This window comes from Mchenga conophoros, linkage group LG2 (assembly GCF_057382185.1).
Source record: "Mchenga conophoros isolate Kocher_MC1m ecotype Shallow Benthic linkage group LG2, M_conophoros_male_GT1.1, whole genome shotgun sequence".
NCBI lineage: Eukaryota > Metazoa > Chordata > Actinopteri > Cichliformes > Cichlidae > Mchenga > Mchenga conophoros.
In genome coordinates this window covers 25,769,737-25,841,123 of record NC_140527.1, presented here as the reverse complement: position 1 = coordinate 25,841,123, position 71,387 = coordinate 25,769,737, and the positions used below count along the sequence as shown (strand labels likewise).

At 39.7% G+C, this 71,387-nt stretch overlaps 4 protein-coding genes across 6 annotated transcripts; 3 read left to right on the top strand and 1 right to left on the bottom strand.

Moving 5' to 3' along the window:
• Positions 1-38,379: 38,379 nt before the first annotated feature.
• Positions 38,380-50,267, top strand: sncb (synuclein, beta). 2 transcript variants are annotated; one of them, XM_085290328.1, is made up of 6 exons: positions 38,380-38,539; positions 39,540-39,673; positions 43,872-43,901; positions 44,154-44,239; positions 47,897-47,983; positions 49,421-50,267. In XM_085290328.1, exons 2-6 carry the CDS (start codon positions 39,553-39,555, stop codon positions 49,448-49,450), a joined length of 354 nt encoding a protein of 117 aa, XP_085146454.1. In that variant the 5' UTR covers positions 38,380-38,539; positions 39,540-39,552; the 3' UTR covers positions 49,451-50,267. The 2 variants fall into 2 exon arrangements, with proteins under 2 accessions (XP_085146454.1, XP_085146462.1); XM_085290336.1 differs by having other exon boundaries at positions 38,383-38,539; positions 39,543-39,673.
• A 133-nt stretch (positions 50,268-50,400) lies between these two features.
• On the top strand, positions 50,401-51,633 carry adirf (adipogenesis regulatory factor). Of its 2 annotated transcripts, none has more exons than XM_085290353.1 (3): positions 50,401-50,731; positions 50,896-50,958; positions 51,400-51,633. In XM_085290353.1, the coding sequence occupies exons 1-3, from the start codon at positions 50,653-50,655 to the stop codon at positions 51,501-51,503; spliced, it is 246 nt and encodes an 81-aa protein (XP_085146479.1). In that variant the 5' UTR covers positions 50,401-50,652; the 3' UTR covers positions 51,504-51,633. The 2 variants fall into 2 exon arrangements, with proteins under 2 accessions (XP_085146479.1, XP_085146473.1); XM_085290347.1 differs by having other exon boundaries at positions 50,401-50,752.
• A 548-nt stretch (positions 51,634-52,181) lies between these two features.
• gprin1 (G protein regulated inducer of neurite outgrowth 1) lies at positions 52,182-57,302 on the top strand. The gene is made up of 2 exons (XM_085290322.1): positions 52,182-53,241; positions 53,650-57,302. Exon 2 carries the CDS (start codon positions 53,680-53,682, stop codon positions 55,981-55,983), a length of 2,304 nt encoding a protein of 767 aa, XP_085146448.1. The 5' UTR covers positions 52,182-53,241; positions 53,650-53,679; the 3' UTR covers positions 55,984-57,302.
• On the bottom strand, positions 57,144-71,168 carry cdhr2 (cadherin related family member 2). The gene is made up of 31 exons (XM_085290311.1): positions 70,941-71,168; positions 70,189-70,313; positions 69,839-69,895; positions 69,697-69,756; positions 69,454-69,593; positions 69,306-69,359; positions 69,133-69,222; positions 68,559-68,648; positions 68,345-68,467; positions 67,192-67,338; positions 66,868-66,943; positions 66,684-66,793; positions 65,566-65,781; positions 65,281-65,430; positions 64,995-65,156; positions 64,835-64,896; positions 64,506-64,749; positions 62,165-62,404; positions 61,991-62,060; positions 61,323-61,907; positions 61,159-61,233; positions 60,981-61,030; positions 60,738-60,889; positions 60,431-60,527; positions 60,243-60,331; positions 60,058-60,129; positions 59,741-59,876; positions 58,625-58,746; positions 58,426-58,539; positions 58,249-58,326; positions 57,144-57,918 (listed from the first exon to the last, which is right to left on the bottom strand). Exons 3-31 carry the CDS (start codon positions 69,891-69,893, stop codon positions 57,741-57,743), a joined length of 3,837 nt encoding a protein of 1,278 aa, XP_085146437.1. The 5' UTR covers positions 69,894-69,895; positions 70,189-70,313; positions 70,941-71,168; the 3' UTR covers positions 57,144-57,740.
• Positions 71,169-71,387: the final 219 nt, after the last annotated feature.

The following is a 71,387-nucleotide window of genomic DNA, read 5'->3' as shown; positions in this document are numbered from 1 at the left end:
GTTGAAGACAAAAGGCGAAAGGTGGAGAAAACATCATGTGGGGAGCCAAGTTAATCTGAATTAAAGCTCTGAGCATTAATGATGAATTTGTCACATTATTTGTAGCGGTGTTAGAGAGCCGGAAAAACAAAAAGAATTCATCCAGCACATGAACACATAGTGTACCACAGAGGCTCCCCCCTTACTACAGAAACACTCATGTGAGCCAAATACATTATGCCTACAGTGACTGGTTTTATTAATCAAACTGATTATTCAATGAGTCAGGCACTCACAAACAAGGAAAAATAATGGGTTTGAGCTTTAGCCACCAAAAATGAAAAATATCACCCTTCTGCCTATTGTGATTTGCTGCAATGGATCCGACTAAGTGTCTGCTAACACCCCGGCTGGCTAATTGAGTTAGGTTTATAACGGTGAGTTCCGCGATGAAATTTATGCAACCCATCTGCCACATAAATAAACAATGTCGATCGAGATGAAGTGAATCAGTCAGAAGTTAACTGTCTGACTTTTCAAAAGGTCTCAGCTCTATTCACTATTTGGCATGCCGTCTCAAGACCCTGCCTTTATTCCTTTCACTCTCTGCTCCTTTCAAAGTCCCCCCCTCCTCGACACCCCCCCTCCTTCTTAGCCTGAGGGCTGCGGAAATCCATGGTGTAATGTGAGCAGCTCTACAGGTTGTCGGCCTTCATCATTTCTCTCCTCACTTTCCTGACACGGAGATAAATGCTTCTCAAGTTATTAGTCGACTATGGCATTTTAGAGTCTCCTCTGTGGAGATCCTGAAATGTTGCTCTTTGCTTCCCGTCGCAATTCATGGTTACCAGGCTAATAAACAGCGCTATTTTCATAGTGTTGTCACACATAAAGCTTTCATACGCATGCAATAATAGTGATTAAAAAGACTTGTGTATATCAAACTTGATATTTAAAGGCGCAAGAAAGGGAGTCTCATTTGATGGGGAACAGGAGATCAACATGCGCTACAGTAGGGCTGCTCGATTATGGCAAAAATGATAATCACGATTATTTTCACTGAAATTGAGATCGCGATTATTTGACGATATTTATTTAACCCTTTAAGACCTACTATAGAACCAAGTCCGCCAGAGCTTATATTATTTTTTTTTACATGTTGTAGTGCCGTTTGTGGGAGCATTTCAATTTGCTATGCAACTGTTATAGCCCATATTTTAATAATATGTATGCATTAAGTCCATAGTAACTACATTAATTGCAAAAAAGTGCAATAAACTACAAAAAAATTGAAAATCGTTTTTGTTTTTTACATGTATTTCTACTTGGAGAAATTTAAGAGGTTTATCCCTCAAAACTTTAAATACAAAAAAGTTGCAAAAAAAGTTTACAACAACAGGAAATTTATTTTGAGCGTCTTCATAGTTTTATTTTGGAGATACACCAATTTTTATATACTGCAGGAAAAACGAAAAAACAATCCTATGATGCAAATTTGCAAAGAAAACAGCATGTGCATCAAAATAAACTATTTCCAGCAGTGCAATTTGAGTTCTAAGCATCCCAGCAACTATTCAGAAAGGTCAAACATGACCAGTATAGGCTTTTAAGGCCTACAAGTAAAAAACTACAATTTCCGCGAAAATGACGTCACTTCCGGTTTCGGCCAGGAAATGGCGGACATGCGACAGTTCCCGCTGACATCTGTTTCACTGTGGGAAGTGTTACGAACAGCTGATAGGAACGGCAAAGCGTGTTTCTGGAATATTGTGTTTTTGTTCCTGCAAGAGCTTTTTATGCAGTTTTTGCAAAGCTTTATGTGGAAGGAAACTGTGACCGAGGACAAGCTGATGGCATCAGATGTAAGTACAACTCCTCCGGTTTCATATGCAAAACAAATTATTGCGCTAGCTTACACAGTTCCGGTTCTACAGGGATTTAAAAATAGTTACACAACACGGAGCGTGCTGCTCTGACCGGCTTTAAAGGGTTAACAATGACTTTAAAAAATAATATAAAATAGTGTGCAACACCACTGAAGTTTTTTTTACCTCTCTTTTCAACCAGCGGCAGTCACTCTCCTCTCCAAATAACTTCTGTTTAGCTTTCCGGGCTTCCCTCGGGTCCTCTTAATCAGCGGTCTCCAACCTTTTTTGCGCCCGACAATATTTTCACGGACCGGCCTTTAAGGTGTCGCGGATAAATGAGGGAGGGGCTAATAATCGGCTCAGTCATTTTTAATGATCGTTGAAAGCCCAGATCGTAATCGTGATTAAAATTCGATTAATTGAGCAGCCCTACGCTACAGTATGAATGGCTTCACTGAATAGGGTTCAGCAAAACTTCAAACCATAGAGGTAAACATAAAGAGCTTAACTCTGCTTTTAGCCCTCCATGATAATGTTTGATGTGTCAGCTCATTGCATTTCTCTCTATTTAGAAATGCAGTCATACAATAAAATGGATTCCCTTAAGATGTCCCCGAGGGAAGTTCTTCATTTTTTTTCCCTCCTCCTCCATCTGTCAAACTCATAATCTCACTCCAATACACAGCCTGCGGAGTATATGAAGCAAGAAGGTTGTCGTAATTGTATATCGAGCTTTTTAGAAGAACAGTTGACAACTACCAAGGGCTAAATTGCTCAGCTGAAGCAGAACCTGTTCTCAAGCATGACGCAACATCCTCATAATCCAGGTCATGGACAGGAACAAATTCTGATCCACGGGGGCCGCAGATACAAATGCATGCATACAATGGAAAAAGGAGAAAAATACGATTTTGCAAAAGTAATTACTTTCCCTTGCAATCAAGGTATCCTACAGGCATATTGCTAGAAAGAAAAAAGAAATTTACATGGTTAAAACACAAACTGATTACATCTGGACTAATTGCTGATTAATGCAAACATATTTACCACATACTAATATAAAAAATAGACAAAATTCTATTTTGGTCTGTTTTTGCTAATGTAAGACTTTTCTGTTGTTCAAGTTTTAGCATCATAAGCTTATAATCTCTGTTAAGTTTTTGCACATTTATAAGAAAATCTGAAGACATCACCTTTACTTGTGGGAAGCTATAGCTTTGATACTAATTTTGGAAAATTTTAATGACCAAATGAAAAATAACTAATCATGAAAGTGATTAAATTAAACAATTAGGCATCCAGTGCAAGCCTTATTTAAAGATTAAGCTTTTTATTGTGAGCTAAACTGTTGGTGTACTTTGGGAGAGTTACTAGGCCTAGAATCACTAGAGAGAGTTGGGTTTCTTTAGCTGACCTTTTGTTTCTCTGCTGTGCTTAGATGTTTGCTGCCAGCCAGCAATGTCATTTTTTCGATGACTTGCCGGGTAGGCATTGCTAGTAAGTTTTGGCAGGTTGTGTTTTGGTTGTTACTTAAACCTCTCTTCATTGGGCGCACGCTCAATCTGCCTCGTCAATCAGCTTGGCAAATGTCCAACAAATCATGGGTAAACAATGCTTTTGCTGCCGCTGCATCCATGTGGGAAAGACATACCTACAGCTGTGCTTTGATATTTTCCTTAAAGCACTACATCGACTTTCTTAGGATGTGAAGTATGATAGAGATGATGCACAAAGAGCTAGCTTCCCTTGTAGTAAATGCTGGACAAGGTATACTCACCTCGTTTGACCACACTATCCTCTGTGCAGTCCTCAGCCTCCTTTCACTGTGACAGTCTCATCCCAATTCAGCTGACAGGCCTGTTTGCATCAGGTTGCGATCTATTCGAGGAGAGAGCTTTAACCTATCTCGCTCAAAGAAACGTCAAACTCCAGCTCTGCCCCCATCTTTCTCACTGAGTTGTAGAGGTGTGAATTCCCTTAAGGTAGCTTGGCCTGCTGCCCCATCCAGGGCGCAGTGCTTTCTTCCTTCCATTGTAGCTCAACTCTTTGTTGAACCCTTCTAAGATCCAACTATTACAGACAAGCAGATTTTACTATCACGCTAAATTCTTCCAATATTCCATGTCCTGATTCAGTCAGGTGTATGGTTAATGATCATATAGTTATCAGCTGAATCTGTCAGCTTTTATAACCCAGGTAAGCTTGTCAACATCAGAGGCCAACATTATTCATACAAACACTGCAACAGCTTAACAGGATTCCTGCTCACAGCACCATGGAGACAACATCCCTTATTATCACCTGCAGTGGAAGTAGTTTAGATGCCTGTACTCTAATAAAAATATCTAAACCTCAATGCAAAATCCTTCACTTTTAATGCTCTTTCCATCAAAACCATAAAAACAGTATAACTAGATTGTTAAAAATATAAATACTGATGTATCAGTGTGTCAGCAGCATCCTCCCTATGTTTTGGATCATGGCTAATTAACTTTTTTTGTTAAATGTTGGATAATTTTACCTCTCTGGCTCCACACAGTTTAAATATAAATGTTCTGATGGTGTGAGTTGGATTTATTTACAAGTCTCACAGGACAATATGTACTAAATTAGTCTTTGAACAATGAATTGTGCTTTAGAGGATCTATTTTAAAATGAAATTATGGTCTGTAAAGTGCTGTAACTAGTCACAGATACAATTTATTAGGTTAAGGTACTACAATATTTCCCTCTGTAATGTGGATCAGAGGCAGAGAATAGTAAACATGAGCATGCTGAATCAGTAGGGGAAGGATTCAATTTGTGATATTAGAACCTTTCTGTGAAGTACTGATCAATCACATTTGCACAGGATTTACTGTAGCTGTATGCAGGGGCAGTCAGAGAGTAGGAGGGGAGGAAAGGCATTAGCCAAAAAGCAATCTTGAAGTCTTCAGCTACTGCCTTACCACAATTTAGCTTTTTATGAGCTTTTTTGTTTCTATAAAAATTATTTGCATTTAGAGTCAGATTATGAGCAATGACCAGGACTCTGCGTCTTGGCCCAGATATCTGTCTACTATCTGGACATCAACTGGCTGAAAGCCTGCAAAACATTAGCCACTGCCCTCAGAGGCTAAGTCGTTTGATGATAGCCAATCTTAATTCCCATGCTGACAGTAGCTTAAAATAAAAATTTACAAGTGCAATATAGGAACCCAAGTAATTTTCTGCCACAGTATTACATGTGTACTGTACAGAAACACATAGTTTGAACATCCATCCATCCATTTTCTTAACAGTCTGTCCAGTTCAGCACCACAGCCAAACTGGGGCCCATTCCAGCTATCATAGCCCATGACTCAACCATAGCTGTCACAGGTTGGGTCAATCATGGAAAACTTGGCAACAATGGTGAAAGTCCCCCTTTAACAAGAAGAAACCACCAGCAGAACCAGGCTCAGGGAGGCAGCCATCTGCTGTGAAAAAATAGCACACTTTGACATTATGCTACAACAAATCTACAACAAATTTATTATATCTATTCTTAAATTATTCTTTGTAATTACTGATTTAAATTAAACTTGAAACTCCACAGTGATTTAACTTGAAATGTCATTAGTAACTTAATATTAGGAAATCAATGATCTAAAAACCATATTATAAAATTAGGTTTCCTAACCATCCTCACAGTTTAGTTGGCAGCTATCTATGTTTACCTCATCATGTTTTATCGGTGATCCCAGCTGAGTGTCTCCAGACTCTCTGGGGTCTGTCCTTATTGAGTCACAATATGAACCCCCTTTTCAACCACTGGATGCGGCAGGTCTACTTGAAGTATCTTAAAAACGCCCTGTTCTTGGCTCTCTGCTTTGCCAAGACAATATTTAACTTTCATGCACTGTCAGTTCATACTTTCTCTACCAGTTCCCAGCTGGGGTATATGTTATGTTATACCCTAAATTGAGTGTATGAGTGTACTCATAAGGCTCTTAACCTGTCTCTTGCTTTTGATGTAGATGCTTTTTTCTCTCTTGTGTCTTTAGAGAGCCGAGGAAACTGACAGCATGGTGCACGGATTACACGTGAGGCACATATCAAGGCCCTCAACCCATGCAATCAGCTGTTTACTTGCTTTGTAAATCCGGCTCAAGGCAGCGCACGGCTGAAACAGTCTTTGTCCCTTTGGATCATGCATACTATTACCCCAGCCTTCAGTGCTAGGAGGGCTGATTGCCTTGCAACTCACACTCACATTTGCTCTTTTGGGAGGAAAACAACATCTCGGAATTATTTAAATGACTTTCATTGAGAGATGCCACTGATAAACTAATAACTGTGTTTCTGTCTAACACATTTATTAGATACTGGCATATGAATGTGAGGGGTCCCATTAACCTCTTTTTTCCCTGCTAAGCTGCTGTCAGCATTTGTCAGGGTATTACTTAATATCACCCACTCTGTGCTACACTGAACTGACCAAAATGGAGCATGAGCTTATCTGCATAACCCCACTTTGCAGAGACAAAGAAGTTAAGATACAACAAGTGTTGGCCTTCCACCATCCCAGAGGACTTGTAGCACTGAATTAAATTAAGAAATAGGCCCAAAGTAAGTATGCAGTGTGAAAAGACATTGCTTATGCCAGATGTATTCATCAATTCAGGAAAAATCCCAAAGGATTTAACTTGCAAGTGAGCAGATATTGTATACTGTGTAAATTACTTCATGGTATTTACGGGGTTACAGCAAGAGGATCTTGCACATGAAATAATCTGAGAAGATTAATGTATAGCCTAATGCTAACCCTGTAAAATGAAATTGGTTTAAGTGCGCTTGTCAGGTTGTCCTAGGTTTCAAGGATTATTAAGTGAATTTGCACTGTCGGGGCCATGCTGTACTGAGGCTGTTATAAATGGTGTGTTTCACTCACACCCCAAGTATCCTATCAATCTAACACTATAGACTATCATCAGTACAACAGACCTTGGTGTGTTCATCAGCGCAAAAGAATTGAGTGTCTTCCCTGCTGTTGGATCATAACGGTGCTTCTTTTCTTAGCCATCCATTCATTATATTTCTTTAGAAGTGCTGTGCTGTTTTGTCATATGTTTTCCCATCCCAGAATAGCTATTGTTGAATTACTCATGTAATTTTCCACCACGGCAATCCATTGACTAATGTCTTAATGTATAATACGTGATTTCTATGCTGCTGTTCAGAAAGGCGAAATACTTGTGTTTACTGCTGTAGAATCGGTTTAGTGTTGGATCTCAAAATAGATATTTCCTTTGAAATCCAACAGCAGTGCCTTCTGCAACTCTCCTCTGGTGAGGAGGAACATGTAGTGTGCACCCTGAGCTTAAACATGGCCTTGTGAAGATTTACAGTGATGTCAAGGTTGTTTTAATTCGCTGACCACTGCTGCATAAAAGGGCCATTTGCATCATTACTGCAAGAATAATGAATTAAATATGCAATAACTTAAACAAATACAAATTACAAATGTAAAACAGGAAAACTGCTCTAAATAGAGGATTCCTGCATGGAATTATCGGACTGAGACATTTGATCTTCCAGCTGAGCTTTGAGCTGGTGTCTCTTTGTACAATGACACTTAAGAGCGTATTCGTCTCTAGTGCCAGCACTTCCTGATGCTGTTTTTTTTTTTTTTGTATTAGCGATGTCCTCTGAGTGTTAATTAGATGAGCTCCTGATCAATTGTGAGTGAATTGTAATAAAAAATGTGAGTGGTGAGCGTGCCCACACACTGGCTACCGCACTTTGTATCTCCCTTTAGATTGATTTCTGTTCTGTGCAGCAGCAGCAGAGGCAGCTAAATCTCACTGTAATGATCATAGTGTATGAATGTATGTCTCTTCCCTAACTCCTACTAGACATGTTAATCAATCTACATGAAACTTACCATATAAACTGCCTAGAGTACCAAGATTATCAGCATCTATATAGCTTTTAGGAATTGTTTTAATGACACTCAAATCCTTACAAATTATATATATTGTGTGTAGTGGCTGATATCAAATCAAAAAGTGATGTTATGTGTATGTTACATGAACTTTGTGACATTACATGTTTTCTACATGTACGTCGTTGTTCGTAAATACGTTTTGCTCAACAGTTTTTAGTGAAATCTTGTCATGCATGCCTGTAGTGTAGTTATAAGTGCAAATAGTACTTGTAATTGATCATTTTGTCTTGTCACAATAAACATATAGCTTATAAAGTCAAATCATGAAAATCAAAAGAATAACATGTTAAATTAACAAACAAGTCAGTTGTTCAGCAAAGCGAATAAGTGCCGCAGGCCTGATAAAAACCACCAGAACTGTAGATATCTGCACAAGTACGGCAAATCATGAATGGATATGTGATGAGAAGACTGGATTTCAAGCTGTCACTGCAGGACGTGCACATCTGTGCAATCAAGAAATTTCCTAAAGAAATTTTAGCCAAAAGTGAAAGACAAAAGGTTAGTAATTACTACAAAGGAGAAGTTAGATAGTTTTGTACATACTCAGATACAAAGGTGTAACCTTACCGAGAGAACTCTGAGGACAATGGTTGTGTTGCTGACAACACTTTTATCTCATAATGAAACAAAAACACAATCTGTGTTGCACCTGTTAGTGTGTTTCTTTTAATTCCTCTGTGATGTGACATATTAGCACCACAAGGTTTCAGTTCCCATGAGTTCACGATCAGATCGCTGCTGTTCATTAATGATAATTAACAGTTTGAGTTGGTATTCATGACACTTCTATGTGAAGCTGCATCACTGTAGTTGTTGCATGGATGGTAGCACAGCTGTGCGGGGGGAGGGGGGGGGATATGGCATCAAACTCTATGTCAGTGAAAGAAAGAAAAAAACTATGGCTTTGCTGCATGTGCACATAGTGTGATGTTCATAACTTCTCAGTGAAGTGAAGCGCAGAACTTGGAAAAACGCGGCCCTGCTTTACGACAGACCTTATTGATACAACGCTATGAATATCGATTTTTTGACTCCCTAAAGATGCAGTTCTTTGTTACACGCTTGAGAAACATGGACTCTGTTCCTTAACTGGCAAAGGTCCGAAAGAAGGCTGCAATATCAAAGGCAGACCGAGGCGTTTTGTGAATTCCTCCTCCACACTCAAGTGCCTTCCCTTGTTGCTGAATAGAAATGCTTTTGATCTAAAACTTGAGGCTGCAGTGTTCTCAGATGACAATGAATATTACATGGAAACAGCCTTGAGATGCAATCCGGCTTCCTGTCCTCTACGGTGATGTAGCATTTGTCAACAGGAGCCTAGACCACAAGCAGGTCTGCAAAAAAAAAAAAGATTGCAAGACTTTCACAAGATTAGCACTGCTAATGGTTTAACTAGCCTCAGTGACAGCTGCTGTCATCTAATTGAATTCTGTAATTCATCATTCATTCTTGTTTACTGTTGGCACAACAGGTGACAGGCTGGTGAGACATCTCCAAAGAATTAAATGATAAATGAAACCTGAAAATCTCAGTGTGTGTATAGGCCCCCTGCCTACCAAAAGACAGGATGTCTGTGGAGTCGCTTACATCAAAGTCACACTGGAAGTAACAGGTGAAATTACACAAATCTTTTGAAGCTGCTAAACACCTTATACATCCCTTTCTGCACAGTTCTCCATTAGGTCCCATGCCGACACAAAAAAAGAGTAAGGGGGAAGAAAAAAACCATTGTGAAATGCAATTGCAAGGTGCTCAGGGGTCCGAACACAAACAAATTGCGTAGCATTAGGGCAAATTTTATTTTGCCACGGTAAGTGGTTGCTTTTACATATTGCACTAAAGAGATAATATGTCGATACATTTCCTACAGGCTTTGACATCAGTTCACAGCAAGTGATAATGCTCAAAATCATTCATGCACTTGGACTCAGCCAAATCTAACACCAAAGAACTTTCTCATAGTGTCAAAATTTAACAGCGCTGCACCACCTACACACTAGGCCAATGGGAGCTGCTCAGCTATTGGAAACCCATGCCATGAAGCTAACGGTGCTGATGTTAATGCCAGGAGTTATTTACTCAGCAGACCACAGGCAGTTCTTACACACCAGTGTTAATTTCTTTAACCTATATAGACATCATTTTCGTCAGTGACCTTTTTTTCTGACGAAAAAAAATCACAAAAATGATGCACAAGGACAAATGTTCATGATCTTATTAAAGTCAGATAATAATATTCTGGAGAGACAAGAGCCAATTAGAAATAATTACGTATAGAAACAGTAGGGGGTGTAACAGCAGAAGTAGCTTCCATGCTCTCTGAAAACTCAACAAACTGTCAACGCTTGGTATAAAGAGTAGTAGAGGAGATGAGTGCATTTCACTGTTGATGTCAAGGAAAATAATGTAAACTTTGTGGATCAACTCTCACAAGTAAAAAGCAACAAGCTTTAACACTTTACATTTTAGACACTGTCTTGTTGCAATGGTGACATCTTTTAATGAATGTTTGCAAAGGCAAACTGAATAGCTAGGCCAGGCAAAAGGCCTGAAAACACCTGAATTCAAAGAATTCAGTGGGAAGAAGTGGTATTTCCCAATATTTTTGTCTATATAGTATACACAGAGACATGGATTACAAAGTTCACACAGAGATGTACAGAGCAGTGAGACTGACTGCTCTGTGTCCCAGCTAGCTATAGATGTATACTAATAAATAAAGAGATGTGATATTTGTATAATAAGCATGCTGCCACTTATTTAAATAGCTGCTCAGACTAGCTCACTGTGCTGTAATTAGCCTTTAATGTTGAAATGAATATTTGAAGAGCTTGTAAGGAATGCATTCAGTGCCTGAGCTCCACCTTAAATTCTAAATATAGACTCATTAATAGCACGCCTCCTCTTAGGCTTTATTCTTCCCTCTAAAGCTGTGAAGATACAGTTCCAGCATCTTGAAAGCATCTGCAAATGCAGTGGCACCTGATTACTTTCATCAACTCTTCATTAGTTATGCCTTAATCAGAGATCATAGCAGCTGATGCACCTGGGAGTGGAATGGTTCTAATATGGCTGCTGGCAGAGACGAGCTCTCCAGCTGTTTGCTGCCCTCCAAAGCTGTCAGCCCTCATTTGAGCCAATTGCCCTGTGGAACTCAATAATCAAACCTGTAATAACCTCACACAACCTGAAATGCACTCGTGTGCAGGGCCAGCCAGAGCACATCCCCTTCCCCCCCCGCCCTCTTTCTCCCTCTCGCTTGCTCTGTCTCACTTTGTCCAAATGTACATGTGCATACTGAGCGTGATTAATTTCAGCCTCAGTTATTTGACTTCAAAGTGTGCACACCTGCAACTATAATTTTCAAGTTAGTTCACATGGCAGTTCAATGCAGCAAGGTATGTTGCCAAGTCATTAAAAGTAAGCTATTATGTAAAATAGAGTTCATTTGTGTCATCGGAGGCCAAAAGATACCTTTCAGCTTGCCCACTTTGGTGTACAGTAAAGAAACAATTTTACGCAAAAACATCTTTGTGAAAACCGCCACTGTACACAATCTCAGTAAGACACGGGTAACTTTTTATGAACCTGTTTGTGTACCTACCCTGAATAAACATCTGTTGTAAATCATGCACTAAAAGGATTTGTTTATCTCCAGAATGGTTTCCAGTAAAAATGTTATCATCAGCCTCAAAGCAGATGCTATAATGTGTATGAATGTGCTTTTAAGCACTAAATTTGACTGATTTCGCTGTCTGTAATTTTTCAGTGCTTCGGATAGAGAGAGAATTTATTGCTGCGAAGAAATAAAATGTCATAGTGTAAAAGTAAAATCATGCGCAAGGACTGCTGTGGGGGAGATAACTTTGAAGATTTCGCATCGTGCTCCTTTTTAAGGAGCGTCTCATTATGGTGATTTTGATGCTTTATGCAGCCATTACAGTATATACGTGTAGGGATGCTGTAATTCACATAGGAATTCTTGTAAAAGTTGAATGAAAAAAAGAATAACGAATAACTTGGCGCTGTTTTCTTTCTCTGTCCATTTCCCGCGTGGCTCCATGACTCGGAGGCTCCCTGCCTTGTCCTGTAGAATTCTTAATGAAAAGAGTTTAAAGCTAAAACTTTTCTGGACAGCTTCCCTTTTCTACTTTGCTTAACAAGCTAGGTATTCCATTTCACCTGGGAGCTTTCAGATACATTTTAGTCTCCGCAGTGTGATGAGGTGCCAAAACTACCAGGGGAAGGTAACTCTGTGGAGAGTCTGTCAGTATGCTGAGGATCAAAGCCATTTGCAAAGAGCACACACACATCAAACACTGCCATGCAACGTGTTACCTAGCAACCCAAACCAGGTGTTGCAGAGAGTAGGAAATATTAAAGCCTACATTCTTCCTGTTTACTGCAAATACAATTTTAAAGGAAATCGATAATGCTGTGAATGTGTACTGCATGCGAGAGGAGTGGGGAGGCTTTCTTTTTTTCTTCGTCTTCTTTTTTTCTCCTGAACTACGGCAGACAACAGGCGCGAGGAGAAGATAAGAGTGTAATATCAAAACCTGAGAGGGTTGGAAAGAAGATATGAAGTAGTGACGCATATCCTCTGATGGATAACACTAATAATGCCCAGTCTGTCCATTTAAGGACATATTCTTCAAGCACACTGAAGTGAATGCTGTAAAATTATGAGAGACACACACCACGCCAAGATAAGGAAGGTGATACGTGAAGCTAGAAAGGTCTAATTCCACCGAGTGGCCATGTCAGAATAGAGTAAGGCAATTATGTGTGATGCAGCATGGCTGAAAAAGGAAAGAGTGCTTTAAGCACTAAAGTAAGACCAGTGGGTCTTCACACAGCTAAGCCAGCTCTTTATCATGATTAGAACACATCTGTCATATTAGCAGGGAATTAAGCAGTGCTATAGCCTACTGTACAAGACTGAGCAGAAGGCATCCATGCCTGCTGCCGCTGCTGCTGCTGGCAACGACTTTACGAAACCGCTGGCAGTGTGTGAGGTCACACCCTCCCTCTCCACAGCACAAGTCAACTATAACAACATCATGCTATAATGTTGTTCTGGACCACATCATCGCTGCAGGTGCGGATGAATTTATGATATAAGGACATTAAAAACAACAGTGTCCTCGTTTACTCGCTCCACTGTCACACCGAGTCAGGTTAGCTTTATTTACCCATAAGTGACGATGGTCATTGCAGGGTGCTAATGTGAAAAACATCAGGAACAATATGTGTGGGTAGCCCACACAGGAACACTTGAGAGAGAGCGCGCAGAGAGTGATGTGGCACAACAGCCGTCCCAGCTTGCCTGTCTTAGCCAGCAGAAACAGGTGTAAGCTGCGAAAGTGCTTGATGAATGTTCTCTTTAGTGCCTGACTGCCCTTATTCAAACAGCAGACAGCTCCTCTGGCTAAGTACTCCGGGAGCAGATACTGTACATGGCTCACACTGGCATATCATGCAACCGGGCAGATGCACTCACAGATACACGAACACGTGTGCGAACAGACACATAAATACATTTTTGGAGCGCTGCTGTGTCAGGCTGTTTAGCCTGCTTCGATAAGAGAGACGCGTGATCATTAATTGATTTTTGTTTGTTGATGATAAGTGACAAGAGCGACCCACCTGTAGCCTCGTGTGTATGCATGTGTCCTGATAATTATTGCTCTTCAAGGTTGAATACGCCATGAGAGACTACAAGCCCCTTCACATGACAACTTAATAAAGCCTCAGAAGGACAAAAATAGGTTTAAAGAAGGCAAAAGACAAGCGCACAACATCTCTCTTTTCATGATCTATGAATAGAGTCTGAAACAAAAGGACAGCAGTAGATGGAAGGCTTGGATGATGAAGACAGACTGTTCCCCTCCGGGCTGAAGAGATGACTGACAGAAGCACGGGGTCGCGATCTGACTCCCCCTTGACAAAGGAAATCAAGAATTACATTTAAACAAAGAGCACATCCAAACACGGCTTTCATCTCGTTCACTCCGACTATGAGATGCATGAAAGGAAAACGTGAACACACACTTGCATGCACTCCAAAAGCACAGGCAAACAAGTCAGTAAACACCCTCCTTTAGAGCTGTGCATCCTTTATTATTTTTGCATTATTGCTGGCTTCTGAATCCATCTGCTCCGAACTTTTATCCTGTTTCCTTTTGATCTTTGACGCAATTATTTCAGATGTATGAGCTAAAAGTGAACTGGCTGCAAAGTTGCCACAGCAAAGGAAAGTTTCCGCATGGAGGGCATCTGAAGGCATTGGCTTCTCTCGAGTCACCTGTGGTGATATTGATGAAGTGATCAACATGATGTGAATGGGAGATGATGAGGGCTTCTTAAAAACTGTCACTCGTGTGCTGTCTGATGGCCACTTTTAACCTTTCAGTTGACACCCTGCCACATGTCCCAAAGAAACCAATTAGTCCCTTGTCTGAAGCTTCTCCCCAGCTCGATATGCCAACTCTCATCCAAGCACGCTTTGGTCCGAGCCAGTAGTTATTCACTATTAAAATATTTATTTCTGATTTCTCCACTTTATTTCTGACACTTTTTCTGGATTGTACTGTACATAACAAAATGAAGCTTGCTTTCATTTTCCCTTATGTGCTAACAAATATAAAATCTTTCAAGACAAGACAAAAGACATTAAAAATAATAAGCAAAGCACAGAAAAACCGTCGAGTGCTTTACAATAAAAATAACTAACTATGGGACAACTGAAGCACAGATAATCTACTAGCACTGATATATAACTGGTTCACTTGGCCCAGCAGGACTGACATCGTGCACAGCAAACTAGAGACTATGTTGTCATCTTACATATGGTGTATACGTTCAGCATTCTTACGCTATGTGCATCCATGCAGCACTTCAAATAACAGGGTGGTGAGTATGCAGCAGCACAACTACGCACCATTAATCACACTTATGTCAAACTCATTCCTGACACACAAAGAAGTGTTTTCCCTGTGGGGTAGCATGAAAAGTACTATAACAGTAGTTTTTGCAGCAAATAAAGAGCTGCACATCACAAACAGAACACGATACATGCGCTAAATTTCATTGCAGTCAAACGCTTCTTGAGGCTGCAACACTAAGCCCTTTTGAGGAAAGAAATCTTCTTGATCTGTCTTCATTCAGTTAGCGTTGCACTGGGGAAAGCTCTGTATGCAAATTTAGCTTCGGTTGTCACAGATTTAAGAATTTTCAACCAACTGGCAGCATGCTGTTTGGCAGGATGGTCTCAGTGGGTGTATGTGGGTGACTTTGATTGTAAGCAATCTTTATAACTTAAAGAGGAACCGATACAGGTGGGGCTCAGGAAACTAGGTATAAAATGAACAGAAGCTGAGTGAATATTTGCTGATGTTACTGCCGCAGCTTTGAAGGAAGAGTCAACCGGAGTCCTTTTTTGTTGTTTGGTGTGTGGTTTGTGTACCTATTCAGCTGCTAAAGTAGTAGTAGTTTCAGGAATTCCAGAAAGAAAAAAAATGGGAACTACTAATATATATGCATACTTGTATTTTTCATGATGTCATTACATAATTAACACATCGTGGAAAAATCAGTGAAACAGTTTTTTGTTTAGTTCTAATGTTTGTTTGTTTTTTATCTAGTACGTTTGCATATGTGTATGTCTCACTTTAACCCTGTTACAGCAGACCTGGACATCATCAGGCCACATCCAGCCCATTGGTTTTTACTGATTAGCCTGTGTGTGATCAATACAAAATTAGGATTTGACAATAAATTATTATACATCATTCAGTTTGTCCCATTTCAGTCTTCAGACAAACTCTATCAGAGAATGGCTTAATGGGTTTCTTTGCCGTTTTGTGGGAATTCACAATACAAGATTTTTGCGTTTACTTTGAAGAGGACTGCTATTTTTTGTTAAATGTAGAAAATGCTCTTGTGTGCAACTGAATGCAGCTTCTCATGCAGTGCAGCCAACATTTTTGAGAAATGTGAGGTTGCTAGACCTGATAGATGTCAGCTCACATTCAAAACAGAAAGACTGATACAGAATGTGGAGTTTCTAGCAGGACATGGTTTTCTATGTATTTATTTGCTGAGGTCAGAGGTAAAGCTGTGTGCTTAGTTTGTGGAGAGCAGTTTGGTGTTTTTGAGGATTACAATTTGAATCCTTTGAATCCTCACCTTTATAAGATTAAACACGCAGAGAAATACAAGAACCTGACTGTTACAGAGCGGGAGTAGACATCTGAACCTTTGCTAGGAAAGCTTCAAAAGCTGCAGGACTTTTTACCAAGCTTTACACATCCAAGCAGTCAGGACCAGCTTTGTAATTTCCCACAAAATCACAAACAAACAGTAAGCCATTCTCTGATGGGGAGTTTTGGTGAACACTGCTGTGCTAATATTCCCGGAGAAGAAAGAAACGTTTGAGAATATGCTCCTCTCTAGGCTAACCATGAGAGGGGCATATGGATCAAGGACATTGTGGGAAATCTGCAATTTAAGTTGAAACAAAGTGGAAATTTTGTATTTTTTCTTCTTGACTTTCAACAAGAGCTATGATGTCCACAGCACAGCCCCGTTTTCTTTGTATGTGGGATACCGAAAGAGTTTGAGATTACAGAGGAGCTGGCAGCAATGAAAGGGACTACAACAGGGAGTATTTTGTTCACGAGGGTAACAAAACACTCCCTGTTGCCCCATTTTACCCCCGTTTACCCCTATAGGTTGGGCCGAAATGGAGGAAACTGGCAGGTGGTGCAACCGATGACCATCTAAATCTGCCAGAGAAGTATACTGGATTTTTCAAGCAGCTGCAAAATAAAGTGACTGAAATGAACCCAGAACTGTAATTCGTATTTTTTCAATGTATCATACACCAAGGGAGTGTGGTGTAAGTCACTTCTAAAAATGAACCCTTTTGTTGTTGCTAAAATAGTTAACTTCATCAGGGAAAGAGCACTGAATCACAAACAGTTTGTTGCACTTTTAATTCGCTAAGCAGAGCACTTCAAATCAGCTTCACTGCTAGATTTTTATTCTTTTCTCAAAGAGAAGAACTTTCCACTCATATGAGACATACTCAGAAGATGTGGGTTGTACAGCCTAGATTTCTCCCTGAATAAGAAAAATGAATAAAAAAAACTGCAGATGAGTTACACTACAAGCAACATAGCGACAGCACTTTGTTAAAAGTTAAAAGTCTTTGAAATTTTGCAAATAGTTATAAAATATTCAAATTTTTACTTCCCGCTTTACATTTGCTTGCCTAACTGTAACATCTACTCATACCAGAAAGAGTTTTTAAACTGTATTTGGTATGAGTTTATAGGACAACATCAGTGAGCCAACATTACACTGTGAAACCAAAATGTTGATATAAAATCAAAAATATATTTCAGGTAAACAGATTTTTGTTTTTTTTTCTGTTTTCTTTTACTTGTTGACCTTTCAAACAGCACAATTGTTCATTACTTCAGTCTTGCTAAAATCTGTGAGGCTTCAAAATAAGAACATCACTCCTGTCTGTGCCGTCACAGGAATTGACCTGCACTCCTGGTGTCACAGATTCACTGATTTAATATGAAGCAAACTCTGAAACAAGAAGACTTTGGCTGCATCTGAAACTCATGATCATCTGCCAAACATGTCATATATAGCTGTTTTTTATGGAGGACCAGAAGTCTATTTTATAGTTTATATTTTATGTACGCTTAATCCGATTACTTTTTTCAAGTATCGAGTAAAGTAAGGGATTACTATTGCAAAAAAGGTCATTAGATTACTGTTATTTTCTCGTAAGCTCACTCGGTTACTGCATTACTAAACCATGATTTTGTTTGCGAGAGTGTCTCATGACAATGACGCAAGCGTGTGCGGCGTTCGTGGTAACAGACGTTTGCAGATCAACAATGGATGATTTATCGAGTGTGGGAGAGAGCATCGCCGTGCAGCATTTAAAGCATGGAAATACTGACCTTACTTTGAGTTTGATTCCGTAAAACGTTACAAAAACATTAGCCTCTGCTGTACACTGCGTGAGAAGAAAACTTCTTTTTACAGTGAAAAAAACCCTAAACGTCCGAGCAAGTACCTAGCACGCTGCCACGGGAATGTGAAATTCACAGAGACACCCCCGGGTCCCGGACACTGACAGATGAGATGAGATGAGAAATCTTATCTTTTCCATACCAAAGGTGAAAACACCTCAGTAGTGCATACAGATAGTTAAATGTAAAAAAAAAAAAAAAAAAAAAAAAAAAAAGCATGGTCACGCTGATTTTCCAATTTTTAGTGCTATAAGTTTTATTGTACATATTCTCATGGGGGCCTGATTTAGAGATAGTAGCTTAGGATCTTATTAGCTGCATATTGTGAAATTGCTTGTCTTCTTCTTTTTTGTGTCTTACCAAAATACTTAATGATAATTTTAGAATGACAATAAATTTAATAAAGAAAAATGTACTCTTTTAATATGAACAATATTACAAACTGACAGACAAATTCATATCTTCCAACCATAGATTTATATCTTCTACACCAAAGCTGCAGTATAATGTAAAACATAATCTGAACAAAAAAAGCACACTTGACCTCTTAAAAGAAAAATGACACAAGTATTCATCTTGAATTTGGTACTACTCACACTAAATAGACATTTCTGTTGTATGAATAAAGATTTTTGCCAATGCAAGTATTGCGTTTCTGCATTTCTGTGTCACTTGGGCAGAAGCACCAGTGCAACAACCCCAAAACAACATTTTTGTCTGTGAGCAGATGCATGCTTCATCAAACTTTAATCACTCCCAAGTGCTGCGCTCTTTTAATCGAATACACTCAAGCCAAATGTCCTATTTGTCACAGAGGAAGTGGATAAAGTATAAGTGTGATGTTTGACCCTCGTGGAATGAATTGTTCCTATATACTGCAAGCAATTTACAATTGATTTAATCAGTAATGTCTCTCATGACTCCTTTGTCATACTCTCTGTTTTCCATGATAAGCTCTCACCAGCATTTGACTAAAAAACGAACACAGCTTATGCTACAAAAGCACACTGGAAACCAGAGGGATTTTATTTCTTCTGAGTGACCAAGTGATTTATTGTCCAACACAGAAGCCAACTGGCAACTTCATTACAAGCTAAGCTTTTCAGCTGGGTGAGACACAAAGCAACAAAATGCAGATGTGCACAATTTTTCACATTTTATTGTATAAAAGCTTTACTTTTTCCACATTTCTGCAATATCCAAGCCTATAATGTATATTTAGCATTAAACCTTCATCTCACACTGCAAGAAGAAATGTTTTTTTTTACCTTTTTTTAATTTATCATGATTTGTACAGGATGTACTATACCTACAGGCAACGATTTCAGAAACTCTGGGTAGCAGAATGATATAGAAGAAGGATGTTAGAAATCCATGTGCATTAATTTGATATGTATCAGTCACATCTTAAAAGCAGTCATACCTGATGGAGACTACATCATTCATTGATCAGTTTTAAGTAATGTTACATTATTCAGTTACTCTCCAGAAAAAAGTAATTTGCAGCACTATTTGTTTTGTCACTTTTGCATTACTCGTTAACATGCCCCCGAAAGACACTGTCACGTAATTACCACTTTACAATATAAGCCTTAGGTTACACACTGACAAATCCCTAATGAAGGTTCTAATGAGGACATGCATACAATCTTTCTAATGTTCAAACAACACAAAGCAAAGTTAAAAAACAAGCCTATAAAAGCCCACGAAGCAATCACCACCGCAATTCTTTGTAGAAAGACAGGTAGAAACCAGTTATAGATCAGGCTCTGACTGCTGGGATGGGGTCAGCATAGACTCAGCTTTAACATCACCCTGGGCTCTTGGCTAGCTTTGTGTTAGCATGCTAGTATATGTACATGCTTATAAAGAGCAGTATAATGCAGTTATTTCAATCCTGGAAGCACTCTGCGCTTTACTGTCGCGTTGCAATAAAAATAAAGGTGAAAAATAACAAAAATAAAAGTCATTTGTTCAATGCAAATAAAAAAGATGTAGGCCACATCACCATTTTCCTCCTTCCTGTACATAAACTGATTGTAGTGCAGGTTTTTCTTTCAATCCACCCAGCCTGCAGATAACTGAATACAAGTAATTGCATATTTGTAACTGTAACCAAATTTTTACTGAATTACCAATTTTGGCACGATAATATGTTACATAACTGTGTTACAAAAAAATCTAGCGTGACTGCTCTGCGTCTTCCTTAGTTTCAACATCATAAGAGGCAAGTCTGTTAACTTTGCTAATACTTCGAAAGAACCGATGCTGTTAGGGCCTGTTTGCGTTTTACCTTCTTGTCCTTTTGTGCGATAAAAAATAAAAAAATGTGCAATGTTCATGTCTTCATATCTGCTCAAAAGTTTTAAAACACTTTATATTTTATTAAGTGATGTGATTATAGTACAGGAAAAGGGAACATTTGATGAGATTTTTTTTGCCCATCAGTGAGATAACTGAAGAGCTCATGTAACACAAGGAATGAATCAAACAGTCGTTTGATTAGTAGATTTATGTGTGATTACTGAACTTAGTAGAGTGATGTGTTAGATTGCTGCATTGGAGAAAAACTCACTTTGGAAAGTGTTACACACAATATCAGTCCAGTGAAAACTTTGTATTAAATGTATTTATTTGTAAACAGTAAATCTAATTTTGATGAATCACAAATATATTGCTATGACAATAGTATCAGACCAAATATTCCCATATATTATCATAAATTCCTTTCTTTTCTATTTAAGCAGTTATAGAACTGAAAAAATGTCCAGAAATCGTGGCCAGAAAGTGTTCTTGTGAGGTCACAGTGACCTTTGGCCTCTGATCACCAAAATGTTATCAGCTTTTCATTAGGTCCAAGTCAACATTTAGCCCCAAAACAAAATGCCTTTCACCGTGGTCCTCAAAAGCGGCAGATATTACTGACCCCCAAAACTAATTGTTGTCAGTCTTCACTGCAACTTTCTCTGAAAATATTGAGGAGGAAATAGGAGCCACTTGCAACTGTATAGCGGTGAGTGGGCTTCATGTGGCTAGTTGATTAAGAATGGTATTGTAATCTCTTTTGATGGTGGTTAATTGTGCATCGGTGCTAACTGTAAATAGATGAGCCACTCAGGACACAAAGACACACAATGGACATATGTGTGCCTCCCCAAGCCAAAAAAAAAAGTCCAGCTTCTTGACACCGGGCTACACGAAGAAAAATAACCCAAATGGCCACTTGTGACCGTGCAGCGACACCGTACAATGTCAACAATCACGTCTGCATTATGCAAAAAGTGGGTAAACAACAGACTGAGGGACACAAATTGGCTCAGCACCAGCTGTCTAATTATCTTTGTGCTGCTCTTGAAAAGCAAACAAACAGTGAAAGTGGGACAGTCTGAAAGCCAGCCAGGCATCGGTTCTAAGTGCTCTGTTTCCCCCAAATCAGATGGGGCACTCCAATTCTGCTTGCATAGAGAAAGAAGGAGGTTTCAGATAAGACATACAGATTAGATCATAAGTTAAGTCCCCAGAAGGCCTTCGCACAGTTATTTTGGAAGCACTGTAAAGACTCACAAGAGGCCTAGATAGAATTTACATTTTAATGAATCCTTAGCTGATTGCTGTTATGCAGAGTATCTTGTAAGCGCCTTGTTTAGGCTAACATACATGCATGCACATATACACAAAAAAGCCTGCCTGATGCTCTAGCACAGGCCTGCAGATACAGGTTTGTATCCTTGTGCCCACTAATTTCCTGCTGAGAGACTGATGCAGAAACACACTGTCCTGTACACATAGCAAGGGAGCAGAGGGGACACAGGGGTGCATTACATGACAAAAACACATTCACACTCATGCGAGAATGTGTTTTTGTGGCTGAAAAATAATATAAAAATTGCAATATTCTTACCTGCTTTAGAAAATATACAAAGCAGAGGCCTGAAGCGTCATGTTTTTCAATGTTGCCTGTTCATTCTGATGTATTTTCATCAACAGGATATCTACTGAAAGCCTCCAGGGATTTATTTAAATTCGACACAAAAATGCCCAGTTGGACTCGAGAATGAACTGCTTAGATTTTGGTGAAATGGAACAACGATAAATGATCTGCACTTATACTGCTCTTTCTAATTTCTGCTAGGTCCCACAGAGGGCTTTTAAACATTCGACCATTCGGGATTCAGGACTGCGTAATTAGAGGACACCCCACTCGACCACATAAGCCCATCAAGGTCAAAGGTTAAGGTCACAGGAACTTTATGTCTTCACCTCAAATCCACATTCATGTCAACATGAAATCTCTGTAGCACCTTTAGGGAATTTCTTAAAATATGAAGACTTTATTAGATGTTAGTTGTCACAGGTCACTGTTATGTGTGACACCTATAAAATTGTTGGCTATGCATAATAGCCTATATGTATGGCATGTGCTGCCTGACTGGTTGATGCAGGTATGTCAGAATGGTACAACATTTTTGTATATTACACAGAACATTAGGTGATACAGTTAACTATATATTCGTGGAGCAGGGAATGGGGCCGTCTTTTTATGCTGCAACATCACAGTGACAGGCACATCACTGAGTAGCAGGAGCACAGTGACAAGTGGCACTGTGATGGGTGTTACTGACGAATTTGGCTCGTTGGAAGACGACATGTATCATGTCAGAATCGTCAGGACTCGTCACTTCACTGTCATTTAGCACCAGCCTGTGTGGGAGTGAAGACAAATCCACATTCCTGCGTCGTTATCAGGCACACTGCAGTCGGAGGCGTGAGTAACGATTAGTCACGTACAGTGGTGGCTGCTATTCACTAGTCAATACTAAAAAAGATGCCAGCAATGGCAGCTCCTGCCGTTAATGACATTTTTGGTGAGTGACATCAAACGCGCTACAAAAGGCTGATCCCGGCTGTGAAAAACAAATCCAGCTTGTGCCGTGGGACCCGGAGTGAAACAGAGTCCTGGCAGTCCTTACACTGCTTTAAAAATGATCAGTTCCCTCCCTTGTAAATGGCAGGGGCTCCTGGCATATCCAGAATAGGAAGCATCTTATCTGCAGCACCCCTCTTATCGCTCAGCCCCAGTGGAAACTATTGCCAGGTAGCGGGTTGTCATATGACACACAGCTCTGTGACAAGCCACAGCTCAACATAGTTTGCCACACCACTGGCAGCACCCATGTGATAAAACACAACACAACAGTACTGCAGGGTCTTGATAGCACTGAGGGGAAATATGAACTCAGTGATGATTTATATCTGTCTTATTAAAGAGCTGACCTTGACCATGGGGAAAAACTGGATTAGTTGGATTTATTTTTAACAAAGAGATGGGATGTGTTATGCAGAGCCTCTTCTTTTTCACGCTCTCTATTATTTGCCTCACTCTTTCCCTGTCTTGTTTTTACTAGCATCCAAAAGCATGTTCATTGTCCTGTTAAACAAAAGGAAAGGCTGATGCAACAGTCCGTGGCCAGGCGTCTCTCGCTGGCACAACATTAACACAGCAGACACTGACTCGGCACTCGCTGTGGGGTAACACTGCTTGAGCAAACAGCACACATAATGCCAGCACGCTGCTTCATAGACACAGCCTGATGAAAGGATCCTGGAGGTGATTGAAAGGATGAGTGCACGCTCCACCTGCAACTGCAGGTATAGATCCTGCTTTTTTCTTTCTTTGACAGAAATGCAAAAGCAGGTCATTTCTTATACTGCTATGCATGGCCGTTATTAGCTGAGACTATAATCATTTAGATGCACCCGAAGAGGCATTTTACAAAAATAAAGTAAACTTTAAATGCCACTTGCGACACCTTTTGGTGTTCCTGAGCTCACAGAAACAAACCCTTGCTAACATTAACCTTGGCGGTGGTGACCGGGTACAGTTAAAATCCATTTGGAACACTAGTAAGTCCGAAATGAGAAATGATAGTCTCTGAGGATGAAGACCAGTTCTTGAATAAATGAACCGCAAGGTATTTACATCGCTGAATTGGCTGGGGGACATTGAACTGACCTTACATTATAAGGTCACTTCTCCCCTCTCACTTTTCCCACACTCAACATTAGTGCTCCTTAATCTCCTCCTTCTTTTTTCATTCCCATTTTCTCCTCCGCCGTCTACACAGCTCGCTCCTTTTCCCTTACCGTTAGACGTTATCTCAAAGACCAGATCACCATGGCAACAATTAGTCACATCGTCATCGCCCGCACTTGCGTTTGATGGCTGTTTTTATTTTTGAGGGTTCGTCGATGCACCCCTACCTCACTGGCAGATCGCCAAGTAACCTGTTCTGGTGAAGAAGGAACAATGTTGCCATCTGTTGGATCCGTGTGTTTGCACACAGTCAGTGACACTGAAAAACACCCAGCATTTCCCGTGATGACTCATGACAGGCAATCACATGCCAATTAAGACCTTCGGCTCCAACCAGGAGCTGTGTGGCTCAACCGTATTTAACAAGTGTGAAACACATCTAGTTCCTCTTCGAAAAGGTCAGCAGACGTTGTAGTATTTTTTTTTTCTGCCTTAAAAATAAGAGAAAAGAAAAACAAAGGCGCTCTCTCTCTGTCTCTCTCTGGAGTTCTGTTATATATTCTGCAGGCAGCCACACGTAATGGTGGTATGATACAAGTCTGACTCAGGTAAAAGTAGAGCATGAGTAGCCTGATGACAACTTGGTTAATTAAACACAGAAGATATTCAGGCTTACGACCAGGACTCATATTTATTTGTCAGGGCCTGCCATATTGTATATCTCTAAAAGAGCGCTCTCCTGCAGCAGGGTACCAGCTAATGTGAGAGATAATGTATTGGCTGAGATTTTGGCTGAGTGTTACCCTTGAAATCTTGGATCTGTTTCTGCTCTCTGGAGGCACTAATTAAGTTTTTTTTTTCTTCTTCCTCTTTTTTCCCCGAGTCGCACCGTTAAGTGATGTAATACTTCATAGTCACAAATAATTTTCCATGTGGGACAGATCATTGCTCTTGTTATTTATTCTGCTTTCTCAAATCCTTGCCAGGGAAATCTTTACCTCCATATCATGATTTCTTCAGCAGACAGTGCTAAGGAACACACTTCTGAGAGCTAAAGAAAGAGGAAAGAGCTGATTGTTCGGGTTGTAGATCACCCAATATTGGAGGTGGCTGAACTTGTGTCTGCTGGGGGCATTTCTACACTCACACAATAGGTAGGGACCCCTGCTGAGACACAAGCCCAGAGCTACATTTTAATTATTATCCAGCAGAGCTGTTTGGCAAAAAGATATAATTTGCTGTCTTTGCAGCGGGTTAGAATAGTGCTTGTGCACCAAAGATGAATTTTTGCGTCTCTCTCTGACCAGTCACTGGCACACAAGTCTCTCTGTTTTCAAGTTTGCATCAAGAAAAGACAACAGCTTTCCTGTTCTTGGACCGTAAAGCTCTGCTATGGCATGCCAGACTCTAGACGATAAAAGAGACAATTGGTGTGCAGATGCTCAGTGATATTCTGTAAAATGACTCACTATTGTCTTAAGCAGATCTGCTCAGTGAATTTTTAGCAAAGTTTGCAAACAGCTCTACATCCATCAGCCACAACATTAAAACCACCGACAGGTGAAGTGCAGAGTGTCTGTCATCTCGTTACAGTTTTAGTGTTCTGCTGGGAAAGCCTCAGGTCCCGGCATTTATGTGGATGTTACACTGACATGAGCCACCCACAAGAACATTGCTGTAGGCCGAGAACACTCCAACATACTGTTGAACTGTGGCACGAGGAACACAACAAAGATCCCAGTGCCTCCAAACGCTCCTAGATTCCAATGCAGTCGTGCAGCCAAAAAAGATGTGCAGGAACAAACTCCATTGACCCTGCGAGCTATAAGATTCACTTGCCAACCCTCTGCTACTAGGCCCCCCTGACAAGTTCTGGTGACACAGGAGGCACCTACACAAAATTAGGCAAGTTGTTTTGATGTTACAGCTTTGAAGTTCAAACTTTTTGAGAATGAATACTCAGAAAATGGATATTGGAAGGACAGATGAAAAAATAAAATGTGCACATTTCCAAAAACCTTTTTACTCGCACTTTAGATTCTGCATCCTTCAACTCAAAGCACACTCAGCTATTCGTCTTAGTTTACATTTGGATTCAGCGCTGCTCCTTTTAAAATAAAAAGGTTGTAGAATGCTTTCCATTTCATTTAATGTCAAAGTACGCTGCATTTTTAAAGTTTCCAAAGTGCTGCTATTTTTGGCTGCATATTGTAACACCCCGCTGCGAGGATAATGATCCCACCCAAAAACCTTGGCTTAAAAACTGTGTGAAATATTTTCGCATTTTATGCTTTGCAAATTAATGCAAGCACCTCATTTCCTTTCATTATTTATTCATTGGGAGCAAATGTTTTCCTCTGTATGCATGCGGATGCTTTTTTCCCCTTCAGAGGAAGCATTTGTGAAATGCTACCTAGGTAGCATTTCACAAAATTTAAAAAGAAAAATTCTAAAGAAAGACTTTTTCATGTTTCCTGTCCACATAACCTTCCTTTAAATACCAAACTGAAAGAATTATCTTGACAGAGAGGGATAAAAAATTGTTTCTGACTTGTTTTTCAATTATTGCTGAGTTTTCCATGTGAGGCCTCTTTTTTCTCCAAAGAGATTTGCATAAAGTTTTATGGAGATTACAAGTACAAACACGCTTCAGCTGTTGATCTCTTGCGAGCCTTGCCAGATATCTTCAAAGATCCTGAATATCACTGTGACATTATATAACTGATAGAAATCCACATCAAGACAGCTTTGAGTTAAACCTTATTTCGGTCCCCGAAGGTTACAAACATTCATTACTGTGCCAGTTTTTTGGGGGAGGGGGGGTTCAAAGTATTGAACTGAAGCTGATCTGAAGAATGAGTTTCCAAAACAAACATGTAGAAAATGTTTATGTGATTTTAATGAGCTTCCGGTCAAATTTGCATTCTCTGGAATTGCTGTGCTTGCCAATTATCTACAGTAGCTCGTCACACCAGTCACGAGACCGCACACAACTCCATTTAATTAAGTTGTATTCAGATCCATAGCCAGACTGCGCTCATTGTTAAGCCTTTGCCAAACCTTTGAATGTCTGTTGTACTAGACGTCCTCGAGACTGCATTGATCCTCTCGGGTACATTAACCTATCAATGCAGTAGGCACTGTGCATTATGATTAAGCACATGGAAAGGATCCTCGTTCCTCACTCAGAAGTCACAGAGAGGCAGGTAACACAATGTCCTGGCAGCAATATCAATGTGATGGAGTTCATGCTATGCCATATCTATCATGGAGTAAGTATACTGTGATTAACTGTGGCCAGCAGTATCGTGGGGGCTGTTAAACCTATATGGCAAATATGGTAAGTGGGTCTGAGGTATTGATAGGAACACATGGTTATATAAGGGGGGCGAGAGGACAAGGAAATGGCCATCCATCGAGATGCAGCGTAATTAAAGTGCAGGGAGGTGCTTGTGGTTATGACGGGCTCCTTGCCACGTTTCCCACTGACTTTCAACTGGATGAGGAAGGTCAGCACTAAGGTGTTTAGAGCGGTCCCCACAAATTGTTGGACTAAGGCTTGATAATCTCCAAGGCTTTAATGGATCTGAGATCTGTTTACCAAGTGAGTGCACCTTACAAAGTCGTTTGGCAATTGTTTTACCCTCTAACACAATAATAGAACTGGAATTGGCTTCTTGATCAATGACATCAGTGGTTAAGTTGATATATTCAATAAGCGCAACAACCTTGAGCTGCATAGAATCGCCACCCATGTGTGTGTGCGTGCGTGTGCTTGTCTCTGTGTGTGAATGAATCCATCGCGCGCCTGATCTGTGCAGAAGAAATCATAATATTTTACGGGACATATTTGTTATAAGTTCTCCCCAAAATGACTTTAAATGATTTTTGAGGGTGCCTCTCTTCAGTAGATTGACCCGTAGGATATTATATTTGTGAATGAGCATTTATTTGCATTCACAACAAAGTGCATAGTGCTGAGTAACTACTGTGTGTTTATCTAACGCGCCCCCCCCCCCCCCCCCCCCCCCAACAGCTGTTTATTTCATCAAAAAAATCTGTATTTCTGTGGGTGCAGGCGATTCCTGTGGTGAATCTACTGTATAAAGAGGATATGAAAAATGTTCTGCACTGTTTTTTTCACTACTAAAGCTGGGAAAAGGAAGCAGTTAGCATGAGGAGGAGAAGGAACCCTGGCCTATCTGCCTGAGAGTGGATCTAAGGGCTGTAATGTTTCCTCCGGTCTACTCTTGGGCATTAATGGTTGAATGGATAGGATTGGACATGCCTGAAGACTCAACCAGCCTCTAGTTCCGCTCCCAGCAAATCTCAACAGCCCCCATCTTAAGCCCAGATAAGCACTGTGGTCACTGCCCTCCGTAGACTTTGAACAACTCCCGAGTGTAAAAGCCCTTTCTAATTTGTAGCTCATTTAGAAGATACAGCAGTTATGTGGTTTGCTAAGGCACCAAGAGACCAAAACGTGAGAGGAGGGAGCGAGGGAGAGCTTTTATGACAATAATTTTGTTATTGATATACGCAATATTAGAGCAAAACTAATAACTAATAGTTATAGGTAATTATTGTGTATAAGACTGTATGTTTTCAGGCTCTCTGGCTAACATAAAGTGAGAACAAAGGTGAAATGTCTATATGGTTTTATTAGTCTTTAACAAGAGCTACTTGTCACTTGTTATGCCGCATTGCAGCTCAGATGCAGTTGCAAAGTGTCCACTCTTTAGAGCCGTTAAGACAGATTCTTTTTTTTGCATGCCATTTCTTTGTCATCTTAATTTCACTGCAGTAATATCCATAATTCACAGAGAATGTCTCCTTGTCTTTCCCATAAGAAATGAAAAAAAAAAGTTCAGAGATGGATTCCCCCTAAGTTTCATGAAAAAAGTGTCAGATTCTCAGGCGAACAATGAGAACACTATTACAAGACTTGGCACAGAAAAGCCTCAAAGGCCTTGGCACAAAAGCCTGTACAAATTGAGAAGATAGAAGTGCAAACTCATTAGCTTACCAGGTTTCCAATCACAGCATTTTTTTATATGCTGTATGGCTCCGTCTGCAGAGCTCTCATCTGATGAGAGCCACTTTGCATGACTTCAAAGGACACAGTTATGCCTCAGAACTTAAAGGCTGATGTTTCTGTATTGTGTCAGAACATACAGGGCAAGGTATGTTTCACCTTAATGAAAACTTCCATCAACAGACCTTGACATCTTATTTCCAAATCAAATCAAATCACTTTTTATTGTCACATCACATGTGCAGGCACACTGGCACAGCACATGCGAGTGAAATTCTTGTGTGCGAGCCCCACAAGCGACAGAGATGTGCAAACACAACAACACAAACGAGCAAAATACAAGAATGGCCAACCTGAAACTAATAAATATATGTACAATATATAATAGTGTATGCATTTCTGGATGTGTATACTAAATATTTTCCTACGTGTGTGTGTGTGTGTGTGTGTGTGTGTGTGTGTGTGTGTGTGTGTGTGTGTGTGTGGGGTGGAGGGGAGCACAGAAAATGTCACATTGTCATGTACGAGCACTCCTTGCTCTGAGTCGAGTTTTTCTTTCTTTCTTTCTTTTTTGTGCTTCTGCTACAGTGTGATAAACTTCCTTCACCACACTTTCTTCAAGCACCTATGAGAGGGTGACTCTATCTGCTCCTATTTGATATTTCCCAAATGGAATACAATACAGCGCAGAAACAATACTTGACTTTGTGTTTAGGGGCAGAGACAATCGGAATCTCAGATGAATCAGACAGGTTGATCTCACTTCTGCATGCACTTACAGTGTGGCAATTTTGAAAAGGCCAACTCGGAAATAGTAATGCGCTTCAGTCTTACTTTATATTTGACTACATAATGCTTGTAATACCACAAGCAATACTCCAGCAAAGCAAAGTGTTTGATGACACAGAAGTCGCAGTTGCAACAAAAAAAACTCTTTGTTATGCAAATGAAGCCATTATGGAGATTTTTTTTTGGGGGGGGGGGGGGGGGGGGGCTCATCACGTCTGAGCATATTTGATATTTGCTCTGGTCCTTGTTTGGTTTTGGGTTTACTTTCTGCTCCTGCCGAATCAAGTATTTTATCTGCTGTTTGAATATTTTTCTTGCACTCAGTCAGAGATTCATTTGCGTAAGTGAGCGGATACAAAGCTGCAGCAACACACACACGCCCTGTGCTCCACTTTTAACCTTTACATACTGTTGACACTAAATTAATTTTTGCCACAAATAAATCTATTATCACCCACTATCATGTCCCATTATGTCTAAGACATGAAAATATATCAGCCACATTGATTTAACTACATGAAAATGAAAATCACATTCTGGAACTTCTAGCATTCATTATGTAACCATGTGTAAACATTACAGCTGTTATCAACAGCTCTCTGATTAAGAAAAACCCTTCTCATATCTAACATGTAAAACACAAAACATAAGAATCTGTTTATTGCAAACAAGGCTGTGTGTTCACAGTGCATGCGTGTGTGGGACGTGCATGTATTTTTCTCACTCACTGAAAAGGCAGCTTAGGTGGTTTTATAATCTTATGACCCGCACAACCCCTCTTTTGATCTCAGTTAGCGCTCAGTGAGTTTAATCTCAATTAGCTTAAAATAAATCTCAGTTACATCAGAATAAATGGATTTGGTTTGTTTGGGGGGTTTTTTTCCATGTCAGATCGACAGGGCTTCAGCTTCCTGATCCACAAAAGCACAGAACCACTACAACTCCTCCTGGGAGTGTTGGTCCATCTTGTAGCTTTTATGGTTGGGCCCAGTCAAGCTCCACTGGCTAAAGCATGGCCACCAGGTGCTGTCCCTTGAGCACCCCGGTTACCCTGACCAGGGTAACCATGCCCAGTAATCTTCTCTTCTTCATATATTTTGTGAATACAAGTTAATACAAGCAAGATATGGACATTCAGGAGGATCTCAGAGATGGGACTCTACTCCTGCACATTATAAGGAGATGGTTGAGGTGGTTCGGGCTTTTGACCAGGACACTGGATCCCACCTTGGTTAAGGTTTTCAAATATGTCCTACTGGCAGGAGACACCAGAGCAGACATGGAGCAAGCTGGAGACATTATATATCTTGGCTAGGTTGGGAACAACTCAGTGTCTCCCTTGATGGATGGATGGATGGATGGATGGATGGATGGATGGATGGATGAAATTTGTTTATTTTTAGGTTATTTAACGACATTGTCGGTGCTTGTGCTTGCAGGTACAGATGTTGTGTCTGTGTTGAGTCACCTACTGACCTCCGTGTGACCTCTGTTCCTCATGTACACCATAAATGATCACTCCTGAGCTGTGTTACTGTCTCTTTCGGGATACCACATGACCCCACAAAGGCCATTCTCTGCAAAAACCTGGACAAACACAGAGGGAACACAAACACTTCTTATGTCAAGGTTCCCCATGACCTCTGCCACCACTGTCTCACAAAAAATACACACAAACCCATAAAACCACCATTTTCCTTTATTTGACTTCAAACTGGTGGATTTAAAATCCATATCAAAAGATGCAAATGATGAAATTCAGTCTAGAACAGCCTCGGTGTACAAAAATCTATAGCATCTAGACAAAAGTATACAATCTTTAATTCTTTTCATTTTTGTGAAATTTGAGGGACTTTGGGAAAAAGCCAAAAAAAAGAAGAGATTTAAGATATTTTTGCTGCTGTCAAATATCAAAACATGTCAAATATGACCTGAACAATATGTAAGGGTTAATCTTCCCCTTGGGTACACCATATGGGAGATACTGAAAGATACGCTGCTGTCACTCGTGAGTCTGTCTATTTTTGTACAAATATGCCATCTTGCAGAGTGTGTGGGTAAGACATGATCCTATTATCCCATTAATGTCCATGCCTCAGAATCTTTAGCATTCATTTGCAGACTGCTCATCTCCCTACGCCACTTTCATGCTGTTCTGAGAGCAGCTCCTCCATGATGCTGCACTACCATCTGCTGGGGGAACCTACAGGCAGAGTCGATCGCCGCTCACTGTCCCTCTTGCGCATCTCTCTCTCTCTCTTTCTATAACAGAGATTTATTTCTCTGTCTGTCACTGATGACATTGTACGACTGCTGTGTTTAAATTAGCGGCAGTCTGATAAGAGAATGTAAATGAATCAAATCTCCCCGGACTCAAAATCTTACAATTCATTGACATAATATATTGAAGTGCTGTAGGAGTTACAAAAGACCTATTGATATGGTTTGAGACTGACAATGACCTATGACAGCTTCCATTTACGATCAGACTGTTGTCTGGGACTGTATTCAAGGAGAGAGCTTGACTCTATGCACAGCAGAGACAGCCGATAGCCACAGCTGTTCGAGTCTTTTTAAAAGGCAGCATAACGCATTATGTAATGCAATTATGCATCACAATTAATAGCAGGCAATTGTGCAAGCAACCAGCCAGCTGTGATGGGTTTATATAACTGCCCAAAATTGACAAGTCAAAAAAGGAAAGTGAGCAATGTTTTTCCAGTCAGGAGGAAAATTCACTCCTTACTGGAGGCAGTAAGGCACGCACGAGACACAAGTTCTCCTTTGCCGCTCATGTGGTCAGCCTGGAGACAGTTTAATAAATTGCTATGACATAATATTGCTTCCAGTATGTCACATTGGTAATCTGTATAGCTTGGCTTACGTTCAGGTGCTGTATAAGGAGTTCAATCATTGGTGAAAGTGCTCTCACACAGATTCATCGAGCCCGGGCGCATAAAGAAGATGGAGAATTGCTTTGAGCACTTTGTATGTATAATTTGCATAATGCCTTTAATTTTAGCACGCCTGCTATTACACCCAAAGGATAGTTCAATCAGTCGACTATAGGCAGCGTGTGTGTAATGTACATAGTGAATGGGGGCTCGTCAATACAAATATATCATGTTACATAAATTAACACACATTATCAAAAGCATGGGTGTATTCTTAAGGGATATGGACAGCTATAGGTGATTACTGGCACAGTTTTTGTATAACAAACACAAACCTGTGTGATAAAAACAAATAGAACATAAACCCTATCCAAGAGCTGTAAACACGCCACAGTGTTACACTATGTGTGATATAAACAAAGCCATTTGAGCCGAAGGATGTGCTTTCCTCCTTCCGTCCATCTTGACTGTGAGGCAAGAGTTTATCTTGTGCCATTTTGGATGTTGACGCTAAACTTGCTGCTCTTACACATGCAGATGTGAGACACCGAGAGCCAAGGCTTTTCAAGGTGATGTCAGCAGCATCGCTGCCACATCTAACAGCTGCGCACCCTGGCTGCCGAGGACGAGTGGCAGATACAAGGAAATATTTCATTCCTTGCAACGGCGCATATACATTAGAATGAATCGATTCATGCATGTCCTGAGCTGATATGCTCCCTGGTTAGTGCCGGGAATAGTAATCACAGCCCTTGAGAAGACAAACAGTCTCTGCTGCCACCTAGAGGTGTTGCCACTCTGCTTCGTGGATTTATTCATCATTCTTAAAAACATCAAGCTTTTTTTTCTTGACTCAGAGACCCACAGCAAACACTCCTACTTTTTTTTTACTGACAGTTTGTGGCAGACTACAAAATATCCAATGCGGTAAATGTACACAGTCATTCACAGCTGCTTCAAAGAAGGAGTAAAACTCAGAATTGAAGACTTTCACATGCAGTCTTTTATTTTCACTCAGCTTGAGAAGGCGGATGCAGCATGTAGGCGCATGCCATAGGGAAATGACTTGCAGTCTAAACAGCTGTAAATTTCAACTGCATGGTGGCCTCAGTCTATGTCAACATTTTATTACTTAGATTGATTAGAATTATATAATGCTTGCCGTGACTGACTGACTCTACTCAATGGCTCTGTAAAAGGAAAAGCATCGTGCAGGAGCTGGAGTCGTAAAGAAGCCGGGTTCACTGGGGGCTGAAAGGCCCGCTGCCCACTGAGGCTGAGAAATCTGACTGTGCTAGCGATTTTGGAGCTGCACACAGAGAACATTTTATGTCACAATTTATTTCGCAGGATATAACGCATGGTGAGTCACCTTTATTTTTGGCCTGCTGGGTCTGTAGCGCTTGCACAGTCTACTTCAAACACGGCCTGCTACTCATTCACATAAACTTGTGGGCACTAAAGCTGTACAAACACAATGTTCTGCGAGCAGTGAGCATGTCTTCTGCAACATTTACAGGCTAAGGAGCAGATATTATTCAATTTCCACGATTCTGAATTCAGATAAACTGCAGCGAAGGATGAGAGCTGTTTTCTTGAAAGTGTCGTGCGAGGTAATGTGGTGTAGTAAAGGGGCATTTGTTAAATGGATTGGAAAAAAACATGTTCACAAAAGCTGAACACTGGACCCTTATTAGCAACAAACAGCAAGCTCCTCCTATTTAAATACGGTAAACCTACCGAGAGGAGACTTTACATGCTGCTGTTCATTAAAGTGCTGTTAACTGGAAGGGTTTTCAGAAGTTTTCACTGAGGGGAGCCAATCAGGGGTATATCCAACCGTGATGTGTTTACTGGGATAACTGAGCAAAGCTGGATTAACAAAAAAGCAAAACAGACACCTTCCCAGGGAACCCAGATCTTCAGGTTTCACTCCAGATCACAGGTGTACAACCCCTCACACTCAGTCTTTAATTGGTTCAATTTGCAGAAATCTAATATTAATAATACATTCATCATTTAGGAAGTTGCATCAGTTTTGCTATCAAGTAATCAAAACACGGAAAAACTCAGGTAAGGTCCTACATCGGGTAATTCTTTTCTTTTATATGTTCTATTGTTTTGTCTTGTTTTGTTTTTTGCTTGGTTAATTGGGGTTTTTCATGTGTGTGTGTGTGGGGGGGGCTTTTCGGGATGAAAATCAGTCCATAACAAAACAAGTAACAATTGTGGAAGAAAAACATGTTAAAAGTTAATATTTTAATTTAAAAAAAGAAATTAACTGAAATTAACAAGTTCTTAATGTCATTGTGCCTACCTTATTGTGACCTTAAACGACAGGGGCATCTGTGTCTTTTCCTGTATGGTTGAGTGGCAGGTCTTAAATCTCAGCATCCGTTTTAACAGTACGCCTACAGTCATTAGTCACCACGATCACAGATGTGAAATCTGTTCGCAGTCCCAGTCTGACTGTATCTGTTAGCATCACAGCTCAAGCGGCACTGATTAGCTTTTGTATTTAAAAATAATTAATTATTGCAACAACAGACCAAATCTGTCAAGTCAGCATGAAATAACAGTTGCTGGATGCTAATAGCCATGAACCAAACATGTTAGATTGATGATGAGTCATTTTAGAAGGTATATGAGTGTATATGAATCACTAAATGATCAGTACTGACATACATAGTTAGTAATGATCACCTCCATTGTTATAAGAAACATGTATCAGCCATATGACCTGACTTAAATCCTCTCTGTGCATTTTATTGACTGTGTCAGTTGATTTGGTAACTTTTATAAAGCCTTCAGGGACTTTAAAAAAAAGAGCCTTGCCTCAAATCTGCCAACTCCAACAAAACCGTCTTCTCTTTGAAGAGATGAATCTCAAGTTGTGCTGCTCTCTGTGTTTGGGGCTCAGCTGTGTCCAGTGGCTGTGATGCATGAAGCCAGTAGAAAGCCATAGAAACAGATGTAACTGCATAAACTGTATTATGAAAACAACATGTTCACTTGTTATAAACACTTAGTGTAAAAAAAAAGCCACCTTAATTCTTTGGTTTGATTTACCTGAAAGAACTGGATTTCTTTCTTTCTTTCTTTCTTTCTTTCTTTCTTTCTTTCTTTCTTTCTTTCTTTCTTTCTTGTTGTGGATATTTGGACATGAACTGCAAAATCTAAGCTTTTATTTTTACACACCACAGAGTGACATCTATTTTACCAGAACAATTTTTTAAAAGCTGCCTTCCAGTGATCTGTAACAAACTGTTAATGCTGAATGTAACTTGCTTACATACTTTTATTTTAAATGTACATGCTAATTATTCCTACAGCCTAGATGTTTGCTGCTGAAAATGTCCTTAAGACCACAAGAGGGCAGATGTGGCTTACATTTACAAACAGCCATGTGCTGAAACCAACATGTGAGTTCCTCTGCTCAGCCTCTGAGGCTGAAAGCAAAATGGAGAAAAAGACATCTGGGCTGACTGTATGTAAAAATTATTGAAGTCTGTTTGTGGATGATTGGAAGGGGGTTTATATCCTCTTTTATGTTGCACCACGTCCTCCGGGGCTGTGTCAATACTGACTGAAGCAGCTCAGCACCATGGACAGAGATTCCCTTCAGCACCACGGACAGCACCGTCCCGTGACTCTTGAACATAAGGACAGGATTTTATTTATTTGTTTGTTTTTTAAAACTGAGGAGTAGATCGCACATTAAATGGTGTAGTTCGTAAGTTGTGGGAGGAGATAACCTTACTGTTTGATTATGCGTTGCGGGCTCTTTATGGGTCACCTTCTCACACAAGCCACAGCCGAGAACAAACGTGAGAGAGCTGGACGATTCAAAGAGATGCGGCTATGTGGGATTTCCTCAGAATGGGGGTTGGGGGGTTCTCGGGATGAAGGAGGGGGGAGGAGGATTTCGCAATCTTTTTCCCATTACAACATGAATCGCGTCAGCGCAAATACGTCAGAAAGGGGGGTAAAAGGGGAGGGGTGGTGTTTAACCCCTTCCCCCCTAAATTGTGCCTGTGAATTGCCTAAATATAATATACTGCTCGAGGAAAATCACGAGTCCATCTGAGGTCATCGTGACTCTGATTGGCTGAGGATCTTTTGCTGTAGTCATAAAATCCGAACATCCATGATAAAATAAAAAATAATTGAATTAAATGGAAAAAAAAAAAACTGTTATACTAAGACACGCGTAATAGTCGTCCTGTTGAGTTACTTTTCACAGTAATTAGTTCTACATAAAAAATGTTTTACTTCTGAGAATATCATTAACTTTATTCTTTATGTTTCTGGTAAATAGGGCACGATCTCATTAAGCATCACCATGAATCAGTCCACCCCTACCTCTCGCACAAAGTGGTATCACCCTGATATCACACTCGTGTTGCACATAGCATGCCAATATGCCAAAGAAATGGTTAGATTACAGACAAGAGTCTAGTCATATCTATCTGAGATAATCTGAGATTACTGTAAGTGAGCTGAATGCAGAAAACAGTTACAGCTGAAGTTGCAGAAATCCATAAAGCACAATATGTGGTTACATTTGTCACTTAAGGCATTTTAAATGGTTATATGCCAGACTGTGGTGTGCAGTACAGCAAATAAAACACTTCGGGTACATGTTATAGTTTAAACAGTACAAATAAGAGTACAAAGGCATGCACATTGCATAAGAAATATTTCGACATATTATATGGTAAATATTTATATAGCGCTTTACTAGTCCCTAAGGACCCCAAAGCGCTTTACATATCCAGTCATCCACCCATTCACACACACATTCACACACTGGTGATGGCAAGCTACATTGTAGCCACAGCTGCCCTGGGGCGCACTGACAGAGGCGAGGCTGCCGGACACTGGCGCCACCGGGCCCTCTGACCACCACCAGTAGGCAACAGGTGAAGTGTCTTGCCCAAGGACACAACAGCTAAGACTGTCCGAGCCAAGGCTCGAACCGGCAACCTTCCGATTACAAGGCGAACTCCCAACTCTTGAGCCACGATCATCCCATATATAAAGCTCATATATTAAAATGGGTCAAACCTACCATTTTCCGGTAAGATTATAGCAGATTCTTAAATTTGCAGGTTAATTGCATCCAAAATATATAAGACAATGGTGCCTCTGCTTAACATATAGAAAAAAACAACAGATAAGCAAAAGTTTTATTTATTTTTTTTACATATAACTAATTTTTAATATTCAAATTGTATTTGATTAGCCATGTTATTATTTAATCCACTGAAATTTGCATCATATTGTCTTGTTCTTTATGTTAAAGATGTGTAATTTATAGGGGATTAAAAACATATTCTGGCGATTGTTAACTGGGTATTAATACAAGTCAGAATGGCTCTTGGATAAGTGGAAGGTGAGATGTTCCAGCAGTTAAATCAAAAATGGAGACCAGCTATAGAAAAACTGAGCTCTAGCAGTTTTTCATTTAATAAAAGTTCACAAACAGAAAGTGATAGATAGATAGATAGATAGATAGATAGATAGATAGATAGATAGATAGATAGATGGATATGCTCAGCAGAGTATGTAGTATGTCCAGAGAAGAAACGTAGATTTTCATGTATTTATTGTCCTAATGACACATGGTGTAACTATTGCAAAAAAAGTGGGCGAGGTAACGTGGAGTGGCCCTTTTTTCCTTGCTGTGACACATGAGGGGATCAATAGGCAATGGTGGAGAGAGGAGAGGGGGAGGGGGGTGTGGGGGGGCGTGATCGTCTCAGCCGCACTGTGAAGGGGGCCGTCCCTGTTGGTGGAGATCTGCCCGAGGAAGGCCCACCTAGTGATCATTTGAAGATATCTCCCATTTAGACGGTAGTTTGACTCGACTGTATCAGAAGGGGACAAGTCGAAGGCTATTTGTAAATAGGTAAGAACACGTTTTTCTACTGCTTAATCCAGTATTATTATTATTCCTGAACATATAGAGGTCACCTCCGTTTGAGAGCCATGTATGTGAGCGTCGTCACTGGAATGTTTGCACCGTGCTTGAAATACTATTAAATGCATTAAAAAAAAATACTAGTAATGATCGTGATATTTTTTTTTCTGTGTACTGTTTGTTTGTACGTGGAAGATAATGCACGTACAAAAGACACAAAAGCCAGGGGCGGAATGTGAACGTGGGAATCGGTCGACGTGAACTGGTGCATATTTTAATCATTGTTGCATCCTTGACCTGCAGCATCCAGGATGGGACTCGGAGGGACGTGTGTAATGCCAGAATGAAGAATACCAGCTGTTAGTCTGCTTCATCGCGATGTGCCCCCCGCGTGTAATCGGGCAGCCTCGTATCGCTTCCACACCACACAATTCGTCGCTAAAACCGTTATTCGTGCAGAAATCCTATCTTACACCGCGTTTCCCTTCCCCCAGCAACGCCATGTAGCTCTTGGAAATAGATGCCACCTTCTATCGTAATACGCCGTGCAGTCCTTTAAAAAAGGGGGCCCGGCGCAGTCATCCTGTCATCTTTCTGCTACTAAGAGTAGCGTTACAGACGAGCAATAATTAATGAGTTGCCTGCTGGGTTAACCATTTCATTGAAATATTTTTACCTCTGAATATTTCATGCATCGAGGAGGGTGTGAGGGGGAGAAAAATGGGGTTGAATGCATGAGTGAACAGAAGGTTTTTACTACAGCCTGATGGCTGGAGTGTGGCTGTCACGATCCACCACAGGAGGCGGTGCTGCCTTCTCTTCTCATAATGTATGCTCTAATATTAGACTGGAATATATAAAGGTTCATAAAAAATGGATGGGAATAAAATAATTACCCTCCCGTATTAATAATGAGGCTTTAAATGTGTATAAATAAGACAAAGGCTGCACATTGACTGACATCAGCTAATGGTGCTTCTCTCCACAGTAGCTTGGCCAAGATGGATGTGTTTATGAAGGGTTTGTCTAAAGCGAAAGAGGGGATGGCTGTGGCTGCAGAGAAGACCAAGGAAGGAGTTGCAGTTGCTGCTGAAAAGACAAAGGAAGGAGTCATGTTTGTAGGTAAGATGATCACAAATGTATGCTTGCAGATTATTTGCATGCAAATTGTACACACGCCTGTTATCGTCCCGCTACATGCAGGAGCAGCTGTAGAAAAGCTCAAGGAATATTTTATGACTTAGATCATGCAGTATACATCCTGAATCAAATGCTTCAATTATACAGTAGCTCTTCTTACTAACTGTGTAAATCTCTTATACAGGAAACAAACAAGCAGGAGGCTGAACGCATTGTTCGCCTATATATGTTTGTCTTTGTTTGTTCTCAGTTCACAGTTAAGGGACAATATTACAGCTATCCATAGCTCATTGTGTGCAGAAAGTGCATCCAAGTGCCTTCCTTTGATAAATCCAGTGTCGTTCACTTGAGTGGCGGCAGTATAATGAACCAGCCAGCCTCTGAGCTGATCAATATTTTTGTTCTAATGTTGCAAGCCGATTTGGTGTAAAATACCACAGCGTATCAAAAATGAGTAATCCAGCCCTGACTCTCAATTTCAGCAGAATAATAGTAGTGAACTCTGTTTCAAAGTATTTCGTTGTGACGTAGAAGTGTGTGATACAAGGAATCTGGGTGTCCTTGTGGCCTGTCTAGGTTATGGGAAGGAGATGGAAATAGGAGTGGGGGTGGGGCAGCTGATGGTGGGAGCAGCTCCTGCAACATGCCTGTGGATTGGATAGCAGCAGATTGTAAAATAGTGTCAGCAGTCTCCTCCTAGGGACAAACAGACCCTAGGAGGAGCAGGCCTGCTTTTTGTGCTTTTCAGTGCTGGCTAACTTGTCATTGACAGCCTGCAACTAACGAGCAAATCTGTCTGCTGATTTAAAGTGTAGTTGTCAGATATGCAGCTTGCATCATTAACCCAATCTATATCACTTGGTTTCAATCATTAATTAAATAGATGTAGCAATGGAGGGTGATAATACGGTATTTCTCAACATTTAAAACATTTAAATCATTTTCTGTTATGCTGTAAAGGTAGTGCTAATAAATTACTCAAGTAATCAGTGTAATTCATTATGTACTGGTGTCAGTTAAGATTTAATATCCCAGCATTTTTGTTGATAATCTGATGATTTAATGTCTCAAAAAAATTAATCAAAAGTCACATTTTCAGCAGTTGTTCTTATTTTACTCATTTGAGTTGTACAGTTTCCATGATCTTTTATTCTAAAATTTACATTGGTGTCTTCAGATTGGCTGCTTTCTTTTAATCAACATACCAAAAACCAGAACGTGTTCTCTGTGTGAATACATAAGATGAGAAGAGCAGCAAATCCTCACGACTGGTAGAGGATGCCACAAGTGACTCGCGCTGTTAATCAAAAGAGTTGCTGATGAGTTTCCATTGATCGACAAAGTGATTTATCAGGTGCACTTCAGCAGTCTTTATTTGCAACTTTCCCCATCTTGTTTGTGATGACAAATAGTTACTTACGTATTAGTCGGGAGATCAGTGTGACTCAGGAGACGCGGAGCAGGCCTGCTTGGAATTTATTTTGTCAGCTGCTGAGTTGTTGTGAGAGGAACCAAATTTCCAGTGACAGGCCTCCTGCTTGTTTTACAGTCACCAGCTTGTATAATTGATTCCGCAACAATATGATGGGTTACAACATCGAGCACACATCCAGCACAGGTTGTCAAATGTGTTCGCATTTCGGTGGAATCTCATTATCTTACACATTTAGCATAGTGTCCCTGTCACTGATCAGCACCACCAAACGTATCAGACTGTAGTCAAAACATGTGCAGAACCAATTTCATCATGTCCTTGTTAACGCAATGGCAGGAAAGGCTCACTTCTGTGGTGTCTCTGTGGTTCTACATGCCGCTGTTGAATATGGTGGTGCCCTAGAAAGCTGTATGTGATATGCTTGACAGTCCCTCATGGAGGAGGGGTAAGAGTGATCTAATAGGACTGTGGCCCACCTTTTGACAGCTGCTACTGCTGCTGCAGCTGCAAACCACCCAACCACCTGAACTGAGCAGTCAGGCTGAGAAAGGCAAGCAGAGGTGGGAAAGAGAAACCCCTATAGTATAGGATGCTATTCATAAAGCATCTGTTTCCTATTTTTTTATGACAAATTAGTATTTTTTTACAGCATCACATTAAAAACTGTTTTTATTTTGCAGACCCTTGCAGTCACACAGCATCAGTCCGACCATATGGAAATTTAGTTTACACAGTTATCGCTTTTGCTAACATTTGCAGTTCAAAAAAATAGCGTTTATCTGTAATCGGTTTCAACTATATCATTTCATTAGTGCTAATTTATTCCATCCTTCTTTTCTTTTTTTTTACTTAAACACTACAAGAAATCATTATCAACCCTTTTTTCCTGATGATGGAAAATGTTGCAGATGTTTTGTTGAATCCGTAGTCTAAAAATATCCAAAGTCAGTTTGTGAAGAATAATAATTCTAATATCATTTGGCAATCACACCTGCAGCTATCTTCCATTTGTGCTCCATTGCGCAATAGCTGCAATTTACCAAAGCCAAACTTAAATGGAGGCATCACTCAGATGTACTGTATGCTTTGCTTTGAGGCTCGCCTTTTGAAGAATGGCTTCTGTACTTCATTATTTCTGCTCTTTTTTGTTGGTTTTTAAAGGCCCTCGGGGACCAATAAGTCCACTGACTGTTGCACAATAAAGAGGATGACAGGGCTTGAGTGATCAGAACTGGATGGGGCCTGCAGTAGATTGCCCCAATAGCATGATGGAGTACAGCGTGTAGATGGATGACAACTGCCAAAGAATATGGATCAGAGGACTGAACAGTGGCTTGGTTGTGGTTTAATAAGTCCTTACAATAAACCAAGAAGCCCGACTACTGTAGCCACCACTGTTCTCCAGGACCTGAGGCAAACAGTGAAAGATAAACAAAAATGATATTACAGTATTTATGAAAAGTAATTGGTTGGCGGTGATGGTCCAAATGTAATCATGTTAATTCAATTTCAGTTTATCACAAGAGGTTTTCTGGACTCTGGAACTTACTGCAGCTTTTTGTCATGTCGACATATAGCACTGGAGGAACAGTATATTAGGAACTGTGCTATCAGGTGGATAATGCTACACTCACAGTAGGAAAACAGTGGCTGGAGACTGCAGTGTGACCAAATTAGTGCAAGCATGTGCAGTGAACCTGTGATCTCATTGCCTTTGCAACAGTTGCGTCGACGACCAGCTGCAGTCAGTTGCTGTCTTCAAAGGGATCTTGGTGCATCAAGATGCAATAAAAAGGGAACAGGAGGGAGTCAGTGTGCTGCTAGTTTGCAAATGTGGTCAAGTTAGCAACTGTTTGCAATTTATTTGTTATAATTAATTAAATCAAATAAACAATCAAAAATCCCACCTCTGTTGCCATGTACAAACACAGAGACTCAGAATCTTCCACAAATAGTGATGTAATTGCTGTAGAACCATGATTTAATTGCAAAATGATACGAATGATTGCTTCTGTATAGGAATATATACAGAGTACGGTCAGCTGGGTTGAGTGCCCTACTGAAAAGAGATGTGTTGCAGATGAGTTGCGCTCATCGGTGCTGATTGTAGCATGTTGCTTATCTAACTGCTTTTATTAAATAGATAAAAAATGATTTGCAAACAATTGCGAATCTGTCTGAGAGTGATTGCAGCCAATCTGAGTCACACCACAACTGTTTGGAGGGAGGTTGTTTACCACCAGCTGATCTGTGCAATCGCTATGTTATCAAAAGTTAAGGGTTTTCACACAACCACAGTTTAACAGTTGGTCACCAGTTTTTTTTATTTTGCCAAATGCAAAAAGAAAAAAAAATCAATGCAATCACTGGGCAAACACTGAGCTTACCTAGTTGCAGAGACGTTGCCCTCTTCGTTTTTGTTTTTGTTTTGTTGTTGTTGTTGTTTTGTTTTTTTTTTACTTTTCAGTAGTAAAGAAAAGTACATCGCTTAAAAATGACAAATTTTAACAAATAATAAGGGCAGTCAGATTCAGACTTGACAATCATTTTGATGATTTCATTTAAAGCCATTTGTTGCATTGCTTTTGTCATTAGCATCAGAGAAGTGTAAAGTTATAGCACCTACACACGCATGCGCACACACACATTCACACGAAGAAAACTAATCTCCAAACTTCAAATAGTTAATTATTTGTAAAAGAATCTGTGCCTTTTCTGACTACAGTTTGCTTTTTCTCAATTCAGGTAGCAAGGCCAAAGACAGCGTGGGCACAGGTGAGTTTCCCATCTGCTCGTTACCTCTTTAAATTTCTGTTAACTGGAGTTCGAAGCCTGGTTTCATTACAGTAGTAAAATACTACTGATAACTGGAAAACGGCTAATTTGTCATGTGTAAGTGGTTGTTATGTCCAGTAGTGACATAAGAAGCAACGGAGGACCACAGTCATGCATCTTTTTAATCTATCTGCATTTGTCTCCCTCTCTCTCTCTCTCACTATGTGTGTGTGTTTGTGTGTGTGTCTCCAGTGGCTGAAAAGACCACCGGAGCTGTCGGGAACATCGTCGCTGCTACCGGCTTGGTGAAGAAGGACGAGTTCCCAGCTGACATGAACGTATGTGCTGCACGTCCTTACAGTGTAACACGTTGCTTTGTTGCCTGCAGTGAGGCAGAATAGCAGCACTGCATAGTGTTTAAACACACAGGAAATAAATTACCTGTGAACTTGAATTAGGAGTACAGCATTGTTGCCTTATGTGGGATCAGTATTGCATTACAACAAGTGGTGGAAAAAAAATTTAAACTATTATATGAATGTCATAAGTCTTTAAATTGATTTTTTTTTTTCATTAAAAAAAAAAAAACTTCAGCTTGCATAATTCCTGCAAAATAAAGCATAAAAAAAAAAGAAAATAACATTTTCATTTAGAAGGCATCCATTATAAGATTAATAGGATACACTTAAAACATTTATTTATGATATACCTTACTTTTTATGTTATTCTTTATCAAGCTTTATTGTTGCAATACAGCAGTTCATTTCTACAATATTGGTGGACTTAAGAGACTTGGACTTAAAAAGGAAAATAAAAGCAGAAGACATCATTCTAGTGTCCAAAAGTAGGGAAGCCTCAATTTTCCTATGATGCATTCTCTTATCCATGTGTGTCTGCCAACTTAACTTTGCTTTGAAAAACTGGCTTTTTATGGAAATTTGATCTTTGAGCACAAGCTGAGATTTGATATCTTTAGAAGGAATTCTGTACAGTTTTTACAGGTTGTTTGGCATTCAATGAGTAAATCAAACTGAACGTGCATTACTAGTAGGGTGCACTCTTAAAGATATTCATATTATGACAAACTACCCAGTGTGCGCTAACAATGCAGCAACTTACTCTTATAAGTGACCGGCTTTATTTAGGTCTGCACATGTGCCGGAAAACAAGTGGAAAACAAAAATCTGTTCCAAACGTATGCCTCAATTAGAGCTGGCAACTTGCGCCAAGTTGCACTCATAAAAGCCTGGATAGGATCGTGATGACAGCAGAGCCAGATTTAGACAGCAGGGTCAAATCTGATGAATCTGCATGTCACTTCAAAACAGAATTACTAGTGTGCATTTGGACTGTTTCATTCTGCCGCTGTCAGCAAAAGCATGCACTGTACTAAATGTATATTTCCTGTCTGCACGAGTTTGCTCGTGTCTTTGGTTTAGAGGAATAGTTTTCCATCTGCTGAGGATGAATACTACACTGGCAATTGCTTTTATACAGTTATTATAAAAGAAAAAAACTGGAGATGACTGAAATAGACTTGGGCTTTGTTGCTATATACTCATTTCATTGAAGAGGACTTCTCCAGTCTGCTCTGCACACAGAGCTGCATTCAATGATTATTAAGGATGCAGATCACTGTTCAGGTGTCTTATGACAGAAACAATCTCTCTGTGGGACTATCACCTCTCTTAAAGCAAACACTGCTTTTCCATTAATGCCCTACCCCCACTAACATCACCGAATGCTCTTGCCCATTGACCTCAGTGTCACCCCTTCTATCCCCTGCTTTTATCATTTTTTTTAGGCACTCTGATATTATTATGCAAGGAAAGGCACAAAATCAAGCTGACTTGACACAGCAGCGGTGAAACCTGCTTATAGCAAAGTTTGGACATTTGAGTGGCACGTGCTGTGTTAGGATGCTTCTTTTCTATTGTTTTCCTTCCCTTTTAATGACCTGGAGATGCGCTGTCAGTATGTTGACATTTTGTCTATCTCTGTCAGACTGTCAGTGACACAGTGAGGTCCTCATCCGGTCCTAAGCCTTCATCACTCAGAGCTGGACCCTCTCCACTGACTCGCTAATCTAGTAAATCTGACAGCCTGCTCTAATAGGCTTCTCGAAGGCGTTATCTGAGTGATAAAGCTCCTCATTTCAGCACCCTCACAACAGACTGCTAAACTGTTGACACTGTGATCAAATGCACACAGCTACTTTTTGAGTTCAGTTTTGGCTCTGTTGGCCTCTAATCACAAAATTTCCCTTGCACAACCCATTCAGGTGTCACATTTTATAACATTTTATAAAAGCCTTGCCTTGTCTTATCCTTGACTGAATTAAAATTCGTGACCAATCAGAAATACAGATGCAAACAGTCTATTTCATGTTCACTTTTTCTCAGGCAATGATCCATCTGATTAGGGCTGTTCTAGCGATAGTTTTCCCATTGTGCAACCTCGACCATGCTAATCATGTTGGTGGGCATACAGCAATAACAAGCCTGAGACAGCACACAGGATCACAGGCTGTTCTTTCCTGACCTAATTGACTTGATTAGTGCTGGGTTTAAAAATAAATGTGTGGTGCTGACCCACTAGCTTTGTTTCAGTGGAGCTTTATCTGTTTAAGAAAGCTCTCAGAAGCACTCATCACATGTCGTATGTCCACACAAACCATAGTGTTACACCTGTGTTATACAGATTTCTTTTCTTATTGCTGGTAAAGCAAAACAGCAATGATCTGATCTTACAAACAAGTATCACTCAGGTGTGTGTTCCCCACAGCTGAAAATAGTCCCCATCAAATTTGATATTTTTCTCCTGTTTTGTTCCTGTTTGAGTGAGTTTACTACTACCCACCATTGAGAAGGGCTGTTTTAGAAAGTGATTCTTTTTTGAAATTCACTTTTAAGTGGAAGAAAGAGACAGTTTTGTTTGTGCAAGCTGCTGCGGGGTGGTTCCGTAAGAAGGAAGTACTGACAGATTAATGGACTTTTCTATCTGCACACTGTGCCAGCCTTTTCCTCACACTCCAGTCCCACAGCTCAGTGTCTGCAATAGACTTGCAACAAGACCAAGACTTTAAATCCATACTAACAGCTCTGTATGGCCAAAAAGCTACAGTCAGAATCATGCCACAAACTCATATATAGCATATACTCTTTATAATGTGCTCATTTCAAGCAGTTGATCACCATTTTCGTTTAGGGTTCTTAAATGTTATGCTCACACTGTCAAACAAATCTCACTCAAAAATAGAGCAAGTCCCTACTTCACGGAAAACGCTGGCTAAATATGTTAACAGGACAAATGTTTTGTTTGTAGCTTCTGGCTGTTTGTTGGAGTCATTATATTATATTATATTATATTATATTATATTATATTATATTATATTATATTATATTATGAAGGTTCTGACTTTCCAGAAAGAGTTTTTTTACCTTCAATACACTGTCACACCACTGTCACAGGGTTGTTTCATGAAGCACAGCATATGACTCAGATTGATGTTTTTTATGGGATTCTGTCAATCTGTAGGGGACAAAATATCTAAAGAAAACTCTATTGCAGTCCATTAAAAAGTTTCAAAGTAGTGAGTCAGGCAGAGCAATTGTGTCACCCATAGAGCTCTTCAGTTAGCTGAAATCCCACAAGGTTGTCTAATTGTTCAGAAGTGATTTCTAGACTCCTCAGAGAATTGAGAAATTGGACAAACCAAGAAATGTAGTTTTCTCAACCTTGTCTTTTGCAGAACAGACAACCAAAATTGAGAAAAAATGGTACTGTACGGCTATACTTGCAGTACGTTTTATGATTTAATTATTACCAGTTTAACTGTGCCTTGAAAGAGCATTAAAAAATGTCATTTTTGAGAATTCCCTGATGGTAAAAAAAATAGGTTGACAGTGTATTAATGACGACGTATCTGTATGATTGCTTCTGTTTCTGTAAATCTTTCCTTCTCTGTATCTCTTTATGTTTGTCTCATTTTCTAGCCTGAGGAGTATGGGCAGGAGGCCATGGAGGGCCAAGGAGAGGCAATGCTGGAGCCAGAAGGGGAGACATATGATGAGTCCCAGCAGGTAATCAGCCTACAATACGCAAAGTGTACACATGGCTCTGCTCTGTCATCAAAGTATCACAAGAATCAGCTTTTGAATTGGACTATAATTACATTACAGATCATTTTTGTGTAAAACCCTTTAAAAAAAACTGTGGAGTAGTGGACATCAGGCAGAGATGAGTCCATTCACTTACCGTAGATTGAGGTTCATCAGTATTCACGAGCTCTGCATGGATACACATTTTAGCTGTATTGGATTTCAATGGCACTCCACTTTTGCCCTCCACTTGTGTCCCACACAAACACTACAGCTCACGCTGAGGTAATTTTTTCCTTTCTGTGGAAATGATAACGGAGGACTTAACAAGCCAATTGCCACGCAGCTAGTACAGTGAATATAGCACCACCTACTTTCACTGAGCGTTGGGTGTGTGTCCGTGTGCACGAAGGAGGTATGTGAATCTGACACAGATGGTTATTTTTGGAATTTGGCTGTCAGGGGCGAGACAAACTGTGCAGAACTGATGGCTTTGAGTACAGATTTTAAATAGCGATGGTAGCATATAAAAATATCATACAGTGTACATAATGTCAAAGGGCTGATCGTGCTAGTATGAGAGCACTGATCCTGTGTTATTGCCACTGAATATATACGTTTTCTGAAGCGGGTGAAATAAGATTTATTTTGAGATTTTATGTGATTTCCAATAATAATATATTCTGTGTGTTTACTTTAATAATCCTTTGCATCAGTGGAGTCTTGCACTAGTTGGGAAAAGGAGTAAACCCGAGGCGTTCCCTGAGATCCAAATTCAAAGTGAATTTCTCCACGGATGTGTATCATCCTTGTCCTCCTCCTCCGTGTCTCTTTCCCCTCCCCCATCTTTTGCTACACCAGCGATGTGCAAGCTCGGTCTGAATGGGTGTGGTGATGACGCTCTCTGCCTTCATGCATTGTGGGTAATGTCAGGGTCTCCCTGCATTGCTGTAAATATGGAGTCTGAGTGCTGCAGAGTGAACGAAGCCATCACTGGGAGGATCTGAAAAGAAATCTGTGTCATCCAGTATCACTCAAGGCTTTGTGAATACATTAGATGACATAAGACTGTTGGAGGCTGTGTTATTTATTTATTTTTTTTATGATCATGTGTGGTGGAGGCGTGTGCAGGCTTGCAAGGATATGGAGAGTGTGCTCACGATGCGCGTCCTCGATGTAAGTGCAGTGTTGTGCTGCCCTCTGCAGGCTTGAGAGAAGCACTGAAGGAACAGATGAGCTCAGCTTCAACAAAGTGACATCATTACCGTCTGCTGAGACTAATAAACTCTGTATCATATATTCTGCTAAATCACATTAAAGCTGAATATTATTTTAGATGTAGATTTACCTTTAGAGCTTCTGTGTGCTGCAAATTTTACTGGCCATCCTCATAAAAAAACTTGCTCTTCTTTTCCCCAGGAGAGCCAGGACTACGAGCCAGAAGCATAAGAGCATCAGTCGAAGCCACCGTCCAACCAGCAGCACAATAATATTTCTAATAATAAAAAGGACAAATGCTGAAACTATTACAATTATATTCCTGTTGCAAAAAAAAAAAGAAAAAAACAATAAAAAAGACAAGCATTCCCACTGAAAAATGTTCTTCCTTCAAGACAAATCTTTTATTATTATATATTGTAAATGTCATGTTCTTAATGTAATGTGTTGGGTGTAGGTATTTATTGAGATGTAGGATTTGTCCTCACGGTCTCATTTCCTTGATTCCCTCCCAATGAAATGAGACCAGAACCAGGGCTTGTGACTTTGTACTTGTGTGTATCTGTATTTAGAAATGTGCAATAGATGTTCATCATCTTCCAATGAGACATTGGGAGTGGTAAAAAATAAATATGACCGGTTGCAAGCAGATATGAATACAATAATATCCTCCTAAGTGTCGACAATGCCTGTTTGTGGAATTCTATTTTTCTTTTTGCATTTCTTTGGAAGTTTAATTTGAACGTTTCTTGAAGTAAGAGTTTTTTACATTGTATCTTTATGATTGCTTGTGAAATCATTCCAGTAAACTATCTGTTAGAAACTGACAGAGTGTACACGTTTGTTTGTGTGGGTGTGTGGGTGTGTGTGTGTGTGTGTTTGTTTGTGTGTACTGAAGATTTTATCAAGTTAAAGTCAATATATTATGTCTTGGAATCATAATGGTTGTCATAACAATATGTGCTTTAAATTGCAGGACTTGTCAATATAAAGGGTTACATGTTAAGCCAGACATACAAATCCTCTGTAAATAAAAGGTTAAAAAATACACATTTGTTAGCGTTGTTTAATAATGTGCAAACTCATTTACTGCGCTGATCGCTCATCGCATTTTAAATCTTTTCTAAAGTTGACCTCAATAAGAATCTATTATGCGTCGCCCTCGCATGTTTATCTTTTTTGCTCACTCTTGTCTGGGGTTTGATTAAAGGATGTGTAAAATCTGCTGAGTAGGCTCTGGCCATTGGCACAATGGTGCCATATTTGGGATTCCAGTCTGATCGTGCCTCTTTGGGTGGGTTTTGTTTTGGTTAATCCAGCTGGAACGTGCAGGCTCGGTGGTGCCGGGCTCAAGCCGAGGGTATTAAACAGCTGCTCCTGCCGCTCTCAGGTCAGAAGGGTGTGTGGAAGCTGCAGGGACAAAGACAGGAGCCATGGCATCATTCAAGAAGTCCTTTGAGGGCCTGAAAAGCACGAGCCACTCAGCCGCTAAAGGAGTCACAGACACTGCAGGTACAGACCGGTGGCTACAAGGTGATACGATCGACATCAGACCTGGAATCAAAAGAGTTGTACTGCAATTAATACAGCATTTTATTTTTCTTTCTAAGAGATTTTGCAGTAAAATGAAGTTTAAAAGCTGTCAGTCACTTTAAAAACCTGTGATGCGTTTCCAGTGCAGGCAGCTGAGGAAGCCGTGCAGCAGGTGGCAGACTCCTCCAAAGAAACAGTCAACAAAGGTAAGGCGCACATTCCTTCTTTCTAGCATCATATACTGTAATTAGTTGGTGTTTACTGAGGCATGGATGGCAGACACAAGCTGTCAGTCATATTACTGCCAAATTAGATGTTTAATTGCTAATAAAAGCAGAGCAGTTAAAAGGAAACATGAATTGTAAAAATGAATGCAGTCAAAATAGAAATATTGGAATTATTATAACAGTATGAATAAAATGCAAATTTTATATTGTTTAAAATTAGTTTTAGAAATAATTCCTCGGGTTATTAGAAAAATTTGAAATGTGGAGAAATATCATATTTGACAATCATACAAATGAATGCACTGTGAAAATATTAGTTGAATATTTTTTATTCAACTCTATCCAGTTGAATATTAGCTGAATATTAGAGGATTTGTTGCTTAGCTTACTTCTCTTCTGTTCTGCTCTGACTTATCAAAGCTGCTGAAGAAACCAGCAGGCAGACTCAAGCAGCCATAGGAAAAGCTGCGGGCAAGGCCACGGACACCATCAAGGAGTTTGGGCAGAAAATGGAATCTAAATGATCCCTAAAGAATGGACACTTGTAGCTGAAAGTTAAGCCAACTTGTCTGATCACCCCCTTCAGGCAGGGGAAACTGTTGGGATGGAATTATGCAAACCATATAAACTATTTTTAAAAAGATATAAACTATAGTTATCGATATATATATATATATATATATATATATATATATATAGATACATATATAGAGAGAAAGAGACATATGGCTTTACGTAGCTAACATTCCAGAAGAAATGTTTATAAACTGTCTTTTCTAATTTTCCATTTGTGCTTTTTTTCTTCTTTTTCTTTTTTGCTTTCTGCCTGTTTTTGCGAAATAAATGAATTCCAACACCTCTTACGGGTTCGTAAAATGTGATATCCTGCCACACTCAGGAGACTTAACACTGTTAGTTGCTCTGCAGGCACGGTATCTATGATGCATCCTGTTTTTTTGCTCTGTGGAGCGCACTCATCAGTGAATCACCACGGTCATCATTATTACCAACACATTGCTGAGAAGATGGCCTTTGGCAGGCTGATGGCCCCTGATGAGAGTGTGATCAGAGCCCGTCTACCTTGGTCCTCAGCAGCACACCTCCCCTGCATCCCACTACGTGGTTGCCAAGCAACAGAACTCTGTGGCAGCCTTCGAATTAACGGCAAGAATACTTATGTCAGTACACGGTGTTCTGGCCAAGCCGCAGCAGCCCACTGCCATGCTACAAGCAAGTCGGTTAGAGATTCTCAAAAAAAAAAAAAAAAAGAAAGAAATGTCCCACTCAATCACTAGAGGCAAGCAGAATTAGAGAGGCTCTAGAGAAATATGTGTCGCAAAGCAGGGAGGTTGGAGGGGAATGACGAATGAGTATAAAATACTTGGTGATTTACAAGTGTTTGTTTGTGTGGGAGGCGAAGCTGCTGCTTCCAGGCTCCTTCAGCTTAAATTCTCTGTTGTGTCTTTCATGTACAGATGCTGCAGAACAACCACTGTTACTAATATCTCTCTGATGTTCTCCACAAGCTTTGAGTTTGCATAGACTTTTTGGAAGTCCTGTAATGAGCCTGTGATCATCTGTCTTCCTGAAGTAGGACATGTTTTAAGCATTTATCTATTTATTTTTTTTCTTTTTTACTAAGCTTAAGATTCTGTTAAACAAACAAACAGGCAAATGTGGCCTTGACGCACACATGTACATGCAGACATACACACACACACACAGACACTGCTGTTTTAGTTCAAAACCCTGCTTCATTATTGCTAAGAGAAATCCCACTTCTGCATACTTCACCCTCCCTCCCTCATGATCATTTGTAATGACGTGAGAGTTTTATCACCAATTTATGCCTCCTTTAAAATTTCTCCAGATTAGCCAGTTCACAGGTTTATCTCTGTGCACGTAGCTGCCATTGTGTTTCTATGAGAACCTGAAGTTAATTACTATGATTTACTGCTGATTAGAGAGCTGTAGAGAGATTTTGCCATTACATTACCACTCACTGCCAGAAACCCGACCGTGGTTTCCAGGGAAACTGGAAATGTGAAGCTTTTCAATAGACACAGCCACAGCCTAAAGAGCGAGGATTGCCTAAGATAGATTCTTCTAGAGACAAACCTGTAGCCACTGCAATCAGCATCAATCACCGGGGGGAGATGCACGGACAGATGTTTGTCGCAATCGGTGCTGAGATTTGCAATGTTTGACCCAAATCTGAAGAAGAGTTGTGGAGTGGCTTCAGCCTGACTTTAGACTGCTGAGGTATGTCCTAATTTTCTGAGATCTCCTTTTGTAATCATGCTTGTTTTATAGTTACATTTTGAAAACAACTCTGAATTCATGTGCACGCTGTTTGTGTTATGTAATTATGGACTAGAATAGAATTCAGACAGGAACTGATAATGAGATATTTTTGGGCATGAAGATTTGACTTTGTCTCTTTTTAAAGTATTTAAAAAGATAGTCCTGCGATATTAAAGTAAGTGTGCAAACAATTCTGATCAAGTAGTAGCAGTGATGCTCCTGTGTCTATTTGAATAACTGAATAATATCAATTTCGTTTCGTATCGCATGACAGAATATTTTTATCTTCCGCTTGTGCTTGTGCTTGTGCTTGTTCCCGATGATTAACTGCGCGGACACTTTCACACTGCTGTGTTATTCCTGCAGGTAATTCTAGCCCTTTAATGCGGAGACAGAATGGGAAGCCTTAAGGATGAGATGAGAGGTGTCACGGAGGACCACCAGCCTTGCGAGAAGATGGATAATGGGGGGCGTCCGGGAGGCTCAGATAGCACTGCTGCGCCTGAAGGACCTCAACTGTACAAGAGTCAAGAGTCAACCACTCAAGGGGACTATCAGCCGGCACTACAGGGGAATGTCAGCTCTGTTGAGGAGAAAGAGAAAAACCTAATATCTAAAGATCAAGTGCTTTCAGGGGGGGATTATAGCAATGCTGACCTAACAGACACTGAACGAGTTAAAAACTGCACACAGATCGATGCCATGCCTGCAACAGAAGAGCACAATAAAACAACGACAGCAGCTACAAATAACGATGCAAAGGTGACGATCAAGTTTCTGAGTGATGGAGATGGAAAACCTGAAATTCAAGAGGAAAACTTTGAAGATCAAAATCTCAACAGAGGAAAAGATGCAGGAATTGAGAAAATCTCAGTTGCTGTCCCATCAACTCCAGACCCTTATGACCCACGCTCCCCGGCCCCTTTTGGGCAGCACCACATGCGCACACAGGTGAGCCTCGAGGTGGTCCAGTGCTGCTCGGCAGCAACCAGCCCCATGACTCCTCCAGAGGGCAGCCATTCCTTCTTCTTCCCAAGTTCTTTTGGGAAACCTCAAGCCGTGGGCACTGACACTAAAGATGCAGAGTTGCAGGTGGGTCAGCAAGTGGAGTTCTGCTCTGTCGCCACATCCCCCATGACCCCCAAATCCCCATATAGCATGGCTTTCCCAGAGGTTATCGGGAGAGAGCCAGTGCAAAGGGACGAGAAAGTGAAAAAGAATGAGGAGCAGAGGGAGACTGGTCAGCAGGAGAAAAAAGTTTCAGCAGATGCTGTGTCAGAAACAACTGAAACTTTAAAATTTACTACATCAAAGGAGATGACTGAGAGTTCCACCAATGGAGTGGATGCTGAGTTAATAGGCGCACATGTAAGTGTGGAGGGTAGCAATCAGCAGTGTAAGCAGCAGAGGATGGGAAGTATGGATCAAGACATTACAATCTTGGTGACCCAGTATGGCAACAATGAGGAGGAAGAAACGGACGAGGCTGAGTCGTTTTTTTATTCTGTTGAACCGGAGATGGTCAAAATAGATGAAGATGAGGTTGGAGAAAGCTGCAGTGATATAAAGAGGAAGGAAGGAAAGTCCTTCAGTGAAAGTGTTCACAGGAGCACAAACGATCCACAAACTAAAGTACCTTCTGCTGCTGTCAGCGAACATCCGAAAACATGCACAGGATCCGAGCAGTCAGAGGTCGAAAACAAAGATGCACGTGAAGAAGAGAGAGTTGTTTCTGCAAAAAAATCCCCCATCCCTGAATCACCGGCTCCCTTTGGCTGCCATAACATCCGCACACAGGTGAGCCTGGAGGTAGTACAGTGTCAGTCTGTGGCCACCAGCCCCATGACCCCACCTGAGGGGGACCAGGCCTTCTATTTCCCCACCTCTTTTGGAAAATGTGGGGCTGTGGGCACAGAGACTAAAGATGCTGAGTTGCAGGTGGGTCAGCAGGTGGAATTTCGCTCTGTCGCTACCGCACCCATGACCCCGAGAACTCCCACGATTATGACTTTCCCTCAGGTCATGAAGGAGCCTAGCATAGAGGAGAAGATAGTGGAGGAGGAAGAGGAAAAGAAAGAAGAGGCAACAGAGGAGAAAGAGGAAAAGAAAGAGGAGGCAAAGAAGGAGAAAGAGGAAAAGAAAGAGGAGGCGACGGAAGAGAAAGAGGAAAAGAAAGAGGAGGCGACAGAGGAGAAAGAGGTAAAGAAAGAGGAGGCAATGGAGGAGAAAGAGGTAAAGAAAGAGGAGGTGATGGAGGAGAAAGAGGAGAAAGTAACCCAAGAGAGAAAGGTGGAGGGAGTTGAAGAGAACACAAAGGAGGAAATCAACTGTAAGGAGAAAGATGAGGAGAAATGCGAGGAGCCAGTGCAGGAGGTGAGCTGGGATGAGAAGGGGATGACGTGGGAGGTGTACGGAGCTGTGGTGGAAGTAGCCGTGCTGGGCTCTGCCATCCAGAAACACCTGGAGAAGCAGGTGAAGAAGCAGAAGAGGCAATCCTCCATGCCACCGCCTCCTCCGCTCAACCCCACAGCTACACCCCTGACCCCCGAGATAGCCCAGGGGGGTTCAGGTAAGGGTCGTGCAGGGAGAAGAGGGGAGCATGATGGGAAAGCGGGCCGACGCAGAAGAAACCCCTTCCGCCTGCTGATGGAGAACATGCAGCAGCCACACTGTTGCTCCAGAGCTCATACCACTGAGTGACAGGAGAGAAAGTTTACATGGGATCTGATACACGTGGTTGTTATCCAGTGCATCCACTGAATGACGTCGTCTCGATGGTGTGAGAAAAAGAAGGACAAAATTCACACCTTCGCTCAAGACAAGCAAGCACAAAAGCATTTAATATGAAGTTTGCGCCGAGAAGCATTAACCGCTGAGAAAGCAGCCATAAATTATGATTTCTCTTTTTATCCCCCACACACCCCACCCTCGCTGATTGGTATCTTATTCACAAATCTCTCTGCACACACCGACAGAGTGATGATGGACGTTTGGGGAAATGAGAGCGATGCGTCAGCGTCATCATCAGCCTGGCTCTCCTCCTTTAGTGTTTTTCGCTGAAACCATCCACTGACTCATTTTAGCTGTTGGTGCTTTTTTTGTTGTTGTTTTTTCCACTCACCTCACACAATGTGAAGCCATGGCAACCAGCTTTTCTCCTGGTTGCTAAAAAGCTTGTTAAGCTTCGACAGAGAGAGAGAGATGATAGTGTAATGACAGGTTTTGAGTGTGATTTGTGACCTGGTGGCCTGGGGGATATTTAAATCGATCAAGTGTTGCCTTGATCTCTTTGTAAGAGGAGTCTCTACTGTCAGTGCAGGCTTTTGTATGTCTTATATATTGCTTTAGATTTGGCAGTGTTTTGACTTGTTTGTATTGTGAAAAGTGTAAAAAAAAAAAAAAGACAAAAAAACTGATGACGCGTACAATCACCTTTCGAGGAAAGTAATGACTCCTGATATCAGGGTATTTTTAGTCATGAGTGCTCACAGTATTTTAATGCCATAATCTGTGATCCTGTTGTAAATTATGCGAAGGCAATGATTTTAAGCGTGTTTTAAACAAGCAGTTGTTACAGTGTCAGTGAATGTCCGTGTTCACCAGCATTAACTTCAGGTCCACATTCAAAGGATCAGAATTTATTCATGGATTGCACTTGTGTTACATTCATTTAGGTGTCAGTAAACAGTGAATAATCTTTTCAATCTGCTGCTTGTTGGAAGTCACTCTGCATGAGTTTTTTTTTTTTTCTCTTCATCAAGAATTTCATAGCAAACACTGACAAATTAAAACAGGGAAAGAGAGAGCGAGATTTTGTCAGACACACAGTTATAAATAAGGGTTTCATTCATACACTGACATTTTGAAACCTTTTTTTTTTAATTTATCTGTTTTTCTTGATTTCTGTGTTGGTATAACTTTAAGAAACAGTTTCTTTCAAAAGCAATTCAAACCCTTTTTAAACCACTGCTTATTATAATAACAAAAATAAAGTGATTCACATGTGCATCAAGCAAGAAGTTTGTGTGTTTAACCACTGCTGCTATTCATTTTTTTATACTGCATGGATTGAAACTGTCTCTACAGAAAGATAAAGGAAGAGTTTGATATTTTTAGGCCATCGATATTGATTTCACTTTCATACCTATGTACAAACTATGAGGCTACAGCAAACAAGCAGTTCGCATACTTCAGCTCTCTGACTGGATTGGAATAAGGTCTTTGAAATCATTACACTTTTATACAATTAGATCTTTTTCACATAAAACTGAACCCCTTTTGGTTCAGTTTTATGCTTGTAAAGGGTGTTTAGGCTTCAAAGTTAAATCTGTAATACAGAAATGGCTATTTGAAGATGAAGTCTTCATCAAGAACTATATAATAAGTTTGATTTGGTATGCCTGATTACAAAGAAGCTACATTTGTCTAGCTGAGGCATCTGGCCTTCACTATTTACATTACAAATCTGTGGTGTCAAATACAGGGTTGCTGTACCCCATGAGGGGGTTGTCAGTGCTTTGGTTTTGGTCAGCCAGGGTCAGTGCTTCATGCAAAGGCTCAGTGTACCCTGGTGGATCCTCTTTCGGATGTCGAGCACTTTCCAAGTCAGAGTCGTCGGAGTTGAAGCTTAGATGGCTTTGGTGGAAAAACAAAGAGAAAGAGGGAGACAATATGAACAAATGATCATTTCAAGGTTTTTGATTTAAAAACAACAATCACATGGCATTGCTGGAAGCACAGAGCCAGCTCTGTCACAACATGCTGTAGTGGGCACTCTGTGGCAAAATGTTCACCTGGAAATCATCCCGGTTTATTAACCAGCACAGCTACAGAGTGGTGAGCGCAGCTGCGTTTCACCGTGAGCCACCTTATCAAACTGTGTTGATCAAGCCAGTAACTGCTCTCTGTAGGCAGTGGACCGATTTACAGACAGGGTTCTTTGTTTCCTTGTTGTTTTTGTTTTACCTGTGTTTGTCATCATCAGAGCTGCTCTCTTCTAACTCGATGGTTGTGTCGATGTTCAGGTTGAGCACAGGATTAGCACTATCAGAGAGAAGTGACACATGTTAGAAGGCAAACTTATACATTAGGTTTCATACCATTGCCTATTTCATTTATCTGAATAAGGTTTTGTCTCCTCACCCTTCCATAGTGTACTTGTTGGTTCCAGGTAGCATAAGACCATTTTTCTGGTTGTCATAATTCATACTGGATGCAGATTCTGCAGCTTTAGCAGCCTTAAGCTTCCTTCTGTAGCTGTAGGGTGGAATGATGAGTGGTCAGTACACAGACTCCCTGCTGGTCATAGTTGTTTGAAATCATAGGTATCACATTTTCTTACTTTCTGCGAGTGCAGAGGAGTGAAGTGGTGAGGACAAGAAGTACAATGACAAGGCCTGCCACAATCCCCAGCAGGACATATTTTACTGTGTCCACCGTTTTTTCTTCCTCGGGAGCAGTCCCCTAAAAACAGAGGTTTCAGGTTTCGAGTTTCATATGTAGATTATATTTACACTAACCTCACAATTTTCACATGTCCTTTAATACTGATCAGACTTATCAGACCTCTTACTAATCTGGAGTTAATTGTTTTGTAAAATGAACCAAAGGGATTGCTACTGCTGTCTCCTTTAACCAGATTTTAAATGTCTTTATCCCTGTAAAATATATTTTACTTTACTTTTCTAAATCTACATTAAAAAATTGTTTTTACACCCTCAATATACACAAAGCAATAATTTTGAGTAAAATGCAACTGTAATATATAAAATTTATAAAAAGGTTTATTTATTCAAATAATTAAAAAATGTGACTTCATTTGACAAGATTCCATTAAATGTAGCATTTTACATTGTACTTACGTAATAAAATTCCATGAAAAAATGTACATGTAAAAAATCAGTTACATTTTTTTTTTGGTTTTTATTGATGTTTTTTTGGGGGGGTGGGGGGGGGTCAACACTGATATTAAAGTAATTTAATATAAGTGATTTTTCCATATAGCCAATATAATTCAAATGCACCATCCCTTACATACACTGTAATGTTACATACACTGAGTCATTAATCTCAACGTAGTTACGGCTGTTTCTGAAGATCACATGATCCACCTTTATGGGAAATCAAATGCCTTTTAATATTTAATAAATATAAATCCTAAATTATTGAAAATTAGGCATGTTTTTTAAAAGTGATACACATGAAACAATTCTGAATTTAACCTGCTGGTGGAGCCAGAGTGCTTGTTGGAGCACACATTGAACTTGGTGAAAAGAATCAGTGAACTATCCCCTGCCCCTGTGCTGACTCTGAAATACTTTGTATTAGACTGCCAACAGCAATTTATCAAAAAAGAAGAATAAAAAAAATGATGACAAAATGACCAAGAAGATATAAAGAAGAGGCAGAAAAATAGTTGGGTTTTTTTGCCGTGTTTAAAAAATAAAACCGTACTTACAATGTTATCTAGCCCAAGCTCTATCAGCTTAGGAAAGTGTTCCGCATCAGAGAGCATTATTTCCACTTGAACAGAGGTAAGGGCCGTTCCATTGGCATAGACAAAATAAGCTACCACAATAGTTTTCTCTGTAGCCCTGAGAGAACCATTAAAACACACACACACATACACATAAATTAAATCAACACATTTCAGCTGTTTAAAACCTAAAACCTGGAGTTGCTGCCATTGACATTTTGTCTACATGTGCAATTGCACCACCTAGTGAGGAAAAACAAAGCATAGGAGTAAGCAAGGAGATATGAAAGGGAACTTACCTGGATGTCTCACTGTTGTAAGGCCTAAGAGCAACAATTTCAACAGCAGCCTTAGTGGCAGTCATAAGTGCTCTAAGAGTCCCAGAAGATGACGGGGGGAAGAAAATGGGTAGATTTAAGTGGTGACTGAATGAAAATTAGCAGATTAGATCAGATATAGTCTTTACTAATGATTCAGACATTACCTCTTGATCTCACTGAGCTTTTTTTCAACCTCAATCTGATTATTTGCAAACCTGAGTTCGACTTTGTAGGATTCATCGACTGTGAAAATCTGCAGTTATAAAAAGAATGCAAACATTGGTGTGTGCTGCAAGTTTTACAGCCTGTTTTCAATATACAACACAGGGTAAGCAAATCCCATGTCACTTACATCCAGCACGGTGCTAGAGGACAGGCCGCCGGGATCAGTCGCAGAGACTGTTACCAAATACTTCCCCTTCAGTGTCAAATCAAGTGTCTGTGTAGATCTGTGGATAGTTGAAGGGAAGCACACCCATAAGAACCATAAAAATGCACCCATGACAATATCATTTTGGAAAAAACAACACGTGCATGGGCTCCTATTATCCCTGCTCGAGTATAAATGTAAATATATAAGTAAAAGTAAAAACACCGACACTTGTGAGAAAAACCAGAGCAGACTGAGTTGTGACTGCAGGAGACGATTTTGTACTCACTGAATAATCCCAACATAGCGGTCATTTTGCTGTGTGGTGACAGCCTCAAACAGTGCCCCCTTGTCACTTATTTCATTGTTGGTGTTTTGGAATTTCACATCTGTCACTTTAAACTCGATCTGACTGTTTATGCCACTGTCACGATCTGTAGCCTATGAAAGACATGAAGTAGAGCATCATGCTTCATGCATCGTTAACATGCCTAAATGAGGTCAGGTGTTTTTGCTTTTCAGTCGTACTCACAGTGACCCCTGCAACTGATGTCCCTTTGCTTGCACTTTCTGACACCACAACTATAAAAGAAGAAGAAAAAAATCAGCGTTGGACTCATATAATGTTTTAAAAATTTAGGGCGATATGTGAAAGAACGTGGCCCTGTTGGTAAGTACTGCAGACGACTGGTTATTCTGAGAGGACTCACCAAACACCTGACTGTCTGAGAAAATGAATTCTGGGGCATTGTCATTGATGTCTTCAATGTTGATCACCATTAGGCCTGAAGAGAAATGACAGTGAACCAGCTTTTATGTAAGCTGTTTGTTTTAATGGCTTACTCTTATTATCAGCAAACAACCCATTACTGACCTGTCGTGGCGCTGTTGTTATATCCCTTCTCTGTGTTAATGTCCACCACCTGAGCCTCTACAATCGCCTGGTCGCATTTTTCATAATCCACCGTGAACTTAGGGTTGACCCTGACCTCTCCGTTTGGATCCAGGACAAACAAGTCGCAGAAATCCAGGGTGTTATTGCATCTGCATTTGACGGATTCCAGCTCAAAGACCAGAGAATGACTCCCGTCTTTATCTTCCGCTTTAAAACTCCCAACAGCTTCCACTACTGTGGTGTTCTCCTTCACTGTCATAGATGCTATTGGCGTGAACTCAGGTCGCTCATCATTTACATCAAGTACATCTACGTCCACCATCACTGTAGCTTTATTTGACTCCAGATCTGCTGCCTCTACCCTCATATTAAACTTTTTGGGGCCTTTCTCATAGTCCAGCTCAATGTCTGGATCCACAGTGATGTTTCCCATGAAACCTCTTGTGGCAGCGAAGGTTCGAATGATGAAGTTCCCAAAGCTCCCATCGACAATGCTGAAAGAGATGCGATTAAACTCTGCTGTTTGGTCCAAATCCTCAGCTTCAACAGAGCCAACAAATGCACCTGAATGAATGATAAATATGAATTAAAACCCTGACAAGTTAAGTTGTAAACACTTAAAACATTTTGCGGTGTGAAATACTTGCCTTTTTCTCCTTCTTTAACAGAGAATTTGTAAGATGGGGCAAAAATTGTTGGCGTGTTATCATTGATGTCCTGAAATGGATCATAAAGAAGAAGAAACACTGGCAGTCATCAGCTGTACCAGCATTTATACCATCTCTTGTAACTTGGTACTGTCAACTTGCTAAAATACCTACCTGTACATTGATGGTAACTGTGACATTGGTGGATAGCGGGGGTTCACCCTGGTCTGTAGCAGTCACTACAAGTTTAATCTCCCCTTCCAGCATTGGATCCAGGGCCTCACGATCCAGTTCAACATGGTTTGTCAAAACACCGGTTTCAGGGTCTATAGTGAAGTTCTTACTGTATGTGCTTGACACGATACCATACACAATTTGGCTGTTTGGAGTATTGGGCTCATCTCCATCAGTAGCCTGTCCAAAGCAGAGAAACATCAGAAGAGACACTTTTAGGAAGATGATTTTCTTTGCTGATACTGCAAAAATGCAATAAAGCCTGAAAACAAAATTTATGGCCAAATGCTGAATTTAATCCAGTAATGCCATGTATCGTATAAACTTTTAAGGCTACAAAAGTACAATATTGACCAAAACCTCATATATGTAACCTGAAATGTAATTTCTTTTTTAATATAATTTGTCAGAAGGTCCAACAAACATTCCAGTTTCAAAAAAATACAATTTTCTGGAAATGATTTCATGGATCAGCCTTGACAGGGTTAAGTCATTTGATTAAATGTACATTTTTGATGTAATGTTGTTACATTGTGTAAAACAGTGTAAAACATTTATTGGAATCTGGTCAAATGAAATGTACCTGATTGGTATACATCTAGTTTATACCAAGCATATTTTCCTTAATAATTAATAATTTATTTCAGTCACATTTAAATTATTTTAAATTAAAAGTGATGTTTCATATTTATGATGACATGTTTTGACTGTGTATGCATTTGAAAATTATAACTCCCTGTCAATTTCTTGGAAAGTTTTTTTAAAATAATATTTTAGTCCTGGCTACACACTTTATTCATGTCACATGACAGGCCATGATATTGGGTGATGCAAATTTCTCCAGAAATGTATGTTTGGATCAGACTTCACTAGACTCTTATACATATGCTAAATCCATATTTCTTAATTTTAATGGAATTTAGCAGATTTTAAAAATATATATATGTTATTAAAAAGCTCTGAACTAAGAGTTTAAGGTCAGATACAATGCACTGTAAAAAAAAAAAAATCCTAATATAAAAGTATTTTACTGTGTATTTTACAGTTTTGTACTGTTCTTCTAGAATATCATTAAATCTGCATCAATAGACTGTGATTTCACATTTCAAATGTAAATTAACGTAAAATTACTGTAATGTAATAAAACATAATTTTCTTGTTTTTTAAATGTATTTGTCTGTACATATGCATATTTAGATTGTTAAAATACATTCACAAATATTTGTCCGTTATTTGAAAGATTGGACTGTTAAATTCAAATGTAATGCTATGGAAAAATATATAAAATTATTCTTATAAACTTTTTTTAGAAAGTTGGCAGTTCGCCTTGTAATCAGAAGGTTGCCGGTTCGAGCCCCGGCTCGGACACTCTCGGTCATTGTGTCCTTGGGCAAGAAACTTCACCTACCACCTACTGGTGATGGCCAGAGGGGAATTATAAAGTGGAATTGTAAAGCGCTTTGAGGGTTTCAAAATGCGCTATATGAATGCAATCCATTATTATTTAAACCAACTCTTAACTGTATATTTCTGTACATTTAAGTATCATTATTCATATTGCCGCATTCATTGACCTTGTTTATAGGTAATTTCATTGTTTAATCACATTAAATTGTTCCTAATTTAATGTTTAAAAGCACTTGAAAAAAGCAAAATCCCATGTAAAATTAGGGCAACAAATTGTATTTTCATTACTGGAAATAACCGTATTTTTATGAGTAAGTTATTTTCTGTTATTTTATGGTATTGTTTTTTGGCGCCCAGCTGCCGGAATATTACTGTTTTTTTAAAGATGTTTTTTCTAACAGTGTGACTGTTGTTCCATATAAACCCTTCACTTTGAAAATTATGACCATAGCTGCAGCCTCATGAACTTTTTGCTGTCTCTGCCTACCAACATTAACATGCACAATAAAGCGCTTTTCATTTTTCAGCAACATGAAACCTGTTATTTGTGTTCATGTCTTCTAGGCTCTTCAAAGTAGAAGTGATAAGTAAATGTATGTATGAGAAGTCTTGAGGCAACTGTTGTTGTGATTTGGTGCTATATAAATAAAGTTGAATTGAATGGAATGGAATTGAAGTCATTGCCTTTAAGCAGTTAATTCCTGCCAGCCAATGGGGATGCCTTTATTAATGCATATAAAGACTATACTACACTATTATTTGATAGCCCCACCACCACCACCTGCTGCTGTTTTCCCCCCCAAAATGAAAAAAATAAATTAATCAAAATTAATTTGACAGCTATTGTCCTTAGTGCTCACCCTGCCAAACTTACCTCTATTTTGACTTCAAGCTCTTGGCCCTCTCTAACAAAAGCCACGTAAGAATCTCTGTTCATGACTGGAGGCTTGTCATTAATGTCAGTCAGTGTGATCTCCAGTACTGTAGAGCCAGGCTTGCCATCTGTGTCTCTGGCCTGTAGGGTCGCTGTATACAGAGATCTGAGCTCACGATCCAGGAGCTCTTGGCTTTTCACATAAACTTTGCCTGTGCGTGACTCCACGTCAAAGTAAGGTAATCTGAAACATAGCATAGACTGTTGAAGAGGTGTTGCGTGCAAGACAAAGACAGAATTACTGCAGCAGGCCACAAGTGAAGACGTACATGCTGTCGGGAAAAAGTTTGTATGTCAGGTTGCCTTTATCCATTGTGTCTGGATCATCTGCCTAAAAGAGAGAAAACAAAACAACGTGTGAGAGTTTCTGAAACAAAAGAATAAAAGCTCCGGATGTCTGAGAGAGAATTCAGACTGCAAGGAACTTACGGTGATTATGGCCAATTCTGTCCCAATGGGTGAATGCTCTGACACATTTAACCTGTATGTGTCCTGTTTGAAGGTTGGACTGTTGTCATTGGCATCCTTGATGTTTATAGTGACTTGAGCAGTGGAGCTGAAGGCGGGTTTATATTGATCTACAGCAGTCACCTGCACCATGATATGAGCAACTCATTGGAATTGTAAAGAGTTTTAAAAGTCACAAACATGAGTGGTATTGGCACATGCAATGGTTTGTATGTATATATATGGCTTATTTTAATTACATTTTTACCTGCAAAGTCATTTGCCGTTTTTTTTCAAAATCCAGATTTTCGGGCTGCCTGATCATGATCTGAACGATGCTGTCTACAGTGGTAAATTGAGGTTCCACAGAAAACACGGCTTTGTCCTCTCCATCCAAGATTAGCTGAGTGTTGGAAATCTGTAAAATCCCAGGACCCAAAAGTTTTATGTTTGATCCATAATGTTACACAGAGCTGATATTGATGGGGGGGGGGGGGGGGGGGGGGGGACTGGAGACCTCATCCTATAGATGATGAATGGTCTGTTTCCTTACCTTGTCGGGATCTTTGACAGTCATGCCGATGTTAATAAATCCCAGTGAGTGCTCCAAGATCTCACCAGTGAATTCAGTTGCTGTTACACAGTCGTCCCCTGAGTCTCCACACTTGTAAAACTCTGGCTTATTGTCATTGTCATCAAGGATGTTGATCTGCACAGTTGTTGTGACGCTGGCACGAACCCCATGGATGTTTTCTTTAGACTCAGTGGCCTTAAATAGGCCAAAATGAATTTTATTTTTTCAATATTCAAGATATTGTTAAAAAGATTAAATATATTTAATATTTCTCAATATTTTTTATGATTAATTATAATAATAATATTAAATTAAATGGTCTAAAGAAGAAGATCATAAATGTTTTTGTGGGGGGTTTTCTTGCATCATTGAGAAGTTGCTCCTGTGTAATGGTGGGTTCCACCATGACACCATCTGCTCTTTGTTTTCAGCGACCCTGAGCTCAGCCTCCCATTCTGCTCACACCAGTTCACATCTGTATTTTGAATGTGCTCTCTAAGGTCACTGTAAACACCTTCAAAAACTGCTACTAGTGCAACTTTGGTGAAAAACTGTTATGCAAAGTTAAAAAAAAAAATCCCCCCAAAACAATGAGAAAACATTGTCACCATTAGTTTCATGAGTTTTGTGAAGATTTGTCTTCCTCAACCTTCAAAATGGTCTTATCACAGTTTATGTCATGTTTGCTTGAGTTGTAAAAACAACCTTTGATTTGGGTTCTTAAAGACGCTCCGTCTTTAAGGAAGTTTCTGGTGCTACACAGAGAGGTTCAACCTGCCTTTCATTGCTGCTAGGTCTTATTAAGATAAGAGAATTTTATACTTGCTGGTCAATACGTCATAATGATTCTAGGGAGTGGTCTTGTTCTGTGTTAAGTCTTGACAAAATGTTGAGTTATTCCTTTAAATCTTAATACATAAAACTAAAAAATGAGTGACTGAAAAATGTCAGAGAAAGCTCAGTTTGGTCACAGTGAAACTGTAATGTGCTGTAATCTGTATGAACTTCATGTGATAACTTTAGTTAGTACTAATGGACAAGCTTACTGTAGTAACACACACAGAGAGAAGGAAATTGACAATGAAATAAAAATGTACCTTCACAGTCAGAGTTACAGTGTCACCAATAACTTCTCTGTCAATTTCTGACAGTACAGATATGACACCATCACTGGTTGAGATTTTAAACAGGCCAGCTTCTGATGACTCTGTAAAATAATGTGGAAATTACATATTATACTACCACTCACAAGCTAAAAGCAAAAAAAATACTGTAGCTTACCTTCAATGCTATAGCTGATTGCATCACTGACTCCTATGTCTGGGTCCACAGCAGTCACTTTAAGCACAGATGTGTCCTATCAAAGGAAAGAAAATGTTTATGAAATGTGAAGCATTTGAAAGTCTTTTATAAAAAATATGTCAACTCAAAGCAGGCTCAGTGCCTTCTATTACCACAGAAGTGTGGTAATAGTAACAAACAAACTGTAACAAAAAGTTGTCAAAGTCTTTGTATACACTGGGTCATATATTGTACTATCAGAAAAATCTTTGTTTGCCTTACAATAATTCTTTGAAATCATTGGTCAGGTTTAGCAGCACTCACCACAGGTGAATGCTCTCTAACACTTCCAACATAGGGAACGCCGATGAACTGAGGGTCAAGATCTGGGACATCCTCAACAGTAACGAAGGAATAAACAGTGTTCGACAAGTATTCTGTATCAGATTTATGACACTTGCCTCCACCATCCTGTTAGAAAACATTTTTAAAAATCTCTTAGTTTTTTTGATGATCAGATAAATCTAGAATACATTAAAACAGATTAAATATAACAGATAAACATGACACCTAAACTCAAAGATGCTGAAAATGTGTTATTCACTTTTGACAGGGCTATCAAATTATAAAAAACAAACAAAGTAAGTAAATAGTATGACCACTGTTACAATAAGCAAAGGCTTGTGACTGTGACTTTCACATAATTAAATTAATAGTGAATATTCATCATTTCTCTTTATCAAACTGACAAAGCAACATAATTTTTTATGCCTGAATGCTCTAGCTTCATTTACACTTTCTTATTAGGAGTAAATAACAGCGCAATTCACTGCTTAACAAACAAAAATCTGACTCTGGATGTTACAATATGCCCCCGTGTGTTATGTTACGTTAGCGGTTAGTTGTTTTAGTGTTCTTAGCTGCAGGTTTATTTAGGAGGACACATATAAAGTTATGTTTCAATTGTTTTGGAAACATCTCTAATCGATTTCTTATCAAACAGTTATATAAGAAAAATGGCGCCAGTCATATATCTGTTTATTATGATGTTTCAGCAGCACCAGAGTGGGTCAAAGAACCAAAGCAGAAGGAAACAGCTAGCGTGCTTCTCGTTAAACCAGTAGCGGTCTAAAGGTCACAAAACTGCCAACCCATCACACTAAAGGTCACTTAAATTGTGTACTTATTTAATTATTATAATTTAATGATTTACAATGTATTTAATTATATTTATTTATCTACTATCCACAATCTAAAATGTAAAAATAAAAAGCAGCATTTGAACAAAAGACTGGCTGATACAGATACAAGGAAGGGAAATTCACAACATGCCAAACTTTTCCTTTAAGAAATTAGGAACCACAAGAATATACAAAGCTGCTTTAACGTTAGGGCAACCTTTGCTATTTACACTTTTCTTTAACCAATATTAGTATCATAAGGTAACGCATGTTTAAACTTGAACAATCATACTTACACTGGCATTGATCTTCAGCCGATAGTAAGTACTCAGTGAGGTATAATTCAGGGGCTTGATCAGTTTGACATCACCACTTTCTCTTACAATGCTGAACAGACTAAACCCATCATTTGGGATTACCTGGAAAAAACAGGTAAACAGTGCTTTACAGGTTCATGGAACACCTCTATTGAATATCATTACATTTTATGTTTTCCTAAAGGAAGCTTACTTCATCAATGGCGTATGTAACAATGCCAGCAGTTCCTGTATCAGCATCAGTGGCTGATGCTTTAAACAAAGTTGTGCCTACAGGAGTATTCTGTTGATAAAACAGAAAAACAAAACAGAATTATAAAAACAGAAATTATTCACTTCGTAAACAAATGATTGTGTTTATTTTTTCCTTGATGATGAGCCAGTGGTAAATGGACTGCTTCTTTCATAGCACTTTTCTACTCTATCTGAGCACTCAAAACACTTTATAAAACATGCAACCCATTCATACAAATACTTTTTTCCTATGCTGCAGTGCAGTCACACTCAAATGAATGAATCAGAGAGCTACTTGGGGTTAGCATATTTGGCATGCAGCCTGAAGCAGCCAAGGATCAGACCGGTAAGCTTCCAATTAGGAGATGACCTGCTCTCCCTCCTGAGCTAGAATAACCCCAAAGAATGCTTTTCTCTCACAGCAACATGAAATGGTTAAATGGACATTATTTACTAACAAGTAAGACGCTGTGACAGAAAAAAAAATCACAAAATCATTTGTATAGTAATTCATTTAAATATATTTGCCTTACTTCTGGAACACTTGTGTCATAAGAAGGCCTCTGAAAGTTGGGTGCGTTGTCATTGGCATCAAGTAATATTATGGTTAAGTCTCCGGTTCTCTGTAACACATGATGCACTCTGTGAATATAATGGACAAACTGGCATTAAAGAAATAAATTTTACTAAGTTAGATGTCACTTACATAATTAGGGCCATCGGAAACACCAGCTTCAAGTGTCAAATACCCTGGAGGAATCTAGAAGAGAGAATTGATCAAATGTATAAGTGCACATGCTTAACCGAAATTGTGTTTTTTCCAATAAAGGGTCGCTGCTCTATGTCTGCCACACCTCTCTATCAAGAGGCCTTGCAACAGATACAACCCCTGTAGATTCTTCAACTCTGAAGTTTTGAGCATTGGGCCCAATGAGTGTGTAAGTCAGGCTGTCACCATCTGGATCTGATGCAGTTATAGCAAATCCCGGTTGATCTGAAGAACAACAACATGGAAACATATATTAAAAGAAAATGGGCAAAAGAGACATATTACAAACATGTTTAAAAAAAAAGAAGTTAAAACAAATTTAACATACCAACAGGGGTGTCTTCACACACTTCATAAACAAGTTCGGTGAATTCAGGACCTCTATTTGCTGCATAAGATTTGAAGATTAAATGTTGACATGAAGATAAGAAAAGCAAAAATGAATCATCAAACATCAAATGAACACACACCATTAGTTAGGCTGATCAGGCATAATAACAGTATGCTTCCTGCAATCCGCTCCATGCCTGCGAATCAAAAGAGACAATTTTATAAAAGTAGCAAATATTTGATTTTTGTTCTTAGTGTCACCATGAAATGGTAAAACCTTAAAGACAATTGCTCAGTTCACTTATCAGTATGCTAACAGGTTCATAATGACAATGTTCAGTTATTGGTTTTTACACTGACCACCTTACTAGTTATTAGTTCTAATCGCAAATTCTAGCTGAGGCAAAAAAAAAAATTTAATCTTTAGAAAAACAACAAAATCATTAAATGTCATGATGCAAACAGAAATATAAGAAGGTGAATCACATACTGGATGACGCTGGTAGTACGCAGCTCTTGTCCTGATTTTTGTAGGCTGAAATTCAGCAGCCAATTGTTATTACAGCCACACCCAAACTGTTCACGGCATAGCAGGTGGTGAAAACACCTGGAAATCTTTGTTTACAGAGAGAACACAGCAGAACCTTTTTATAATATGAAACCTCAAACATTTACATTTTTGCTGTCCCCTTATATTAACTTAAAAAAGTGGACACCGTATTTTGACTATTTTTTAAAAACCTACTTTGGAACTTTGCATTAAGCTTTAAGTAATTTTACATACATTTAAAAAAAGATGTAAAGACAGTTTAGTTCATTTTCAACTGTTAAAAAATTTGGTTGGCAGTTTTACACTTTGATGATGATGATGATATATATATATATATATATATATATATATATATATATATATATATATATATAACCTTGAATAATTAAGATATAAAAATTAAGAATGACCTCATATAAACAAGTCTTTACTTGAATATGTAAGCCCTTTGTTTTAAGGGCTTTACCACTTTTTTTCGCTACTGTTCTAGGAAAGAAAAAACACCAAAAAAACTGATCAGCTTATTTCAGGTTTCAAGTGTTCGAAGCAACACACTGGATTGATATTACGTATTGTTCGTTATTATCTTCTTCTTTTCTTAATTATCTAAACATTATATAGTAATTACATAGTAACTAAATACATATACTAATGCTCTAAAAAATAAATCCAAATGCATAAGACAAACTTACCAGCCAACATTCACAGAGGGCTTCTTCTTTACTGATGTCTGGATGAGACCTTTGACTCTTGTTCCTCTTAGTGATTGTCGTCTCGCAGCAGTAAATATAAATGATTAACATGCACCAGTGACGTCCAGCAAATATGATAGCATTTTAATCCACTTCCTTGTTTGCTTGTTAAAAAAGAAAAAAAATGTTTTAACTGTTTTCTAATAAGTAAAACAGAAAAACTTCACACAGTTGAAGCTGGTCTCAACTATGACTTCACGCTAGCTGTTTAAGCGTAGAAACAAGCTCCTCACCAGTAACAAATGGCACTGAGCCATACTGGGCCACAAGTGTCCAAACGAGAACCCCACAAGTATCTGAAATGCCCTTTTGTCTAAATGAGTGGTGCTGCTGTCATGGCAACAATACTCTTCTGATTGCTTAGGTTTGGAAACCCAGGGCTTACTA

Bases quoted from the DNA above. Each gene is read 5' to 3' on its own strand.
- sncb (XM_085290328.1), top strand. From the start codon at position 39,553: ATGGATGTGTTTATGAAGGGTTTGTCTAAAGCGAAAGAGGGGATGGCT. The intron at 39,674-43,871 runs GTAAGATGATCA...TTCTCAATTCAG, and splicing joins GGAAGGAGTCATGTTTGTAG to GTAGCAAGGCCAAAGACAGC. The intron at 43,902-44,153 runs GTGAGTTTCCCA...GTGTGTCTCCAG, and splicing joins CAAAGACAGCGTGGGCACAG to TGGCTGAAAAGACCACCGGA.
- adirf (XM_085290347.1), top strand. From the start codon at position 50,653: ATGGCATCATTCAAGAAGTCCTTTGAGGGCCTGAAAAGCACGAGCCAC. The intron at 50,753-50,895 runs GTGATACGATCG...ATGCGTTTCCAG, and splicing joins TACAGACCGGTGGCTACAAG to TGCAGGCAGCTGAGGAAGCC. The intron at 50,959-51,399 runs GTAAGGCGCACA...GACTTATCAAAG, and splicing joins CAAAGAAACAGTCAACAAAG to CTGCTGAAGAAACCAGCAGG.
- gprin1 (XM_085290322.1), top strand. From the start codon at position 53,680: ATGGGAAGCCTTAAGGATGAGATGAGAGGTGTCACGGAGGACCACCAG.
- cdhr2 (XM_085290311.1), bottom strand. From the start codon at position 69,893: ATGGAGCGGATTGCAGGAAGCATACTGTTATTATGCCTGATCAGCCTA. The intron at 67,339-68,344 runs GTAAGTATGATT...GTTTTCTAACAG, and splicing joins GGCTGAAGATCAATGCCAGT to GATGGTGGAGGCAAGTGTCA. The intron at 64,750-64,834 runs GTACGTCTTCAC...GCTATGTTTCAG, and splicing joins AAACTTTTTCCCGACAGCAT to ATTACCTTACTTTGACGTGG.